Genomic DNA, 69,759 nt, shown 5'->3' with positions numbered 1-69,759 from the left:
GTTTGTAGAGAAAATTAGCCATGCATGGAGAAAGAAATGTCAAATGAACAGGCAGGTTTCTGAAAAGGTAGAGGGATTCCACTTGAAATAGATAACAAACAGTAAATAATGTGAGAGGAAAAGAATATAAGTTTACCAAGTTTACCTTTGCTTCACTGACTGTCCTTGAAAGATTATTGCCAGGGACAGGTTGAGATGGTGAGCATTTCTCTACACACTTCCAGAAGCCAGATTTGATTCAATAGCACTGACTAAAATATCTAAAATATCTTGTTCAGCAGCATTCCTTGGTGTTCTACTAAAAGTCAGAGCAGATTCGGTGAGCTTCAGCTCTGCTCTTCCTTGTTTTATTGCCTTTGATAAGCAGTGTGTAGATCTACCCCCATTTTGCCAGCTTTCATTTTTGCTGGCATTTTAATCTCAGCAATATCTGTACTTTTCTGTTTGTGTTCATTGCAGAGTTTATTGTTATTGGATTCATGCCCATCAGCACTTATGATGATGGCACTTTTGTTCTCCCACAGAAAGTTTTGTTTTGTTTTTTCACCTAATTAAAAAAAAGCAAAATTAGAACTGAGAACATTGACAGTAATGAAGAAAACATAGAAATATTGTAAAGTGAAAATGAGTTTTCCTGAGGTAAAGTGTAATGCTAGATGCAGAACACGAGGAAAGGACTAATATGAATTCTTAATATGAATAATTTGGGGCTTAAAATTTCTTATTATGAATCATAAAGGGCTACAGAAATCTGAATTATGTAAAGGCTTTGTGACATGTAATATTTAGAAGAAAAACACATTTGGTCACAAGAACATTATCAGAATATTCTTTCCAGTGAAGGATAGAATCAAGATACAGTATAGGAGCTATGCTATCCTATTTTCCATAAATTTTCTGAAGGACACAATATGCATTCTTCCCACCAGCGAATTTTTCTAGTTCTGTTCTCTTCCCACAATCTGCTGAGATTTAGCTGATCAAATACAGGTCAAAGTGATTCACACAACTAAAAAAATGTTTTTAATAGATTACTTGCCAATTCATTCTTATCAACAATATGATATATGTGATTTTAAAGGCAAATATGGATTACCGATACAATATTAGATTTCCCCACCCCACCCCAAGAGCATCACAGTAGTCACAAACCGATAGGGCATTGGGTTTTGAATTTTCCTTGCAAATAATTAGTATCTGAAACCAGATTTGGACTGGACAATCTTTCAAACAGAGGACCTGCTCTGTGAAACATTAAAATGATTATTACAAGAAAATTTTGGCTCTGTTCTTCTCACCCTTAATTTTATCCTGGTGTAAGTCAAGAACAGGAATGGGATAGGAAAACTATTATTTGGCCTTCAAACAAAATTACAACTCTCAACAACTTTGGAGATTGTTAGCTCTTGGAAGCTGTATGACAGCAACTTCTAAAGTCTCCAGATTTTCTCATGCTTATCAACAATGGAGCTGTAACCATTTTCAACCAAAACAGCCTACATGGGATGGGAGCTCTGCACAGTAAAACTCCATGGTTGTGCAGAGGCCTGTAACTTTATTCAGAAGGGTGTGATTTCATCCTGAATTTGAACCTTTCTTGACAATGTTTAAGACTTGAATGGAAAAGAATGGAGGCAGTCTCTTCCACAGATTTATTTTTCCTCAAACCCTTGAAGAAAATTTGGCCTCTGCAGATTCAATGCAGGATCTGCTTTGTTTCAGAGTATAATAAGCCTTGGTGGCGCAGCCACCAACAGTAAAGTGCTGTTAAATAGCACCAGCTATCTGCAATTGCTGCAAATTCAAATCTCACCAGGGTCAAGGTTGACTCAGCTTTCCATCCTTTCGAGGTAGGTAAAATGAGGACCCGGATTGTGGAGGCAATAAGCTGACTTTGTATAAAAAAGAACACCGCTTAGGGTGGCCCGAAAGCCCTACTAAGCAGGTATATACAAAAGTATGAAGGCTATTGCTTAATGCATTGCAAGCCGCCCTGAGTCTCCGGAGAAGGGCGGCATATAAATCGAACAAACAAACAAACAAACAAACAAACAAATAAATAAATAAATAAATAAATAAATAAATAAATAAATAAATAAATAAATAAATAAAAGACGAAGCTGCCATACTTGACAAAAAAAGGCCTTTACAGCTCAAAATATGCTTTGGGAAAAAACAAATCAAAATCAAAAGACTATTCTTTTATGACTCTCTACCGTTGAGTATAGTGGCTCCTGAAGAGAAGTGGGGGGAAATTCCTATCATTCCCAAACGCAAGCCTACCTTGGACAGTTGTGTTTGGCAAAAAAGAGTGAGGCCTAGTAAAATGGATTTGTTACTATTATTTGTGTTTACTGCCATGTGCAGTACTTGTTTTGGAAAACTTGTGCAGCATTTGGTTTTGATGGAATTGGGAAATCATAATAAATAATTGAAACATGAAATATATTTGACATAAACATAGATTATATGAAGTACCCCATATACATAGACAGACAGTATAATAATTATTTTTTTGAAAAATAAAACCCTGGAAGTCAAGCTCCTGGTTAGAAGTAGATGGTTTTCCTCTTTGTTTTGCTACTATTTTGGAAAAGCCAGAGGTGGCATTTGCATGAAAACATCACAACACCTGTGACATCACCTGCCTCCCTAGACACGATGGCAAAGCTGTTCATTTAGATTGCACCTTCTAATGTGTTTAGTGACTTTTGCTCCAAGAGAGCTTTTCCTCGTGAAAAGATGAACACTACAGCAAAAAAGAACTGCCAAATCAATGTGAGTACTTAGCACATTACCTTTGACACATTCGGCTGAGGTGCTCCATGTCAAAGAAAATTACCTGTTGACCCTTGACTGAGGTGTGATTCCTATTCTTACCTGGTAGATACAAAATGGTGTGGAAAATCTTATTTAAACGAAGCTGTTCCACTGGAGACTCATTTCCTATCAGACTCACTTCCTACTAATAAACAACAACTGGTTCTGGCATTTTCATTCAAAAAATTATTTGATGGGCTGCCACAGAGAAAAGAGGATCAACCTATTTTCCAAAGCACCAGAAAGCAAGGTAGGAAACAATGGATGGAAACTAATCAAGGAGAAAAACAACCTAGAACTAAGGATAACTTTCCTAACAGAACAATTAACCAGTAGAATGGCTTGCCTTCAGAAGTTGTGAGTGCTCCATTACTGGAGGTTTTTAAGAAGAGACTAGGCAGTCAATTGTCTGGAATGGTACTATAGTCTCCTGCTTGAGCAGGGGGTTGGACTAGAAGACCTCCAAGGTCCCTTCCAACTGTTATTCATGCACACCAAGTGAGTATCCACTGGACCAGACTCTACTTATTATTCCCTGATTAAAGTATAAATCTTCAATATAGAAAGTATGATCAGGTGAGGAAATGTCTTTCTAAAGCAAGCAAATTTTATTTTTCTTTGGGAAAAAATATCTACCTCAAGAAGAACATGGGTGGTGTTTTCTGTAGCATACTATACAGTACTAGGAAACAGATATTTTTTAAAGGTCCAAGGAGATCAAATCTGAGAGGCAATTAGTCCCAACCTATCAAAGGCAGCTTTTAATTTAGCCCTTCAGATATGGGCAACATTCAGGATTCTCCTCCAGGATGAACTGGGGTGGTGGGACAGAGGTGTCTGCAGGGGAGGGTAAAAAAAGGTGAGAGTAGTAACTATGACCATGCAATTGAAGCCCCATATTCTCTTTTTACCTGCATCACACTTGCAATGCATGTCAAAAAGTGTGGGGCTTCACCAGTGGTGAAATCCTCCGCGGGTAGCTACCGGTTCGCTGCCCACGCATGTGTGGTATGCGCCAGACGCGCACCTGACACACGCTGCAAATGCACACACGAAATGCACGTTTCGTGTGGAAAAAGGAGCCATTTGAAGGTAAGTAGAGCAGCGAGGGGGGAACAGCTCTGCCGCGCGATTTAGATTCACTAGAAAGCAGGATTTCCTGCTTTCTAACAAATATAAATCGCATGACACAACTGATCATTGGAAATACCAGTTTGGAGCAACCAGTAGCTTTTTTTTACTACCGGTTCACCGAACTGGTAGATTTTATCACTACTGGTTCATTCGAACCAGTGCGAACCGGTAGGATTTCACCACTGGGCTTCACTACATAGTCACAGTTGCCATTTTGACTCTTTTGATCTTCCCACTGCAGGTAAAAATAAAGTACACTTTCACAATACCATATACTAAGCCTCTGATATCTGGTACATTGGAAATTCTCAACTGGCAAGATAATGCCATATATCCCAACATTTACCAGATGAAAATACCCATGAAAGGTTTGCAATGCCATTCTAATCATAGGATGTCTGTTCTAGGTATTAAGGCATTCCTTTCTAGGCTGTCAATTTCTCACCATTTTTTTGTGATAAGAAAAAAGTAGAGAAGCAATGAAAAAACAGGATGATTATAACTCAGAGATGATGCCTGAACCTTTCTCAGCAAAGTTCTACCAACAAAGAAATTGCACAATAAAAAACTAATTTGGAAATATTCAATCCATTTTCCTTATAATAAATTTGGCAACAAGAGATTCCCTGGAGCTAAATCCCCATAATAGAGAGAGAGAGAAAAATAGAAATTGTTGTAAGCAAACATGCCCAAAAGTTATTGGCTCCTAAAACCAAAGACTTTGTTATCCAGGAGAGTTGGCAAGTATAGCTTATGTGTAGCTTCCTTGGACTTGGCTATTCATCACAGGATACTTTAGGGAGTTACATTTCCTAGGATACAGACATGGACAATGAGAAAACTGAATGGCCACAGAAAATGAGCTGAGTGAACTTCTTAACATTTTGCACATGTGCAAATACTGACATGAACTCTGAGGCAGATGGTTTGATAACTGTGGCCTGAATATTTGAGCAGTCTGCACAATGTCCATCTTAACGCAGCAGCACGAGAGGTCAACATGACAGGATAAATCATCAGTTGCAAGAGACGCCATGATTTTAGCTTCACTACTGATCTGTCAAGTACTTTGTAACATTTGTTGCTCAGCACAGAGGGACATTATTCTTCCAGCCAGCTGGGCTATTAATAACTAAAGCATTAATATTTTGGAGGTTCATCTCATAATAGACAGGGGAAATTATTCTTTAAGTTCTTACATCTGAGACCATCAGTTATTGTGAACAGGTAAAAGATAAATGTGATGCATTTTCAGAGACATTTCAATGTTCCCCACCCCAAAGGAATTAAAATGCAGATAATCCTCGATTTACGACCACAACTGAGTCAAAAATTTCTGTTGTTAAGTGAGACATTTGTTAAGAGAGTTTTGCCCCATTTTATGACCTTTCTGTTAAGTGAATCACTGCAGTTGATAAGTTAGTAACCCGTTGTTACATGAACCTGGCTTCCCCATTGACCTTTGTTGTCGGAAGGTCGCAAAAGGGGTCACATGACCTTGGGACACAGCAACGGTCATAAATACGAACCAGTTATCAAGCATCTGAATTTTGATCACATGATCATGGGAATGCTGCAAAGGTCATAAGTGTGAAAAACATAAGTCACTTTTTTAAATTGTAGCTTTGAGCGATCACTAAATGAAATGCTGTAAATCAAGGACTACTTGTATGTTTGAGAGATATGCTTTGTTAATCCAGCAGTGAGATACAAAAGTGAAAAAGCCAAGAGTTTTATTTTAATTTATTTTATTTTGCTAAGGGCTTTCAGGTTCCTGGTGATCTTTTAGGTTCTGAGCTAGTGACACAATGAGGTTTGAGGATCCCTCAAGATGAGGTTCCCCCATCCGTTTACCCATCTCCATCCTTAAGGACAGATTTCATGTTTTGGCTCTTGTTCTTTTTTTTTGTTGTTGTTGCCTGATATAATGATTAAAATCTCAGGTCAAAAACGTTTTTGCCTGATGCAAACATAGTTGATTGGTGCAATATCCATATGATTACAGAATAAATACATAAATTGGCTGAAGTAACTATCAACCATTTATCTATAATCCTAATCTTGTCCAGTTGGGTGGGGGGGGAAAGGATGCACCTAAAGGATTGGTTCGTGAAACTCACTAAAAGGCAAAGTCCGTGTTTTAAATGGACAGTACAATCTCTCTCTGTGAAAAACCATAAACTGCAGGACACAAAAATCTCCGCATATTATTGGTCCCCGGTATCCCCTTTGCTCATTACTAAGGGCATCATTTCCTATGATTGAAGATGAGAAATCAATGAAAACAGGAGGTGTGAACCCTAAAGTGGATATATTGCCGTTCAGGCTCAAGAACTTCCAAGCGCTTGCATCCTCTCCTCAATGGCTGAATTCTGGTTAAAATATCTTTGAACCTAAAATAGGTCAGGTTTTTTTTTTTCTGCTAAGGGGAGGGGAAAAAAAAGCAGCAGCGCCTGAAGATCTAATGAATTTAGGGGCGCCTTCTCCTGCTTGACGTCAGGAGGTGCTTCGCTTTCTGTAATTCCAGGCGACGCTGCGAGCCGGCAGCCGGGTTTGCTTGAGCCGATTCCCTGAAGTCCCATCCTGACTCCTGAAGCCCAGAGCCACCGACTCTCCCGCGCCCTCTTTGATTCCATCGGAATTCGCGCCAAGATTTGAGGACAGAACTCCATCGGTTCCAGCTCAGCTCCTCAGGCTGCCTGCCTCGCGCCTTTGAAGTAGTACAGCGGCGCCCTCCGGTGGCCAAGCGCGGTTACCTCACCACGCCGCCTTTCCCGGATAGGAAAGCCCCGTCGTCTCCTCGCGAACGTCCCTAAATCACTCGGTTCCTCCAAGGCGGTTCTTCGGCGTTCGCAAAGACAAAGGCCGGCCTAAGGCCGCCTCTGCGGTAAACTGGGGCAAAAAAAAAATGTCCCTGAATGGATGACTAGTACCTGTCTCGTTCGCATTCCAGAATTGCACGCGCGCCCTTTCACAAAAGCCCAAAGCGGAGCGGTCCCCTCCGCAGGTCGCCAGAGAAGTTTTCTCCCCACTCCCCCTCATTGCGGCGGGCGAGTCCCTCTGGGACAAGAAGAAAAAGGAAAGAAGTGGGGGAAAGATGGGAAGATTGGGTCCATAGGACAAAAAGGCTTCAGAAAGGCTGAGAAGGGACCGGGAGGATAGCTCTAGAGTTCAGTAGTTAGACCACGAGCGTGGTAAGTCGAGTCCCCTCGGCAGTGGTGAAATCTTAATTTTTTTTACTACCGGTTCTGTGGGCGTGGCAGGGGATGGATACTGCAAAATCCCCATTCCCACCCCACTCCTGGGGGAAGGATATTGCAAAATGTCCATTGCCACCCCACTCTGAGGCCAGCCCCAGGTGGTATTTGCTAGTTCTCTGAACTCAAAATTTCTGCTACCAGTTCTCCATAATCTGTCAGAACCTGCTGGATTTCACTCCTGCCCCTCTGGGTTTGTTGCAGTCATTAAAAAAGGAAACAAGGGAAGGTCCGCAATGGTGAATAGAATAGAATAGAATAGAATAGAATAGAATAGAATAGAATAGAATAGAATAGAATAGAATAGAATAGAATAGAATAGAATAGAATAGAATAGAATAGAGAATTAAGAATTATTAGAATTAGAATAATAGAATATAATAAATCTATTATTAGTGTATATTCACTTTGAATATACACTAATCTTCATACCTTAAAATGATTTTTTGGTGGCATACAGCTCTCAAAGGGTCTCCACCTCCAATATACACTATATATATATTTGTATATATGTATTTTTCCTATGCATATAAATATATATATATATATATATATATATATATATATATATATATATATATATATACACATACACAAACAAACAAACAAACAAATAAATATGTGTATACCCTCATACCCACATATATTATATGGGACAGAGAAACAACACAGTCTAGTTTGGATGTATACATGTACATGGCAAGAAAAAAAAAGAATCCTATGAATTTACCAGATGGATGGCATAGGGAGCAAAGCTGTTACAGAATTGGGTAGTCCTGCTAGAAATACGTCTCCCAGAAGGGAGCAACAGAAACAGACCTTAAAGTGGGTATACAAGGCTCTACTGCAAAGGTTTCCAACCTTGGCCACTTTTAAGACTTGTGAACTTCAACTCCCAGAATTTCCCTGGGGAATTCTGGGAGTTGAAGTTCACAAGTCTTAAAAGTGGCCAAAGTTGGACACTTCTGCTCTACAACTGCATTCACTGTAAAATAAGAATGGAGAAATAACACACTGGGTGACTTGATAGCTACCTTTGCAAGGCCAGATCCTGGAGGGGGACTCCCACTTACATTGGAGGGGTGGTATAAAAAGGATGGATTCACGTGATAAGAGAGGCATACAGTTAGACAACATGGGCCTATTTCTTTCATGATAGGAGAATTTTGGAATAATAATAGTAATAATGGCAGTAATAGCAGCTACCATTCACTTCCTATAAAAGAAGAAGACCTCACATCTTATTGTGGACATTTCTGCAGGGAGGAATGTAGAACTAGATACGGCTCACTTTTATTGTGAGTTGATGACAGTGTTTCCCACAGTTTAAGTTAGCATACCTTAAAGTGGCTCAGATTAAAGTGGCTCAAATTGCCAAGCTAACAAGAATAATATATAATAATTGGGTATAATATTGCTTAGGTTCACTGACTTTGATTCCAGGTGATTGATGGATTACCAGTATATGCCACCAAGTAATTGTTGACTGTTAGCTACCACATAAACAGATTTTCTCCATTCTGATTTGCCCTAGCCTAGTCTTTCAGGTCTTCCAACAGTGCATATATTACCATTCTTAAGACTCCTGATGAGTGTATATTAAGACATGCTTATTGCCTTGATCTTTACTACTAACTGGCAGCTTTTCCTGGGATATTGTAGAAATACCTATGAGCTTGACAATCAGTTTTCTCCAGTCTTTCTCTCTATTTCGTCTTCCTTTTATCTTACCAAATCCAGTTGTTTTCCTGGTCCTTCAAGTGTTCACATTCTTTCCCTTGTGACTGTGAACATGTGTCTGTGATCACTAGAAACTCATCTCAATGGCATGAATATTGATTGTCACAATATTTACATTTTCTACCTATTCCATCACCTTAAATGTGCTTAGGAGGCAACTTTGGACCTAAATTATAAAGTAATTACACTGCAAGTTTTTTGGATTTAAAAGCCACACATTTTCCCCAATGGATTTATTGTGTTTGACAGAAAAATTGAAGAGTGCTATTATATGCACTCAGTAAAGCATTTTTGTTCTCCGTTAAAACTATAGCTGGGTTTAAATCTTTTAGTAAGCCATTTACAAATCATGCTAAATCAAAACTAATCCAATCAGTGGTTGGCTTAATGCAATACAAAACTCAGCCAAAATCAGTTAACTTTTGAGTGTCTGTGGTGCCCTGGTGATAATGTGCCTGGAGCCAACTAAATTCCATTTCCTATTCCATATTATTTTAACTAAATAATATGAATGATATGTGAGCATTTTGCATTTGCAAAGTAATGCACTGTGTTTTTCCACAAATATTTTCAACCTACTAAATAAACTTTCAGTTTATGGCTTTCGTACCTTGTTTCCCCCAAAATAAGACATCCCCTGATAATAAGCCTAATCGGGTTTTTGAGCGCATGGCAATAAGGCCAAGCACTTATTTCAGGGTTCAAAAAAAATATGACAGGGTCTTATTTTCAGGGAAACACGGTATGTATCTCTTTATTCTGATATATGAAGTGCAAGTTACAACAGAATTGAAAGTTTGCAACCCTAACCCATAGGTTCAAGAGCAGCTGTATTTCTACCTCCTCTTATTTTTATATAGTAATGCTGAGCTAACTTAACACAGATTTTGGCTATTCTAATCTTTGCCAATATTAGATTGAGACTGTAGATGGTGCAACAGAGTTAGTTTTTTAAAAAATATATTCAACAGAATGCAGGTTGACACTCAAAAGTATCTCGGTGGTAGAAAACAGCAAAAAGAAAAGCAGTACAGTGTATTAAATATTCTGCAAAGTATTTTAAATTATTGATATGCTAAATATATGTCAGAAGCACAATGTTGATTATATTTCTATTTCCCAGCTAAACATTCTGATATCTTCATTGTGGAAAAATTCTGGGAAATCTCTTTCTTTTATCTCTCTCCAAAATTCATCAGTCATTCAAGATTTCGTTTCCACTACAGATTTGACTATATTTGTGAAGATTTTTTTTCTCAATTTGGAGGTGGGTGTATTCGCATTCCTTATAGCAGGGGTGTCAAACTCACAGCCTGCCGGCCAGATGCATCATGCACTGGCCATGCCCACTCCTAGTTTAGTAAAGGGTAAAAAAGTTGTGATACATCATGTGATGACAATGTGTCGTCGCAAGTTTGACACCCCTGCCTCATAGTCAGAAAAAGTGGTTCTTCAGTGAACAATAATCCGAAAGGCAGGATTGGCTGCAGCTTCTAAGTGAACAGACACCCAACACATCAAGACTGCTGCTGTGTATTATGCTGAATGGTGTAACAGACTGGATTGGTTTTGTGGGCTGGGCCTGTCTCTATTATAGTTTATCATGGTAAAATTATACTGTGACAACACCAAACATCTTCTATGGCCTAATGATGTTGTTGCTGTCTTGGCGTCAGCAACAGAGTGAAAGAACCTTTAGTGGATGGTAAGAATAGCATATGAATTTTAAATAGGAATTTCCCCCTTAAAGTTAACACTGTCTGCCACAGTTTCAAGATGTGAAAAATAAGTTCTGCCTTGCAACCTATTAAGTTAGAGGGGGACCCATTATAGGTGCGTGATTAGAGCTGTGTTGTGCAATTGTGGGGAGGAGTTGGCAGGTTTGTTGCAACTCTGGTCACTAGCAAACCATCTCAGCCATTTCTCTCCTACTGTTATCCTAGTAGCACTTTGTATCCTTTTGTATCACTTACACAACACTCCCTATTTTTAACACCCGCTTCCCTCTAGGCTACCAACAAGGCAGAGGAGAGTCATCCTCTAGGAACGCCATTACACTTCAAGAATATTCTGAAATGGCCCCACAAGTTAGACCATACTAAGAAACCAGTGCCAATCAGCAGGCATATATTTATTGCCTATCTGAATGTGCTTTTCCCTCCCCCTGACTTTATTCAAGTTATTTTCTTGCCCTGGGTTCAAGTTCCATTATCTGATCATTGCCTTGGTAGAGGCTCTTCCTCCTGTCCTTGAAGGCCATTCTTTGTGCCCGCTACAGGAATGTTTGTGCCACTATTATTCTATTAGGCAAAGAATTGAAGATCTGCAAAGACAGTGTTCAAATGAACTTTTGTTGCTTATGTATACCATTTAACCATTTCTCCTGTCTCCATTTCAATTAGGCCCATAAGTAAAAGAGAGGTTGCCCAATAGTTTTATTCAGTTTCAGCTCTAGCGCTCGCTCTCTCTCTCTCTCTCTCTCTCCCTCTCTCTCTCTCTCTCTCTCTCTCTCTCTCTCTCTCTCTCTCCCTCCCTCCCTCCCTCCCTCCCCCCCCCTCTCTCTCGGCTTTCTTGTTGCATAGCCAAGTCTGGTTCCTCTTTGGGGTCTTTCCATGTTTTTTTCTACTTCACAATATTTTCAGTCAGGAAGATTCCTCCTGAGATGTGAAAGGAACAGCTAAAACTAGATTGGAGAAGCCAAGGCAGAGTCTTCAGGTCAGACCCTTCTCTTTCAGTGTCCTTATCCGTGGAGACACTTTTTGTTTCCTCCTACTGTTATATCCCTACTGCTCTTTAATATTAAAATTTGCATTAATTTCAGCAGAGCTCAGAAAGAAGGATATAGATAAAAATGTAATGCAATCAGACAATTAGTCTCTAAAAATAGCTTGGTTAAGGTCTGTGAGAGTCATAAATCCGATTAGAAAGGAAAAAAAAGTGTCTAAATGTTTTAAAATCATCTTTCAATTTTCTTATAGCAGAAGTCCTTGAATCTTTACCTAGGACTAAATCAGATTAAATAATGTGCAATGTAATCATTCAAATAAGACTGTGCTGCAAATTCTCCAAGAAGTTGTAGCTATTTTTCTTTATGCACAGAATTTACAATACATGTATGCATTCATAGCAAGTGAAGTCCACAGACATCAGTTAGGTGCACACCGTGTTTAGCTGAAGATGCTAAACTACTGGTATGATCTGTTAGTTGAAACCAGGATTCAAACAAAGTAAAAAACTAATCCACGTTTTTACCTGGTCTGTTTTATGAAATGGTATTCAGGTCTGTTGCTGCTGCATTACTCTCTCTGCACTTTGAAAATAGGATGTGCAGAAGAGCCAAGAATATATGCAAGAATTTTGTGTTTGCTTTTGTGTGTGTGTGTGGGTGGGTGGTGGGTTTTCTATCGAAGCAACCTGGTCTACCCAAATATGGGAAGGAGTTTACTGCTTCCTTTTCGCCTTTCAGCCCCAATCCAAGAGCCCTCAGGCAGTCGCTTTCACGACAAACTATTTTATGTTAAATTTATATTTTACTGACAAAGAAATGTATATATAAATAAATTTCTTATATATAAATGTTTGATAGTTAAAGATGTTTGGATTTTTATCTAAACCGACAAAGGTGGGGAATGCATCTTTTAATATTTTATTCAACACAGTATCAAATTGGTCATTTGGGGCTAGCCACTTTTCAAAAAATCAGGCTATCCAAAAGAGCTGCACAAAGATGACATTATATTAAAATTTATAGGGACTCAACTAGGTCTACAGATTTTATTTTTGTATAAACATGCATAGGAAAGGATTAGTGCTTCCAAAAAGACCCTTTTCAGTTAGTGCTAATCTGTTAATTCATTGTTTTGAACCACTGGAATTGTGCTTGTGTGTGATCAAACATGGAAAATAATCTGGTCCTTCAAGGAAATAATATGAAACCAAATCATTCTGCCAATGGTTACATGATGCATTTAATTTGATTCTTTTCTGTATTTGTAACACACAGCAGAAATGAGTGACTATAGTAATTACACTGTAAGAAAAAAAAACAACCTGTAGGGTAGAAATAGTAAATGGGATGAAAATGCATAGCATGTATTGCATTATTGCTTTTGGATTTAGAAGTCAAATAAGACTTCTTGCAGCTTTTGATATGGTACACTGCTCCTAAGCATCTGATTAAGGAATCTGATTTGTGTAGGAAGCTGCGGCACTAAGAACATACAGTATATGAATGCTTTAAAGAATAATTCAAGTGTGCACTGACTATATTTTCTGGAAGTGATACAAATTTGTGATATTTATTGAAAAATGAGCTTGAAGGGATAAATGGAACAAACCCACAGCATAGACATATATTGTATGCTTCTTCATGAAAAGAAAAGTGTGAGTAATGACAAAAGTTAAATGTGTTGTTTCCATGTGTTGGAATTGTTCAGAGAATAAATTGCTGAAATAGTTAGATAGCATAGATTAGCCTGATTTTCTTAGTAGAAGGAAGTACTGCAATACCAATCTTGCTTCTGCAATTCTGTATCTTATAGTGTAGTCTTATCACAAGAATTTCTTCTATCGTGTTGCCCCGAAAATACGACATGTCCAGAAAATAAGACCAAGCCTGATTTTTTGGGTCGGTGTAAATATACACTCTTCCCCGAAAATAAGCCCTAGTGAAGGATTGGGCATGGGCACACAGAAGGCAGCTCTTCCCTTCCCTGGTAACAGCTAATGGCAGCTGGGCTTCTTAATGGCAATCTGCGGATCAGCTGAGCTGATCAGGAGCTGCCCCAGCATTCTTGGTGCTCACCTGCCTCCCATCCATCCATCCCTGAAAACTCCCGCCCCGCTTGCAAGAGAGCAGCCGCCCGGCACCTCTTGCCACTTGGTGCCCACCCAGTGGACAACCTCCCCCTCCAGCCAGGCAGAGTGCCACTCACCGACCAAACAGTATCCCAGGATGATGATGTGGGCAAAGCTTGAGGAGTCCATGCCATTGCTATCCCAGCACTGAGGATGGCTTCCTCTGCAGCTTCCAAACCCTGGCTGGAAGCTGCTGGAAGCAGAGAAGAGGCCAGTTGGGCCAGCTGCCTGCTGATGAGTCTTCGGGAGCCAGGGCAGAGAGTCTTCAGCAGCCAGGGCAGAGAGGCAGCGAAGGGTGAAGGGAGCTGCAGTCCCGCATGGGGAGTCCATACTGCTACCATCCTAGCACTGAGGATGGCTTCCTCTGCAGCTTCCAAACCCCAGCTGGAAGTGGAAAAGAGGCCGATCGGGCCAGCCGCCTGCTGCCAAGTCTTCTGGCAGCTGGGGCAGCCTCATAGACCTGGAACCATAGAGCGGGAAGGCAGCAGACAGCTGGCCCGACCAGCCTCTTCTCAGTTTCCAGCGGCTTCCAGCCGGGGTTTGGAAGCCACAGAGGAAGCTATTCTCAGTGCTGGGATGGCAGCAGCACAGACTCCTCAAGGACCTGGTGCTCACTGGCTTCGCCACATCGTGATCCTGGGATACCGCTTGGTTGGTGAGTGGTACTCTGCCTGGCCAGAGGGGGGGTGTCCGCTAGGTGGGCACCAAGTGGCAAGAGGTGCTGGGTGGCTGCTCTCTTGTGAGCAGGCTTTCGAAGAGCTGGGCACAGGGACATGAGGACGCAGGCAAGGCCTTGAGTGAACAGCTGACTAGCTGCTGTGTTGCGCTGCTGCAGCAGCAAAACACAGCAGCAACCATGAGCACCCCCAAAATAATTAGACTCCCGATAATAAGGCCAAGCCCTTATTTCGGGGTTCAAAAGAAAATAAGACCCTGTCTTATTTTCAGGGAAACACAGTAATTAGGACAGATAATACTTGCTATCTTAATTGTTTTAATAAATTTTATGATTTTGTACTTTTAATGTTGTTGTGAGCTACCCAGATTGTGCTTTAAGGTGTGTGGCTATACAAATCTTTTTTTAAATGAAGGGTGATAGAAAAACTATCAGTTTTCTGATAATTATTATTTACAATATTATCTTTCAATCTTGGGTCCAAGCAAGTCAGAAAAGATCTTACCTAAAACTTATCCAATGCTCAGATGCTCACTTTCTCCTTAAAATTTGTGAACATGGGGACAAACAAGCTTATATTTGATTTTTTTTAAAGGTGTGTTATTGGTGACTTCAGCTGCTGAAAGGTTAAGTCACCAAGTTTGTAACCCAAATATCTCCAGTCTCCCTAAACATTTAGAAAGACTGCATATACTATTGATGTTGGAGGACTTGATATCGTTTATAAACTGCTTTAAGAGCACCTTATATCAATAGATTGTTGATTATATGCTGTCAAATCAATGCTGACTCTAGGAAGAGGGCCTTCTTGCATTGTGGACCATCCTGCCCTCAGAGGTGAGGAAAGTTCCCAATCTCTTGACCTTCCTCAAAGGGGTCAAGACTGGGCTGTGCACCCTTGCAAGTGGGACACACAAAAACATGGGACTGGCTGGCCCCATGAAAACCCATATATTAACAACTGCTAGTCCCTCGTCTTGGAATTTTTTAGCTTTTGAGATTTTATAATGTTACTTCTATAATTTAAAAACTTGTTAATTTTAAATTATTCTGATTTTAATGTTCATTTTATTGATTATATTGCAGGGGTCTCCAACCTTGGCAACTTTAAGGCTTGTGGACTTAAAGCAAAGCTGGCTGAGGAACTCTGGGAGTTGAAGTCCACAAGTCTTAAAGTTGCCAAGGTTGGAGACCCTTGTTATATTGTAAACCACCCGTAGCCCCTCTCTGAGGGTGATAGGCAGTTAAGAAATATGAAATATAAATAAATAAATAAGCTCTTAGCAACCACAATATTTTCTTCAGGACGATCTGTCCCTAACTTGACCTTCAAGTCTTCCAAAAATGATCTCATTGCCACTGTAATTCTGCCCATCCACTAGCTGGTGATTCATTCTCTTCTCTTCATTATTTCCAGCATCTTAAATAGAAGCCAGTCATCAGATTGTCATATAGGATAGTTTTGTACATACGGGACTGTTTTCTTAAAGGCTCTATCCATTATCTATAATACTTTCTGCAAAGCTTTAATATTCTGTAATTCAGGATTAAGGAGACTTAGAAGAGCTGCTTAAACCACTTGCCAGCATTCACTGTGGAGTTCTTATTTCTGCCAGGATGGATTATCAAGGTGCAGACTACTTTTCCAGTGATTTTTATTAACTCACTAACAGTGTCTTATCTAAAGAATTATGCAGAATTGTAAGGTATGCAAGGTATTATATAATGCAATCCATTGCATTGTACACTATATGTACAGTATTTGTTTATCTGGATTCTAGGACACAAGAGCATTAAGGAAAAATAAAATGGCAGATGCAGCTGTTTCTGACATATCCCAAAAGGAACGGAACTAATAGGATACAATCATCTTCCCAAACCATTAATGTTGGAATCAGAGGATTAAAACAAAATTAAATTCATTTACAAACGAATACAACTGAAGTTGCCAATTAATTATATTAACTGTCATTATTCATAATTAAGAAATCTGTAAAGGAGAATTTTTGAAGATAGCGTAGCTCTGACAATCTCACATGGCTATAACAATCTATTAATTTATGTTTAGCCACTAAATTCTGACCAGATTGACATCCGATGTGGTAGGATTTTTAGATGGGTGTCCCCAACTCCCTGTTAGGTACCGGGTCACACAGTTGGAGGTGAGTGGCATGTGAGTGAACAAAACCGAAATTATCCCCCCATCCCAGTCCATGGAAAAATTCGCTTCCACAAAAACAGTCCCTGATGCCAAAAAGTTGGGGACTGCTGACTAACATGCTTAAGAATAGCCTCAAGAAACAGATGCGTCAGTCAAAAGATTCCTAAAGACCATAAATATATAGTTATTTATGCCTGGCTTCTTCTCGTTGTAGACTGCAGTAAACATATTAACCTAAGTAAGAATATTTTAAATTCTTTCAGTTTCAAGGGCTATGGAAAACCAAAATAGAACACAGTTCAAAAAAAGAAATAAAAACACATCTCAGTTTCTGATTTTCATAAGTGGAAAGGTTTATTTGAATTGGATGTAGTTTAGCAATAAAGATAGTTGAATTTTTTGATTTTGCTTCAAATAATTTGCTGCTCTTTCTCTTTAATTCATCGATTTCTGAAAAGGTTCCCATTTTTTTAATTTTATTTATTTATATTTTTGCTCAGAGGAAAAAAAATCTTCCAGAATAAGCTTCTTGAGAATTTGAATCACATTCACATGGCACAGCTTTCTGCTCCAAAACCATTCAGACCTTCCCTGGATTGGGATATTCAGAAAAGCTTATCATCAGAAGTCCTTGTCAGTCACCAGTCCTGACCCTTTATATTAAAGAAGCTGCAATTGTGCTAATATCAGATATGATAGGACTTGTAATCCGTCCTCTGGAAAACAAAAGATGAAAGAATGTTTTCACATATGTAGCTAGACATCTTTATTTGTGCTTTAAGTGGTAATTTCATTGTATTTTCTGATTCGCTTTGAAGGCTATTTGTTTCAGCTTCCAGAAATATTTATATATTTGTGGAGTTTATGAGAAGGGGATCAATCATGTTTGTCATAATAAATGAAACGGGTAAGAAAATCTATAGTGTGGAGACCTACTTTAGTGTGGAAGTTCTGGTGAGGGTTTAAGCAAGTATGGAAGGCTGAGTGAACCTTGAGCCTGGTGAGACTCGAACTGCCAAATTGCAGGCAGCCAGCAGGCAGCAGAAGTAGCCTGCAGTACTGTGTTCTAATGATTGCACCACCATGGCTCTTAAGACAGCTAATTATGCCTTTTCCCTAGAAATGCTATCCCATTCTTCCCTCTCTTCAAGTTTTCTGCCCTCCCTCAAATCTCTCATGCTCAATCCATGATCGAGGTTCGGTTGATTGTTTGGGGTTCGGAGTCCATTACATCCCCAGAGTGACGTTTCCATTCAGGAAATGTGGTTCTGTCTTAGTTGCATTTGTATCAAAATCTGGAAGAGAATGTTACCATTGCAAAAACAAGAAAAAAAGTTTTATTTTAATCTGGATCAAATAAACTAATGATTTGTATTTCCCTTTTAATTTTTAAAACTTCAACTACTTTCTTTTGTACATCCAATAATGTCAATAAGTTTTGTTCTACCATTTGTATGATATACCACACCATTACTTACAGTACATTATTTATAGATAAGAGATGTGATATGGGAAGAACAATTTGTTGTATTTTAACAGAAGGTGGTAAGTTACTAAAATTATTTATACTTGTGTTAAAAGTTGGCAGTCAAATATATAAGTTTGTGTATATATACCGTGTTTTCCCTAAAATAAGTCCCTGATTTATAATTTTTTTGCCATCAAAAAAAGGCATCAGGTCTTATTTTCAGGGGGGAGATGTCGTCCACTGATTCACCTCACTTGCGTGTGTTGTCTCCGGCCTCCTTTCATTGCCAGAGACCTTCAGGAACTTCTTCTGCTGACAAGGCCAGCAGCAAGGCTTTCCTGAAGGCCTCTAGCCGATAACAGAGCTACAGATCTGAGGCCTACAGGAAAGCCTTGCCGGCCACAGAAGAAATGGGCCAAGGTGTACGAGGCCTGGCTGCAACTGTCCAAAGGTAAATTGTAGGGCAGCTCTCCCGTCATCCCCACCCTAGCTTAATTTTTACCTGTGCATCCTGGAGTGGGTTTAATTAGGGCTTAATTTGGGGGTAGGGCTTATATTGGGTGCATATATAAAATCAAGCTAGGACTTACTTTTGGAGTAGGTCTTATTTTCGGGGAAATAATTTTTAAATAGATCAACCATTTTTGGCTTCCAGCAGAGGGAGGGGCTGGGTGAATCCAACCTTGTATGAGACTAAGAGCCATATCTCCAATGGATGGGATGACAATGTCTATGACTGTCCGACACGTGGACTGGGTGGTTGTGAATGTAGGAGCTTGATGCTTGCTATGAACAGCAGCATGATATAAATATTAAAACAATAGTTATTTTTCAGCACAATAGTACTTTTGGGATAAGGCAGAGGTGGGAAATCTTTATGACTTGTGCACTTCAACTCCAAGAATTCCTGAGCTGGTTCAAGGATTCTGGAAGTTTGAAATCCAGAGATCATAAAAGGGCCATAGTTCCCCACTCCTGGGCTAAGGAATAAACTTTTATTTCTATTTTACTTTTTGTGGTGCCTAAAATTCTACTTTATATCATTTTAAAACTGTGGACAATTTCTCTTGGACTGAGAAATAAATTCATCCTCTTAGAGACTGCATAAAAGATATAAGTGGAGAATTGAACAAAATAGGAAAACTCTCATTGATTTTAATGCTAAGGATTATTGCTTAATGCAGTTTAATTAATGTGCATGTTCCATTTACTTTGCACTTTCTCTGATGTTATATCAAACAGGTTCAGTAGTAATTTGACCAGGGTTTTTATTGAAGCAAAACAGTTTGGATTGAAGCAAAGACTGAAATATGATGGATGAAAGGCACTTCTCTTCATTAGGAAGGATTTGAAAGGTTGAAACTGGATTCTGCTCTACTGTGTTTCTGTCTTCACTGCTGCATTTTCCAGCTTTCTCTGTTAACAGAAACAGAGCCAAAAGATGGCTCAGGTTGATGCTAACAAAAGTGCTCTGTATCAGGGGTAAAATCCAGCAGGTTCTGACAGGTTCTGGAGATACCACCTCTGGCTAGTCCCAGAGTGGGGTGGGAATGGGGATTTTGCAGTATCCTTCCCCTGGAGTGGGGTGGGAATGGAGATTTTGCAGTATCCTTCCCCTGCCACGCACACCAAGCCATGCCCACCAAGCCACACCACGCCCACCAAGCCACGCCCACAGAACCAGTAGTAAAAAAAATTGAATTTCACCACTACTCTGTATGATAATTTATTTGGAGATGGGTTCAAAATAGAATACATTGCTATTAAATACAAGCACTTTTAAGGAACATGGAATATCTGACTTCTAGGGGAGGTATAGCAAACTGGTTCCTTGGAAGCCCTCTGGATACAGAGAGGATGGGAGATCGCCCGCATGTGTTCTGGACAGCTCATCTTCCTCATAAGTGGAGTGAAGCCTTTTAAAGGACACTAATTTAGCAAATTTTATCTTTTAAAGCTAAATAAGATTTTTATCCAAGAAAGTTATAAACAGATTATGGGGCCAGATAAATTTGGAATACTGAATTTTACTATAAGATTTTGAAATTAACTATAAAAAATAAATAACCTCTCATTGGAAAGATTTAATTTTGTCTATCCTGGTTATTCCAAGTCATAAAAAAGACAAGTGATAATTTTATAAAATGGACACTAGAGGGGACTAATAATTTTAAGCCAAATTTCAGTTAATACTGGAGTTTACAAAATGACACAAAATCTTATTAGTTTGGAAATGTAAAAGAAAATATTTGAAGAATTGTTCCAGAAATTAGCAATCAGAAATCAGTAACTACAATATCAATACTGTCAGTAATGATCTCTGCTTCTATGAATAGACTATGTCCAAAAGATATTAATGAAGGAATGACAGATGTGGAACAAATGTTATCTGACAAGACAGAGAAAGTACTGAAAGTAGAAGTACAACTGACAGGCCAAGAGATTGATTTGGAAAAGGATGCTTTACTAGATAAGCAAATCAAATTTATTGCAGCCCTAAGGCCAGATAGAAACAAAATATCAAAGAAAAGAATACATACATACATACATACTCTTTTATTTGATGTTTTGTTTCTATTTGGCCTTAGGGCTGTAATAAATTTGATTTGATAATCCAGTAAAGCATCCTTTTCCAAATCTATATATAAACAGAAAAACAATAAGTGTAACAGAATCTAAAAATAAGAACTAAAATACTAAAATAAATTCAAATAAAATACTCTTATAAGAAATTCCAAACTAAGCGTCTTCTATAAATCCAATGTAGGGAAATTATCTACATTGCTCTCTTGGTTTGTTGAGGTCTCTTAATTATTAAGACATCAGCTAGTTTTTTTTTAATATGTTCAGTGCAGTATCTTGTGATCTGTCATTTTAAAATCCACTCCCAAGTCAGTCTCAATCTTGTCTGGTAGAACTTGTACTTGTTCCATAATATCTTTTACACACAATTATATATAAAGAAACACATTCTTAAGATTAACCTTTGGATCTATTATTCAAAAATACCCTTTAATATATCCAACATTTAATTATTTTGCTTCATTCTCTAATTGTAATTCAAGGTTGCCTGTTCTTTTCCTTTAATTGTAATGCGGTGAAATGTGGGCCAGAGTGACAGGAGCGAGAGGCTCTTTCCCATCAAGCAAAGAGACAAAGAAACTTGGAATCTCTGGTATGCATAAAGACAGTGTAGGTGGACCCCCACTAGCAGTTTGCAGGGTATATCTAGTAGTTATGCAGATTAATCTGGCAAGATTTCTGTCTGTAGGTGAGCACAATAAAGAAACTGCTCAGAAGTAACTCTTCCTGCTCTTCTTGATTCCTTGGGCCTGACAGATTTTTTTTTTTTTAATTTGATTTATATGCCGCCCTTCTCCGAAGACTCAGGGCGGCTTACAATGTGCTCAGCAATAGCAATATTTCAGTTAATACTTAATATTAACTGAATATTTAATATTTAGTTCATTCTCGTTCCCTCTATTGTCCTTTAATATTTAATTCCAAAATCTTATTTAAAAATTTATCTGGACCCTTAGTTCATTTGTAACTTTCTAAAATCAAAGTTTTATTTATTTATTTATTTTATTTTATTTCTATACCGCCCTTCTCCTGCGGGACTCAGGGCGGTTTACAGCCGAGATAAAACATAACATATAAAATTTAAAAACAGTTTAAAAAACAATTAAATAATTTTGGCCCAAAATTTAAAACAACCCAATTAAAACCGAATTCAATTAAAACTGAGAGGATGGGATCAAGCCAGCCCATCCTGGCTTGATCCCATCCCTGGCTTTAATCATCTTTTTGCTATTTATTCCCATTTTTTTTAAAAAAATCTTATATTGTACAGTTAAAGCTTATTTTGCTAAGGATTGAATGAAAATCTATCCTGTGCTATAAAGCATGTTGATCCTAAGGTTCCTAATAGCTGAAAAGCAGTTAACAAACAATTTCCAAAAGTGATTAGAAAAGGAAGTATGCAAATCCAATGTCCTTGTGACATTGTATAAGCAAGATGGCTTTCCCTTATCTCTCAGAGGTCTAAGACTCCTGTCTTGCTGTCTCCTTGTGAAGAGCAACTGTCTGGAATACTTGTGGATGAGCTCAAGTCCCCTCCTTGCCTGGAAAGGATTTATTGAAGAACCGGTCTACTCTCTGTCTCTTCATTCCACTGTGGGGGTCAGCTGTACTTTACATGGAACTGCTTCAGTTCACCAGTTCTTCCCTGTAAATCCCAGATTAAAATTAGGTATTTCCAGAAGAAAGGAATGCCACAAAGGTTCTTGTGATGAATTTTAAAATCTCGGCAGTGTCTTTTGAGATTCTGCCAAAAAGATTCTTACTTATAGCAGACCATCACCATCCTGTAGTTTTCTAATTAATGTATAATTTTATATGCTCAATATCTATACTTCAAGATGGGGAGTGGGGGTGTTTAGAGTTTTCCTTTTCTAATAAAGGCAGTTTTAATCCTGTTTGGAGTTTGATTTATCTTGAATTTTTATAAATAAGAGTAAGAATACTCATACATTTAATCATTAGAAGGGCAGCAGAGTTTTTTTTTGTTTTGTTTTTTTTTAATTTGATTTATATGCCGCCCTTCTCCGAAGACTCAGGGCGGCTTACAATGTGCTCAGCAATAGCCTTCATCCTTTTGTATATTTATACAAAGTCAGCTTATTGCCCCCACAACTGGGTCCTCAATTTACCTAACTTAGAAAGGATGGAAGGCTGAGTCAACCTTGAGCCTTGGCGAGATTCGAACCCTGCAGTAATTGCAGGCAGCTGGTCTTAATAACCAGCTTAATAACAGGGTGCCTTAAACCCCTGTACTACCAAGGCTCTGGTACTGCAAGAGCTTTATATGTTTCATGTGTCAGGATTAGGTGGATGTTATTAAACGAGGCACTCACGAACATAGGTGGTAGCAGCTGAAACTGTCCATTTGCTCCTTCAACATAGGAGGTGAGGCCAGAGTGCACAGAAATACAGGGCTGATGGGAGAGGAGAAATGAGACTTTCAGCTTTAAATCTTACAAGTTCAGGCATTCTGCTTGCAGCTTTTCTAAACCATTCTGGTTGCTTTACAAGAAAATAATTTAGGAAACACATACTCTAAATGTTAATACTCACTCCCTTTGCAATAAAATCTATGTGAAGCTACTAAAACCATCATCAGCTAAATTGCTCTGCACTTCATTCTCCATATATGGCTCTGTTGTTTTTTGTATGATTTTAAGCAAAAGTTTGTTAGCATGAGGAATTTGTGTAATGGATTCTACTGCATCTCTCTTTTTTGTTCTATTTTTATGTATCAGTTATTTCCAATCTCTGCACCAAAAATCATGTTTCATATTTATTCATGTAGACCTAGATTGAAGGATTTTCCAGAACTGTGTCAGGCATAGAAAGCAAGGTTATGAAGGGGAGGAAGGATCAGCAAAATAGTCTTTTCTTCTTTCATGAATAAAAATAATCTTCTGTTGGATTGTCAGTTTGTTTTGTTTCTCCCTGTGCAAGAGAGGTATTCTTAATTGAAGTTGTTGTTTTAATGCTATCTTAAGTATGTAGCTTGTGTTAAATTAACATTATAGTTCAGAAAGATTGCCAGCAGAATCAGTTTTAAAAGAGGAAAATACTAACCATATATTTGTAAAGGTTCCTAGACTTCAACAAACTATGTTGAATGTTTGGATGTGTTTCGATGTGTTTCACCTTGCATACATTTAAGTTATATTCTGATGGCCATAAAACCATAAAGGTTAGCATATTTAGGGGAGGAGACTTCACTTAATGCTAGAGAACATGCTTCGTTCTTTTAACATTTAGCATTCAATTCAGTATTCAGCATTCAATTTCCAGATGGAAAGAGTTCTGCATAAATTTTCACCAAATCAGGCAAGCCTCCTTCAATATTGTATGGTGCTCTGCTCTCTGATCCAGATGCCTTAAAATCTTGACCAGGTAAGGTAGGAGTTCAGTATGTTGTTCTCTCAACACAAATAGAATTTTGTGTATATGTTGGTATAGATAAAATCTATATGTTGATGTAGATAATATTGGGCTAGACTAAGTTTGAGGTCTGCAAAGTAACTGTAATTCAGTATTGAGTTCTATAAATTTTAGTTCTGATTTTTTGAAGTTTCAGTTCTTTCCACACCATCCTGAAGGTTTTGCACAAGCTTAGTAACTAATAACTAGCATTTGTTTTGCAAGCAAAAACTTATCATACTGTTTGATATCTAGAGGCATACACAGGAAAGTATAGCACTTTAATAGCTAATTACCTTTTACAATCAGTGAAATTAAGCAAATAATGTGCTGGAGTGTAAGATAATTATAAGGTATCCAGAGTGCTATGTAAACAAGAAAATGAGCTGCAAATCAGTATGCCTCACACATTTTTAGATGAAAAATCTGTTTTTCTCTTCACCAGCTCTAAGTTTAAATACTTAATTTCCTGAGATTTTGAGAGGATCAAATCCAGAAGCATTGATCCTCATATGTATATTGGGCATCAGTCAGCAATAGCAACATACTATTTATCCATTAATAGTCAGCTTTTTCCTTCTATATTTGATATATAAACATCAGCCACAAAAGAGGCTTCAAAACTACCTAATTTCTAATTAATTTCTAATAAGTATGGAGAGTCAGAAGCTCTCCAGCTATTGCTGAATTATAACTCCCAGCAATTTACATCCGCAACATTGTCCCTGTGGGATAAGACTGATATTTAGCAGTTTCTGGCGAACTAAAATTGCTCATCCCTGACTTTTGATATTAACAAATAGAGGAATACTTTGGATATTTGTTTTTTATTCTTTGAAGCAGAAGTCTATTATGCGCCTTCTCAGATGGATCTCCTAGCTTATTTTACTTTGATATTTTAAATAAAAGCAATCAACTGATGACTTAAGCAAAAGGTCTGATTTTAAGATGGATTTTTTGAGTACAAAAGTCTAGTTGAAATGGAATGTGGATCATGAGTCTTGGGGAACTGAGGACAGAATACAACTGAGAAAGCTTTGAAATATAGTATTAAAAATAAGATTGTCTTATTTAGAGAAAACATTTGCCTTTGCTTCTAGGTTTGCTTTTTATGACAAGGTAGACAGTCAAACATAAAGTACAGATAGTCCTCGACTTACAACCACAATTGAGCCCATTTAACTGAGACATTTATTGAGTTTTGCCCTATTTTACTACCATTCTTGTCATAGTTGTTAAGTGAATCATTGCAGATGATAAGTTAATAACCTGGTTCTTAAGTGAATCTGGTTTCCCCATTGACTTTGCTGATCACATGACGTTGGACACAGCAGCGGTCATAAATATGAACCAGTTGCCAAGCATCTGAATTTTGATCACATGATCATGGGGATGCTGCAAAGGTTGTAACTGTGAAAAATGGTCATAAGGCACATTTTTCAGTGCCGCTATAACTTTGGTCACTAAACGAACTGTTGTAAGTTCATTGAAATACTTTTATAGCCTTGCATAGTCCTTAATACTGATACATTTTTTCAAGAGTGCCAGTAATGGATTTTTCCATTTAGAAAATTCTTGTAGGTATGATCAGCATATGCTGAGAATGCACTTACTTAAGATATAACATTCACTTCCAGATTTCTGTTTAACAAAGATATAGCACAATGATCTAAGAGATCTTGGCATCATGCCCTGAAGTAAAATATGAAATGTCAAGATTTTGTTCTTCTTAATGCAGCAATCTTATACATGAAAGGGAATAATAAAAAAGAATGATGGAAAATTGCAAATTGAAAAAGCAGCTTTTGCAAACCATACTGTTAATATTTCTTTAGAGTTAGAACTGATATTACTTTATATGTAGTTACTTAAAGGGATTATACACTGTGACAGTCAGTCTGTTTGATTCTAGGAGAGGTTTTTTTTTTAATCAACATTTTTCTTAAAAAAGGAAAGTTCTCAGTGTTGTGATTACAGATAGCAAAGCTTTTCAGTTATTATTGAAAGCCAATGTCAATGACTCAAAGCAAAAAGCCTCTGGGTCTAAATGTGGCTGATGCATCTGGTGAGCCAGGAAGTACCAAGCAGTCTAGTAAATGTTACCCAGGAAAAATAAGACAACTCTTTCTTCTATTAAATTTTGCTTGATCAACAATGTCAACCCAAATTATGGTAGGGTCACATATCCTGATTATGTCCTTAATCCTTCATCCTAGATTTTCTCTTGGCTCCTTCTGGCTTAATACCTTGTGACTACAATTTAGCTTCAGGTGTAACATCATTTTGAGGGGGGTCTTTGGTGCTCTCTGAGCTTGGTTGTTTTCATGTAGACATTTCATTACCCAAACTAGGTATGATCATCAGTGAAGTTTACTGTTTTAGAAAACAACCAAGCTCAGAGGACAGCAAGGACCCCACATTTTAACCCTGAGCTACAAGTACTCTCCTTTGTTGTTAACATCATTTTCTTTTCGCCAGGGATGCACAATATTTTGGGTTTGCCTTGCCTTGTTATTTCTTGAGCATATGCTAAAAATGTTCAAATGCAATACAGTACATTCAGTAGCATAAAATGAAGAAGGAGCTTCTTCCTTGAGTGAGGGATTATGGTAGATGCAGTTTTTTAGAACACAATATGCCTGTAGGCACAGACAAAAAATACACCATCATAACCATTGTGTTTATAATGGGAGCATAACTGTGGGGAAAGCAGAACATGCTAGAATGGCCATGTGTTTATGGACACCAATAGCATTGCAACCACAAGCTTCAGTAGTTCTCATGTACGTTCATGTTTTTTAAATCCAAATTTTGGTTGCAGACATTAATAACTTCCTTTGTGTTGGATTAGCCACATATTGGATGTAGTTAAAAAAACACACAAAATAAATCAAATGTTCAAAAATAGAGACTGAAGAATGAATTTCATACTTGTATTCTTTCGCACATTATCTTCTATTTACTTAATTCCTCAACTTGATCTCAATCATTTCTAGCCAGTATCCCTTCTTGTTAGCTTCAATCCTTTCTAGCCAGCAGTTTCACAGTGCAGTAGAAAACTCTATGGCTGGATTTTTCTTGGTTTCTTTAAGTACGTAGGAGCTTTATAACTTTATTCTAGGGGTGAAATCTAAAATTTGTTACTACTGGTTCTGTGGGCGTGGCTTGGTGGTGGTGGTGGTAATGTGACTGGGTGGGCATGACCAACTTTTTTTTTTTACTTTTAAAAGCATTTTTTCTACAACCTTAAAAGGTTGCAGAAAAAAATGCTTTTAGAAGCCTCTGACGATCAAGCAACTCAGCTGGGATCGCCAGAGGCTTTTAAAGGCATTTTTTTTCCTACAACCTCTTCAGTGAAGAGGTTGCAGAAAAAAATGCTTTTAAAAGTAAAAAAAAAAAAACAGCCTCTGATGATTGCGTGGCTCAGCTGGGCATGGGGGGGGGGCAGGGATTTTCGCTACTGGTTCTCCGAACCACCCGCCACCATCGCTACCGGATCGGGCGATCCGGTCCAAACTGGGAGCATTTCACCCCTGCTTTATTCTGGAAATGAAACTAACCGTACTTGAATTTCAAAAATACTGCACTCAACAACTTTCTTGGTGTTCTTCTAAATTCCATATCTTGTTGAACTGAATTTTTGAGAGATTAGTGTTTTTTTTTAAAAGTTGAAGTTTTTGCACAGTAAGTTATACTATAGGTAAGCTAATACATTCACTTGAATTTGCTACTCTAGCTATCATGAGCAGAAAGGGTCTGCGTTACAATTGCAGTTTCAGTACCTTCATGAGAGCAAAGGGGGGTATAGGTGGGAATACCATTGACATAAAGAAGCTCAGCTTCATTTATTTCTGCGAAGGTTGGAAACAAGGATAACTTCTATATCCTAATTAAATTGCTGTTGAATTTCTAGCTTAAAAGCACCCCTGTTTTATAAAAGACAATTAACTGATAAAATCAGAATCTGGCAAAGCAGAGGTGAATCATTACTCATTGAAGTTGATAGGTTTTTGCCTGGAGACCTTTATTTTTTACTTTTTACTTAGCAAAATGATGGCTGCAATATATAAATATATTAAGCAACAATATCCATTAAAACTTCTCCATAATAAAATCTTATTTATAAAACAGTAGTAAAAATGAAGATGGGGCAGTCCAAGTTTTTCCCCAAAGGATGTCAAAGCGGATAAATTTCAAACCAGATGTCACAAAATGACCCACAGATTCTGCAAGGCAAATCTAATATTTCGCCTTTATCAGATGGCATTAATGCTTTGGGGTCCCTTTGCCTGAAGTAAGTTCTATTCTTTGTAAAGCCTCAGTTACTGGGTCCACACTGCAGTTGCTACTTGAGGATTTTCTATATTGAAGAAAAACTTTCAGAAACATGTTTTGTTCTTTCACTCACTATGATTCTACAATCTGTATTCTACATTCTAGCTGAGTGAATTTCTTTCCCCAATTCCTTTATCTTCCAAGTCTTCTTTTTCCTTCCATAATTTTTTCTCACACTTTGTGATGGTTCTACTCAGAATTGCTAGTATCTCAGGTTCATTATTCCTCTGGATTAGGCCATTTCTATTTGTTTCTTGGATGAGATGTGAAATGTTTTCAAGGAAAAAAACCCAAGAAAATCCAGTTGCCTTTTGAAAAACATCTTTGGAACAACCATGACCTGAGTGATTTAGAATCCCCATAGACTTCTATTTCCCTATCTTTTCTCCTCTTTCCATCTTGCTGCCTCTATCTAATCTTCTAAGAGTAAAAATAATGGTTATGAACTCTTGGAATCATTTATTTGCTTCTATATGTAAATAATTTGATTTAAGTACTCTTTTATATGATCACTGTATACATTGCATGAGTATGTGTCTTATATTAAATTTTTGTCTATTAAATGATAAGCAGAAATGAGTAAGGACAATTGTTGGTAGTCTTTCAGAAGTCGATAAACGACAATTCCAGTATCTCTCACTAATTTCCAACATTCAAGTCTAAATAGCAACTTGCTGTCTAGTATGCTTCTTCAAAGCTTTGTATTGGAGCCAAAGTTTTTATTCTACTTAATATGTTCCCACTAGGAGAAAATAGAGAGGGCATTTTCATAAATTATTCTCTCTCTGCAGTCCTTAATGCAGCATCTCCCATGTTCGAGAGAAGTAGAAGAAAATGACCTCTTCTTCTGTCCATCCAGAAGTAAGGAACCGCTAAATCAAGAGTTTCCAATAATTAAAGAAGCTTCTTTTACTAAACAACCCATACAATCATCCTGTCTTTTTCAAGGACAAAACCTGGATAAAGTGGTCACCTTATGTTAAAATCATGTTGATTAAGAATAGTACTTCTAATAGTAGAAAAATGGATTCAGTCAGGTCAAAGCAAAGAAATACACAAACATCCTTGGTTTGTCTGTAATTTAGTATAGCATTTGAAAAATGGTGTGTTTTGCTTTCCTCTTCTTTCTGCATAATGACATGTGACTTTAAACCTCTTAAATTGCAATCCTAGCCCTATTTGTCTGAGAATTTAACTGAGAATTTAATCATAATTTTTACTGAACAGAAATTAATTTTAATGGAACATTTGATTGGGGTTTTATGTATAGTGCAATGAGAAAACTATAAATGCAACGTTACCATTGAGCAGTTCAAATGAATTTACGATACTCTCATGCAAGAATTCTATGTTAGTTTGAAAACAGCTCCAACGCACTGGCAACATGTGAGAATGGCATTTCTAGGTCAGCTCTGACTCAATGGGTACCTGACACTACCACAAAGCAAGACTTTAAAAATGCTGCATTTCTGTGAAGCTTGTTGGTAGCATGTTTCACTATTTGTAAGAACACTTGCCTGTTCGGTCTCTTGCCCTTCAGCTGCTCTAACAGGTTTTTTTTCAGGAGAAATTAGAAGATATGCTCAGATTTTATACAGCATAAAATCAAACATATATACAACGTGAAACAAGGATATGAATTGTAGTTTAGATTGGGTACAAAAACAGTTTTTATATAATGCTAATACAGGTAGTCCCCTCCTATGACTAGTTGCTTAGTGATCATTATCATGATCCTCCCAAAAGTTATTTATGAACCGTTTTCAAATTCGCATACAAACCCTGTGGTCATGTGATTGCATTTTGGGCACTTGGCAATTGAATCACCTTTACAGCCATTTGCAGCATCCCTTGGTCATGTAACCAGATTTTTTTCAGTATTTTTTTTTGCCAGTTTCCAGTTTTCAATTCCAATTTCCAGGAAAAAAAAGTGCTGGGAAAAAATTGGGTACAGTGGGTTTGCTTAACAACTGTGATGTTCACTTAACAAACACTGCAAAAAATGTTGAAAACTTGGGTCTGTTCATGTGACGCCTCAATTTACGAATCTAAAGACTTAGAGTTGTAATTCCAGATTCAATTACAGTTGCATGTCAACTGTAGAGAGTTAATTGGACACTTTCTTAAAAGGGAGTCAGAGCAGAAAACTAACTATAATTGCTATAAAGCTAGCTTGGAGAAAGTTAGAAAAGAGTTGATAGGCTATAAGGGACAGAAAGAAAATGAGTCAACTGGCATGTGTAAAAGACAGAAGATTTCTGGCTCTTATAATAAACTATGAGTTGTAAATACAAGCATAGCTTTGTTCCTTAGATTTAAATAGAAGCAACTTATATCCAGATGAATTGTTCATACAGTGTTATCTTTAAATAAATTTATCCTTTGGGATATATGACAAAATACACTACTCTCCCTATTTTTAAGTGCCTGTTCTACCAAGAGAAGAAACAGAAAGAGACAAATTTTAAGAGAGCCATTTTATTGGGGTGGTGACAGATTGTAAACTATATTTATTTGTCCCCAACATAAGCAGAGGAAATTCTGCCACTTCAAAACATACATGATTCCATCACAGCAGATGTAAGCAATTTATTTTCTTCTTGTGCAAAGCAGAGGTGAGGGAAGGTTTCTTTATCCAGGACATGTGCTAATTTGAACAGAGCACTAATGGATTTATTCTTCATTCTCAGCTTTATGAAAACAATACAATAAAGTTATGAATAATCAAACTACTTTTGAAGAACTGAGAAGAAAAAATGGGTGGTATCTTAGGTACCTCAGCGTTCTTTCAAGTTTGATTAATTGCTGTCTGACAGATCTTTTTCAGTCTAAATAACAAACTTTTTAATAACTACACTGTCCTTTTCAAATCTACCCTCTGTTCACCAAGTCAACCAGTGATCCTATTCCATTAGATCAGGGATGGCCCTTTTATGACTTGTGGACTTCAACTCCCAGAATTCCTGACCCAGCCATGTTGAAATCCACAAGTCATAAAAGAGCCATGGTTCCCCACCCCTGCATTAGATCATTCTGCATATTAGCTGGCATTAACATTCTTTCTTGTCTTGGTTCCTTTCACTGAACAAACCCACAGCTCATCTGTTTTGTTTGTTTTTATTTTATTTTTTTGCAAGTCTGCAGAAAGGGTGACGAACTGTGGATTTGTTCACAACTGACTGATCTTGACCTCTGCTTTTACTTTCTCTAATCAGCATTTTGCCCAAACTCCCTTACAACTGGCTGCACATTTGCAGGCTCTGATTCTTGAGACTTGGGTGCAACCATGTGTCAAGCTGGGACACACTATCCTCTAATTTTATTAGATATCTTTATATAGGTGAAAGATAAACCTGAAAATATATAAAGGGAAATAAAGGAAAGGGAAAGAAGCACAGGAAGCAATAAAAAGAAAAGTATTTAAAAAGAAGTGACTTCGGATTTTTACAGCAATTACATTTAGTATCTCTCCTCTTTAAAATTATATTGCGTGGTTCTTTTTCTTCCATTTTCAACCCTTTTTAATCAGCACACCCATAAATCATCAATTCTTCCCCCCCCCTTATTTTCAACATTTTATAAAAGTTGGAACACACTCTTCTGCCTGGCACACACAATCATAATTAATTTTAAACCCATGTTTTAATATTCCTGTATTAAGACCGAATTTACAGAAATAATAAATTTCTCACAGAACTAACAAGAAAACATAAAATTCACAAATTTTGGAGCAAATTCAGCATTTACAATTTCCTTTTCTTTATTAGTTTACATTTATTTTCTAACTGATTTTTCATTTCTCTTTTATTATATTCTTTTCCTGTTTATTTGTATGTTCCTCCTTTGGTATTGTAAATGTCTGTTAGCTGAGTGCTAAGGGCAACAGTCTGTAATTCCTCACTGAGAGATTCAGCAATCACACAGGAGATCAGTTTAAATTAAATAACTTTATTGTCATTGTACATGTATACACAGTATAGCCGTACAACGAAATTCAGTTTTTTTACTACAAAAAACTATATTTTTTATTACAAAATGTGTTTTATTATACAATTGTTAAAAATATACCAAGATTTCTTATTCATGTCTCTTTTAAACCTTCTTCCTATATATTTCTAGATAACTGTTTATTTCTGTTTTTATTTTTCTCCTACAGTTTTTAATCTTAAAGCTTCCTTTTTCCACGCAAACATTAAGTTCTCCCCTCCCCTTTTCAATCCTTCCTGCGTATTTATCTCTAACAGTTTCTTTACTCTTTGGCTGATTTACAGCTTAGTTCCTAGACTTTAATTACTTCATTTTTCAAATTGTTATTATGGCTTCTTTCTCTCCTCCCTCCCATCTCTGGTTTTGCTTCTTCCAGATTCTCCTTCCAAGTGTTTGAGATCACTTGAAAAATAATTGAATTGAACTGAACTGAACTTTATTTGGCCAGGTATGATTTGACACACAAGGAATTTATCTGTGGCACAGTTGTTCTCGATGTACATGCAAAGCAAGAATAATAATAATCATAATACCAATAAAAGGGATAGTAAGGAAGATAAAGATAATGCTACAGCCATACAACATGGGTAAATGTACATAAAAGATTAGACAGTATTGTGAAAATTAGGTGTTCAGCAGAGTGATGGCATGAGGGAAGAAACTGTCCCTGTGCCTAATTGTTTTGGCATGCAATGCAACTCCGAGGGGAGGAGTTGGGCGTTGGTCTTACCTGATACGCCCTTTCTGTGATAGGTGGGCATGGCAGTCATGCCTGGGAGTGACACTGCCTTGCTCCAATGAGACCGAGTCTGCTGAAAAGTTCTTAAGTCCCGCCTCTTCCTGTGTAGTCCAGTTTTGAGATGAGGTAGATCAGCAGACTGTCGTGTCTGTAAAAATAGAAAACATATGAGACTGCCACCCACCCCCATGCCCGGGAACGGCTCAACAGGGAGGGGCTGATTGCCATGCCCACCTATCACAGAAAGGGCATATCAGGTAAGACCAACGCCCAACTCCTCCCCTCGGACTTGCATTGCATGCCAAAACAATCAGGTAAGACCAACGCCCATTCTCATGATGGTGGGCACGGCAATCATGCCTGGGACATACCAAAGCCGATGTCCTATAGGGTGGGTGCAGGCCAGATCCAGGAAGCAATCTCCAGATGTACTCCTTGCAACACTCTCCGTCCAAATGCCGCATCAGCCGAGGCGTAGGTATCCAACCGGTAATGCCGGATGAATGGAGTAGGAGAGGACCAGGTGGCTGCCCTGCAGACTTCCTCCAGGGGAGCCCTGGTAGACCAGGCCGATGTGGCAGCGCTCCTTGTGGAGTGGGCCGTAATATTCCGGTTCGAGTATGCCAGCAGTCACTTTCAGTACTGCGCCATGCCGTTTGGCCTTTCATCGGCTCCCAGAACCTTTACCAAGTTGGTGGTGGTGGCGGCAGCGACACTCAGGGTAGTCCCGGTACACATTCCCTGCTACCTCGACAACATCCTCGTTCTATCGTCCTTCCCGACCCAGGCAGTCCGCGACATGGACTTGGTGATTCAGACATTTCAACAGCACGGCTTTTCCATCAATATGGAGAAAAGTCAACTGATTCCCACTATCCGCCTCGTTCACCTCGGGGCGGTGATCGATTCTGTCAAATGTCAGGTGTTCTTATCCCCTGACCGAATTCTCAGCATCACAGACTTGGTGAGGCAGGTGGTGTCCCAGAGGTCGGTTCTCTTATCTGTCCCAGCTGCTAGGGAAGATGCTCTCATGTATCGCCATCGTTCCCTGGGCTCACAGACACACTCGCCCCTTGCAGTAGTTTCTGCTGCCATTCCAGAGGACGGGACACAGCAATTCCACATGCAAGGTCATCTTGCCTCAAGTGTGTCTGTCCCTCAGATGGTGGACATCGGCAGCTCTCCTGAAGGGCTGCACCTTTCTAGAACCAGACCATCTAGTGCTGACCTCGAATGCGAACCTCTACAGCTGGGGCGCTCACCTTCTCGATCAGGTGGCTCAGGGACAATAGTCCCCAGCGGAGCGGGTGAACAGCATAAATTGGCTGGAGTTGTGGGCTGTTCGCCTGGCCCTTCGCCATTTTTGGGCCATAATGTAGGGGCAACATGCTGATTCTCACGGACAGCATATCCACAAAAGCACATATCAATCGGGAGGGGGGGCACTCGATCCAAGCTCTTGATGCTCGAAGCGGAGAGATTGATGAGCTGGGCAGAATGTCACATGCTGTCGATCAAGGCGGATCACATATCCGGCATCTCCAACATCCGGGCGGATTGGCTGAGCAGGGAGAGGATCTATCCGGCAGAATGGCAGCTTCATCCCCGTCTCTTTCTGGAACTGTCACAGTGGTTCGGCCGCCTGCCGTGGACCTGTTAGCTAGTCCGCAAAACGCTCAGTTCCCAAGGTTTTGTTCATGGTTTCCGAGCCCGGCGGCAGAGGGTTGCAACGCGCTTCGCTGCCGTTGGTCACCCGGCCTACTTTATGCATTCCCTCCCATCCCTCTAGTCGTTCAGAAGCTGCGGGCTGAGCGAGAGGAACTGCTTTTGGTGGCTCATTGGCCGCGCCGGTCATGGTTCGCCAACCTGGTGGCCTTCTCCGTGTCTCAGCCCTGCATAATTCCTCGCCAATAGGTCTCTCTCTGCCAGGGGGTCATCCTCCATCCAGAGTCTCAGTGGCTCCAGTTGACCGTCTGGCACTTGAGAGGGTCCTGCTGAGGAAGGACCGTCTTTCGGAAAAGGTGATCCAGGCTTCCAGGCGGCCATCGATGGCCCGTATCTACGAGGCTTCATGGAAAACTTTCTGTACCTGGTGTTCAAAACAGCACGTTGACCCGACATCCGCCTCAATACCGGAGATTCTTGACTTCCTGCAGGCCGGCCTGGATAAAGGACTTGCTCCAACTACCTTGCATCGGCAGGTAGTGGCTTTGTTCTTACCTGTGTACCATACCAGTTGCTCTTTCACCATCCGAGGATTCGGGGATTCCTGCACGGGGCCACGAATCTCCGCCCGCCGGTAGTGCATTGCTACCCTTCGTGGAACCTACCCTTGGTTCTCCAAGCTCTAACGTCTGCCCCATTTGAGCCATTGGGCTCCATTGGCCTCAAATTTCTGTCCTTCAAGGTCGCCTTTCTCTTGGCAATTACATCCGCCAGGAGGACTTCGGACTTGACAGCCTTGTCCATCCGGAAGGACCTCTGTATATTTCATTCCAACAGAGTGGTTCTAAGGTTGGATCTTTCATTCTTGCCCAAGGTGAACTCCTGGGTTCACTGGGCCCAGGAGCTCATCTTACCTGACTTCTGCCCGGCGCCGCAACATCAGCTGGAGGAACGTTGGCACACCTTAGATGTGCAGCGGGCCCTCCGCCGGTACATTAGGCAGACAGCTTCCTTTCGCTGGATCGAGGCTCTCTCGGTGTCCTTTCATCCATCCTCTATGGGTAGAAAGGTCTCCTCTTCCATGGTGGGCAGGTGGATAAAGGCTTGCATCTTGACGGCGTATGAACTCAAGGCCAGGCCTCTTCCTGGCAGGATTTTGCCCCATTCCACCTGTAGCGCAGCTACTACGGCAGCTTGGGCTACCCAGGCTTCCGTCACTGACATTTGTCGGGCGGCCACTTGGTCATCCATTTCTCCTTTTATACGTCATTACAAAATTGACAGCTATGCCTCGGCTGAGGCATCGTTTGGTCGGAGGTATTACAAAGTGTGCATTCTGCCATGGACCCCGGGAGCAGTCAGCCTCCCGCCCAGGAGTCTTGAGCTTGAGTATATCCCATCCATGGATTGTAGGAGCAGCGCACTGGAAAACGGACGTTGTCTTACCTGAACGTCCCTTTTCTGGGCGCTGCGACTACAATCCATACCCTCCCTTTCGGTTTCCTGCTCCGGGTTTCCGGGGTGGCCTTGGTTTCTGTTTTTTTCCATCTTTTTGGTTATAGACTATTGATTGACTGTGCCTTTGTGGCAAAAGACTGAAGGGTTGGGAGCAAAGGAGGCGTGGTCAAGCGAAGAAAGAAGAAAAAAAAGAATTTACACTCAGTCTGTCAACACATGAGGAAAGAACCCATCCATGTATTGTAGTTAGGGAATTAAACAACAAGGGTACATTTTTAAGCAGTTTCCTGTATGGAAATATTTCCATTACTCATTATGAGGTAAACTAAAATTTGCCTTGCTTCACTTAACATACCTAAAATGAATGCTGCTACTAGTCAGGGTTTTGTTTTTTAAAAAAGATAAGATTCTACTAAAGCAGCTTTTAACCATCTGAGAGAGTAACAATCTTCAGCTTGCACCCAGTTTAAATAAAATTTAATATAAATAAGCATATAAATGTAAAAATTTTCTGAGAATTGTTTGTAATTTTGTTTAAGTCTGCAACTTTGAAGAAAAATGATTATTTTCTTTGGTTGGCGATACATCAAAGTCTGGCAAAGTGCTGTTTTAACTGATTAATAAGTTGCTGAGAGTCCACATGCTCTGGAAAAATTTCTTTGGACTTCTGAGCTTCCATATAGCTTCTTTGGAGATCTCCAACCTGCAGAAAAGCAAATATACCAAATGACAGAAATGCTACTAACAGCCTTATATGTTAAGATTTCATCTAATGATTCACTTTTAAAATATTTATATTCTAACATATATAGTAAAAGGCACAACCCTAATTTAGCTTCAAAAAGTTCATGTCCTATTCATTTTGAACTCTAAGGCACTCTGCATGGGGCTGTCTTTGAATACAGTACAGATGCATGGACTGCTAGGATGAGACTGGAACGAATACTTCAGATGAGCAAATTATATAAGACTTCTGTAGTAAAAATTCAGTTCGTGAATTTATTGCTTTTCATTCTCCTTTCCAACCTATTTTCCTTTTTGTCAAATCTTCTAGGTACATCAGATTTGTCTTTCATTTGTAAACTGATTTAACTTATTCCCAGGCAAATTTCGGGACAAAAATATTTAAGATATACAAACTAATATGAAAAAAAAAGGGTGATGACAATACCTTTTCAGACAAGACAGCAAAATTGAAATGTGGCTCATACATATGAGGTGCTATTGATGAAGCCGTCTGCAGAAACACTCTTGCCTAAAACAGAAACAGTGTTCGTATTTGTACAGGTCAAGGTACTCTACACTCCCTTTTCATCTTGGTTTGTCCCATGTTATTCTAATGTAATAACTTTTCTTAGACCAAGTCAGATCACTAGTCTATTTAACTTTACATACAACACACTATAGAATAATTTAAATACTCGAGAAACACTCAAATTATCAGGTTTTTTTAATTTAATTGAACTGAACTTTGTGTCCTCCCCTCACACTCTTTTGTCTTACATAGAGAAGACAAGGTACCCTTGTGAATATGGGCCCTTCTGCAAGTCAAACTCAGGCTTGTTAGTTAAACCAAGATCACTTCCTCAAGCAGAAACTTATTTTAATTAACTTTTAATATCTCCTACACATTATGTATTATTAACTGCACAGTTAGCCATATATTTTAGACTGGATTTGCATTTTTGTCCACCTATCCATCTCCCCAAAATCCTGGCATAGGCAGATGTTTTGTTTTAATAACATCAGAAGATATCCTCACATGATGTAAGGTGTTCCAAATAAAGCTGCCTTTTGCAATTGACTGATGGTGATTTTGTCAATGCCAATGGTGTTCAAGTATGTTCCAGATGTTCGGGGAACCAAGGCACCTCTCATTATTCATACTATATCTTTGCTTTCTTTTGCCACAGTTCTACTTCCATTTGCAGATCTTTATATTTTGTGATTTCCTCAAGTTCTTCTATTCTGCTGTCTCCAAGTATTGCAATGTATATTATACAGATTTTTGCTTTCTTACTTGTTAAATTTGGGGAGCTGTATGGCAGATGCTTGTCTGTTTGAATTCTAAAGTCCCAGGTGCTGGCTTCTTCATTTTCTATTACTTTGTCTATTTTATGGCCCCATCAATTCTTCCTTGCAGGCAAGTAGTATTTCTTTGTCTTTCTTATTCACAATTGTTAAGTCTGTACTATTATTATTATTATTATTATTATTATTATTATTATTATTATTATTATTATTATTAGTCTTTAATGAGATTCACAGCCTTTGAGGCTGGTTAATAGCTCAGCAGCTCGAGTCCTAACCAAGGACCTAGGAACTGTTAAGGTATCGTCGGAGGATGTAAGCTGTTCCGAGTAAGGTGGTTTTGTAGAGTCAAAATGTTCAAGTCCGGCAAATTTAGAATTTCTAAATAGCGGGGTAGCCCTTTGGGTATTGCTCCAAGGGCTCCAATTACAATCGGGACAACACACAATTTTTTTTTCCACAGTCGCTCAACTTCAATTTGCCGGTACTTTGTGGTTTTTTCTTGCTGCTTATCTTCAATCCGTGCATCACCAGGTATTGCAATGTCAATGAATTATTATTATTATTATTATTATTATTATTATTATTTTCATTACACATGAAACTCACGTCAACTGAACATTTAAAGATGTATCATAAATATTATTTACTGACACTGATGGTTGATACGGGTTGCTGCCAGCATCCTAGGTATCGACCAAGTATCTTCTTAAAACGTATGATGTTTTGAGTAGTGCAGTTTTTTGCAGTTCCGCTGGTGTTATTGAAGGAAGCTGTAATTTCTTGATGTATTTTGTAAAATTCTTGGACATGGTGCCAAGTGCCCCGATGACAATGTGTATCACTGTCACATGTTTCATCCATAATCACGTAGTTTCGATGGCCAGGTCATGGTATTTTGTTATTTTTTCTAGTTCTTTTTCTTCGACTTCAGTGTCTCCTGGTACAGCGATATCAATAAATTGTATGCTTCGGATTTCAACAACTGGCTTGTTGTGTTCTAAATGACGATTCATCTGTATTCGAAAGTCCCACAAGATCTTCACTTTCTCATTTTCGGCAACTTTTTCCACTTTGTGTTCTCATGACTTTTCAGATACAGGGAATTGTTCTTGTTCTTGTTATGGTTGTTCTTGTTATTATTATTATTATTAAAATGTATATATCACTTGACTCTTCCTAGGTGATTCTAGGCAGTTTACAAATAGTTAACAACATACAATTATGCAAAATTATTTATATTCACACTTAAGCAGTAGAACATACTCTGAAACCAATAATTTTTTTTAGCAAAATCCTGTGCTGGGAAAGGTGCATGTACCTATTACAAAGCGATTCTTGTGAGTGTCTACCCCACAGCTCTATTCTTGTGACAAATGCTTTATGCAATTCAAGGTGCTGGTGATTACCTATAAAGCCCTATATGGGGGCCAGGGTACCTGAGGGAATCACCTTTTTCCAAGAGTCTCTACCCATCCAATTAGATCAAACTAGATGGGCATGTTGCAGATGCGTCAGCCAAAGAATGTCGGCTGATGGGAACTAGAAGACAAGTTTTTTTTTCCTGAGGCAGCCCTTCTATGGAACATCTTCCCTTTGGAGATTAGAATGGCCCCAACTTTGTTAGCCTTCGGTAAAACTTTAAAGACCTGGCTGAGTTCCCGAGCCTGGGGCACTACATGAACCAAGGGACCCTCCTCCATGCTATATGTTGTTTGGAAATGGTTATGCTCTGATTTAGTGCTATGACTGAAATTAAATGTGTTATTCTGAAAGATACAGTTTATTATCAATTACCTCAACACTAACCACTCTGTATAAAATTATTGAATACAACCAGTGGTTTAGATTAAATGGTGGAAATTTCTTCTAATCTCCAAATTGAAAGATGGTCTGTGCACTTGGTCCAACTGCATGGTTATGAATTATATGAAATTTGAAGTGTGTGCCCACCATCAATTTGGATATGCAATATTCAGTAACAGAAATGTACATGTCTGCTCAACTGCAAACTAAGCTGTAAATGACAGTCTACAATTTACTGCAAAAAAACAGGAAGCAAATTGAAAGAAAATATTTAAAAGAAAAGATGCTATACATATATATACATACATACTACAGTGCTACTTAGACATCACTGTATATGATCTTTATTTATTACAGCAAAGGATTGTGCAGGTGTATATTTGATAATTTCCATGGTAACTGCTAGAATACTGAAGCAGTAGGTCTGAAAGAAGTTTGATAATTATGAATAGAGTTTTAATTAAAGTATGTTTTTGAAACTTAATGTATGCTATGGTTCATCTGCTAAACTAATGCATGCTAGCTTGGAATTCTGAGAATTTATATTCACACATTTTAAAGTTGCCAAGTTAAGGAGCACTGCAATTAATTTGTTCATAGTTATCCAAAGAGCAAATCTTAAATTCTACACTGGTTAAATGTATTCAGAGAAATTCATATATAAAAACAATTACATAGATTTCATTTTTCAACACTGTTTTCGGCTTGGGCATGGCACCCAGTGTTACAAATACAAGTTTCATGTCCTCCAGGACTCTGACAGGGGTTTACTTTACAATGCACTCTATATGCAACTCTTTTTCTTGGAGGACTGATTCAGTGGGGCTTTACAGCTACCATATTTTTTACCAAGTTACAGTGTTAGTAACATAATTGACTCAATAAGGATAGCTTAAATTTCTTTCTTCTCCATATTATGTTGGACATTCTGGTTTTCCAGAATTTAATCTTCCAAATTGCAAAAAATTTGTGGTGTTTCAGCCAAAACAGTTCTTATGCCAGACTGATCACAGAATCAGAAAATATTTTTGATTCAAAGGATAGAGATCTGAAAACACCCATTAAGACTGTATTGGTACAGCCTACAGGCAGAATTGAAACATGTAATTAATTCTGTGGAATATTCTGCTGCTGCAACACTACGTTTTGTACGTATCAAGTTTAAACAAATCTCCTCCCTCACTGTGGATTGATTAAAGGCCTTTGCACAGTTGCTTTTCCTACCATTGATGCAGCCTATGAGACTTCATTACTATGGTTCTCATTCATCTCAAAGAACATTATTCCTAAAATACATTAGCTATAGAAACTTAAAGACCCACCTTCGTTTAAATTTGATACTAACCTGCTCAATGTGACCTTTTTGCATTTCCAACACAGCCAAGTTATTATAGGATTCTGCATGGTCATTGTTGTTAGCCAAAGTCAATTTGAAACATTGATGAGCCAAATTTCTATCACCGATTCCCTGAGAAGTCAAAACACAGAATATGTCCATAGTTTCTATATACCAGGTAATTTTTCCCTATTCAGATATTATAAATCTGGAAAGGAGATATGGTTGTATGTGTCACTCTTGCTTCCTCTTAGTCCTGAAAGGATTGAACTGGGAGTATCAAGAGAGTGTAAAGATGTTCCATACAATGTGAATGTAATTTTGGCAAGTTTTGTGACCACATGGGGTTTTTAAAACAACACTTAGAATTAGGGCTTCCATTCAAACCTTTTATGTAACAAAAAGTGGGAATTAAATTCTTCCATTTTTATTTATTTTTCAAATTTATATCGCTGCCCATTTTACAAAAGAAATGATTCCTAATTTTATCATTGTAGAAAACAGTGTTGTACTATCTGGAATTTTTACTGGATTCAGTAGAACTTGTATTAACTTTCTTGAAAGCATAAGAAAGGAGGCAATATCATGCATTATTTCAGTTTAAATGGAAGGTATTTGACAAAATTACCAAATGATCAACCACTTTCTGCCAGAATTCATTTATAGCTATAGGATGTGAACATGCATTTAACTTGGGAAATTAGAACTAGTCATGCAAAGAAATATCCTACTCTAATTCCTGTAAGTCTGGAATGAACATATTTCCTTTGGTTGGGGCTGCATTTTGTTTATTTACATCATTTGTAATCCTCATATTTCCTTCCCTTTTGTGATACTGTTATCATGCCTCTTGGATGGTTGCAGGATGTCTTTGAACAAGGCCAACATTTTTTGCCCTCTTGGAATGTTTTGGGGGCTGCAATAAAAAGTCACTAAAACTTCAGGTTACTCATCCCTGAGAAATATCTTCAAAACTTTACTAAGTTTTTAATTAGTAAAGTGAATTCAGCAAATTATAATAAGAATTTCATTAGATCAGTATTAAAATCCTTATGTTAGCAGTTAGCATACTTTCATTTTTCAATCTTTCACTTCAATTATCAATACACAGAAATGAGATATATTTTTACAAGGAAGTTTTCAGAAGTCACTTTATCTCAGATTTAACTGAACCAAGACTTCCTCTCAAAGGCTTCTCCATGAGAAGTCTTACCCTTGAAATGTACATGCTGTGAAAGTTTTGTTTGGAAAATCTTCAGGCAGGCTACTTTACAGCAACATACTGCATAAGAATCCTCCATTGAGACTGTTTTTATCTTCTTCAAGAGGAAAAAATGTATTGTTATATACAGCATGCAAAAACATTTCTTCTTCATCTTTCTGATAGTTGATAAGTAGGTTTTAGGTTACTAATGCTTTCTAGGCTATAATCTAATCATTTCTGCATAAATATTTTATCAAAGTATTCTTAACAGGCATTACTCTTACCACAGCTACATGTCCCAAGTTGTACCACACATCTGCAGCTTGTTCCTCGCTTTCTGCTAGAGATAGTGCACGTTCAAATGAACTGAGAACCATGTCATATTGCTGGGCATAGAAACAGCAGAGGCCTAGATTGTTAAAGAGTTGGCTATTATAAATGCCCATCTGCAGGAGTCGCCTAGTTCAATATAAAAAGTAAATAAATCAATTTGTATTTTTGGAGCATGATTCTTGAAAGTTTCTTGTGCTCATGCGAATTCTATACACACACACACACACACACACAGACACACACACACACCCCAGTTATCCTCATTCAGAAGCTTGATTCCTGCTGACTTCATTGAGAAGTTTTATTGGGAACAGTATAGTCCTGCCTACTCAAGGGTAGTTTTGATTTTCCAGTCCAGCCTATTGTAGTGGGAATAAAGAATGGCCTTGAAAGACAGGAGGAAGAGCTGCTACCAAGGCAATGATAAACAAGCATGGCTTGAGCCCATTCCAAGAAACTAGTTTGAGTAAATGTGTCAGGCCAATCTTTATATAAAAAGATAATAAAAAGATAATATAAAGTGAGGGAGGTGGGTAAGTGCATTCAGATTTGCAAGATCTGTTACTATAGCTGTTACTTGATCTATCTGGCATTCATTTCTTAGACTGCTCTGCCTTACAAAGCAGACATCTACAATCTAGCATTCCTTGTAGTCTTTCAATAAAATACTCTCAAGATCTGACCTTTCTTAGCATCCGAGCTCAAGAAGGCTGCCTTTAGGTAACCGAAAAAGGGAATTCTATATAATATATTTCATGGCATGGCAGTTTCCCCCATCTCATTTAATATCACAAATTACAAATCATAGTGAGACTCTATAGGACAGACCACAAATCAGTTCATGTGTTCCCAGGGTTATCAACACTGGTGGAAATAATGGAGACCTTGAATCTGTTTTAGACTTTAGACTGTGGAACAGAACTAGTAGATATGTAGAAGCAATTCAAGATTCCCTTCTGTATTTTAAATATTTCTGCAAACAATGTTTTTTCCGGTGACACAGGTCTATCAGGGCAACCTGGTCTACCGAAATATGGGACGGAGCATATTGCTTCCACTTTCGCCTTTCAGCCCCAGTCCAGGAGCCTTTGCAAGCAGCCGGTTTCATGACAAACTATTTTTGTGTGAATTTTGTTTCTACAAACACCTATTATGGATGTCTTAGTACAAAAATTAAGCTGTAGTTTCTTTCTAGATTCCTATCAGAGCTATAATTTTTAAGTTTGACAGACAATCCACTGAGTTAGTATACAATTTAAGATATTTTTCACATACCCATCCATTTTGTTTTTTATTTTTACTCTATTTCACTATTTCAAAAACTATATATATTTACTATCTTCTTACCTATAAAAACGTAAAGCTATCTCTGGCTGGTCAGAGTAAAAATGATTACTTGCAATGCATGAAATAGCTTCCACGTGGGTATTATCTTGTTTTAAGACATCTTTATAGCATTCTGCAGCCGTAGAAATGTTGTTCATTTCCTATAAACAGATAAAGATAAAGAGATAAAAGTATTTAAATTACACATTATTAATAAAAACAAAAAGAGTTTTGTGATTCCTTAAACATCCTTCAAAAGTAATTAGGGTATTTCCTCTAACCGTATCTGTATTTTAACCCAATAATTCTTTCCTTCTTTACATGTAATATGATCCCAGTAGTTGATGACATTTCCAACATTTGTCTTCGAACATTTTAGCTAATCTTTCTGGTGGCATATGCCATCTATAAAACATCTTATACAAGTTTTCTTTATATGCTGTTGCCATTGTTAATTTACAATTTCTCCCTCATAATTGTTGCCATTTCTCCAATTCAATAGTATAACCAAAAAAATTTGCCCATGCTATCATTGTTTCTTTTACTTCTTCATCTTCTAATTCAATTCGCAATAAATAATTATATAATTTCTTAATCATTTTTTCATCTGTTCCTGTCAGAATCTCATCCAATTCTGATTTCCCCAAATTAAAACCATACTGTCTATGGTCTGCTTCAAATCTTGATTGCATTTGCAATCTTGTATACCACTCTATCTCAATCCCTTGTTTTTCTAATTCTTGCTTTTGTTTCAGTTCTCCCTGTTCTGTTAAAATATCCTTGTATCTAACAATATTCCCCATATTTACAATATTTGGATATGTCAAAGCTTCTATTGTTGAAATCCACATTGGTATGTTCAAATAATGTTTTTCTTTCACTCTCTCCCACACTAATAACAAACCATTTCTTTCATGTCTCTGGAAATATCCATGTATCCTTTGTTTCCCATACCATAAGAAAGCGTACCAACCTAATAGTAAATCATGTCCCTTAATCACATATAATTATACATTTTTATTTTATATGTTCACCATTTTTTCTAGTTTACTCAAAGTAAGTAATTTGGTTAATAGTTATTTAATTGGTTATTTCCTACTTCTGTTTATGGACTGCTGTTGGGTAAAAGCTCTGGTGAATGATCTCTGGCGGGCTCGAGATGGAGGTTGTTCCTCCATTCTAGTTCTACTTGACCTCTCAGAGGCTTTTGATACCATCGACCATGGTATCCTACTGCAACGACCTGTAGGATTGGGGGTGAGAGGCACTGTCTTGCAATGGTTCTCCTCCTACCTCTCAGGTTGCTTGCAGTTTGTATGGGCGGGGGGCAAAGGTCCACCCCGAGGCCCCTAACTTGTGGGGTTCCTCAGGGGTCGGTTCTTTCCCCCTTGCTCTTTAACATCTATATGAAGCCATTGGGTGAGATCATTCGTGGCTTTGGGGTGATATCTCATCAATATGCTGATGATATACATAGTTATACATCTCCACCCCAGAGATGCCCTTTCTGTGATGTCCTGTTGCCTGGAGGCGGTGCAGGCCTGGATGGGTAGGAACAGACTCAAACTCAACCCCTCCAAGACTGAGTGGCTGTGGATACCGACATCTCGGGTTTCAGAGGTCCCATCACTTCTGATGGGTGAGGAAAAACTTGCCCCCGTTGTTAAGGCTCGCAACTTGGGTGTCCTCCTGGATGCTCAGTTGTCCCTAGAAGACCACCTGACAGCTGTGACCAGGGGGGCCTTCGCATAGGTTTGCCTGGTGCGCCAGTTGCCCCCTTTTCTAGACCGAGATGACCTTTGCACTGTCACTCATGCCCTGGTTACTTCCCGCTTGGATTACTGCAATTTCCTCTACATGGGGCTGCCCTTGAGGTGCACCCGGAGGCTCCAGCTGATCAAAAACGCGGCTGCGCGGGTTGTAATGGGAGCCCCTCATTACTTCCATATAACACCTCTCCTACGCGAACTACACTGGTTACCAGTGATCCTCCGGATCCGCTTCAAGGTGCTAGTCCTCACCTATAAGACCCTTCATGACTTAGGTCCGGTATATTTGCAGGACCTTCTCCTGCCTGCCTCCCACCATCCTGTTCGCTCACATAGGGTTGCTCTCCTCAGGGTACCATCAGTGAGCCAATGCCGTCTGTTGACGTCTAGGGGGAGGGCGTTCTCTGTGTGCGCTCCCACACTCTGGAATGAGTTACCTACCGAGCTCCGTATGGCTCCTGATCTCCGCTCCTTCCGTCGTGACCTGAAGACTTGGCTGTTCAAACAAATGGGCTGACTATGATTCTGGGTTTTAATATTTTATTATTTATTACTTATTTGGTTTTAAGGGGATTTTATTGTTGTATGCTTTTTAACTTGTGTTCGCCGCCCTGAGTCCTTCGGGAGAAAGGCGGCATATAAATACATGAAATAAATAAATAAATAAATAAATAAATAAATAAAACAGTACTACATAACAACATCCGTTTTCTTCAGCAAAGAAACAGCCTTTTCTGCTTGTTTATATAATTTTCTGTCAGTTGTTACCAAAAGATTTTAGAAAGATTTATTTCCTACAATAGAACACATAGCAGGCCTCTAATTTCTAACGATACAATCCTAGACTCACTTAGTTTAGGAAAGAGGACAACGGTAAAGCATGAGCAGACTTTCAATCTCACAAAAGTGTACTGTATTTCAATGCACGCATCTGTCAGCATTGCCAGTTTGCTTTTTATCGTGATTTGGGAGTTTAGATTACAAATGTATTAGAATTCTTGAGAAGTTACATTTCTTTTAGTCTATTAGGAATAGACATTTTGTGACTGACCGTGCCATTTGTGAATGGATGTGCTCCTTCCCAACATTCACTTTATAAGCACGGTCATAATATTCTCTGAAAAATCTAAATGCTTCCCAGTCTCAAAGTCTGGGGGCTCTAACAAGGAGAAAATATTGACATTCATATATATGTGGGAAGGCAAACTTTTCTGAATTAAAAAACTTTTAACTGAAAAACATTCAAGGCTTTCTAAATTTCCATTATAACTCTAGCTGCAGTAATAAACAGTTTTAAACTTAAATATGATTTCCTTATGCTATTTATCATCTTTAAAAATGACTCTTCATTTCAACAAGTTTTGAAAGAACAAGTCTTTTCTAAAAAATAAAATTTATGTATTTATTTGTTATATTTAAACCTTGCCTTTTTACAGTACTTCCCCCTCCTATTTTGCCCCACAACAATAGCCCTGTGCAGTAGTTTGGGCTAAGAAAGAAACTAATCCAGGGAGTTTCAATGGCTGAGGACAGACTAGAATCCAATTCCCCCTGATGTCAATCCAACATCTCATGTCCCACACAGAAGAATTCTCTTAAGCATTTTGTAATCTTTGAAATAATTGTACTGTGCAATAATTCTTACTAATGTACATGTGGCTCTCCACTCACCCAATACTCATGAAATCATTAGCAAGCTGCAAATCAAAATCAACTACCGGTAGTTCATTAAGTTCTACATGTCTTCATTGTTTGAAACAATGAATACTACAAAAAGATCTGGTAATGACTCCTTTGTCCAAGCAGGGATGTTTCTCTGAAACTGAACTATAAGCAATTACTTCAGTGGAAGCTAGAAGAGCTGTAACTCAGTGATAAACTAAAAGATACCAAATTTCAGTCCTTGATATTATACCTAAAGCTATTGCAACAGTTTTAGAAATACCAGAGGAGGCGTTGCTAAAGCTAGAGAATAGGTCAGCTCTCCTATTCTTACATTTTAGGACAAAGAAGCCACAAGCCTAATCTTGAAGTTGTTCCCCCATTCTGACTCCTTAGCATTAACTTATTTGCACATCTAGGTACTGGAAGTTAAAGCAAAAAACTGTTAGAGGGCATACTCATCAATTATCGTTTTGATGCAGGAGAAATTTTTGATTTGCATACCTCATGAATCCTGGCCATGCCGCAAAGGAGGGAAACTTCTCCAGGAAATCGTTCTAAACCTTGCTTGAAAACATTCAAAGCTGTCAAAGGCTGATCCAAGCGGGAATATACCTGGGCAAATACATGGATGTAGTTCCATCAATGTTAAGATTTTTACAATAACTATAGCCATGGAAATAAGCTGCCAACTGAATCATATCTATCATCTATCTATCTATCTATCTATCTATCTATCTATCTATCTATCTATCTATCACTTAAGGCTAGATAACTATTCTCTACATTTTGGCACTGCCTCTACATATGATCCAGGACAAAATTCAGATAATGCCACAACACTATAACAACATGGTTTTAAAAATGCCACCATTCTTTTTACTCCTTTAAAATATTTAATGCAACTGTTTTGGGTCCCTCTGCAGAACTAGTACATTCATTCCAGCTCATGAAACCACCGTTACATTTCCTCCCCCCAGGATTCTGTTAGGCCTTTAGCAGGACATGGCAGGCAGTGAACGTTCAAGAGTGACAGGACAGCAATACAGTCACCTGCTGATGCCAGCTGGAAAATGCTAGTTACTAAGTATAAGGATAGGTACTATCCCCCAATATATATAGTATATTGGCTTTTAACTGTATTCTACAGTCATTTGTAATGAGAGATTACAAGGTGTAATTATCAGCTGTTTTTTTAAAAAATTGGTCAAGAATTTGGAAATGATTGTATTAAAAAGCAATTTCTTCAGGAGACTGAGCTCAGATACCTGACATGCATATACACAAAACCACACAGAAACATTTCTATTGCAGCCAGCATCAAAGCTGAACAGGCAATGCAATGACATTCTAAAACTAGATTTGCCCTGGTTGTGCAAACAGCAATAGAAAAAGCGTCCAAATTATCCTTTCTTATAGTATATTAAAAAAGCATTAGTAACTGAAAAACTGATTATTTTAATGAGCTTGCAAAAATTTAAGAAATTATAATCCAAGAGTTCCAAACCATTTGTCTAAAATAATAATTTTATTAATTGTAAATGCCAACTTACTTTTGCCAAGTACAGTACTGTATCTACCATATCTTGTTGTCTGAGAGCTGATTTAAACTGTGTTTCTGCTTCACGGTATAATCCTAGCCTGGACAAATTTATAATGAAAAGTATGTTAAAACCAACAAGCTAATAGTAAATGGGTTATATTTTACAATAATTATACATTAAAGCCACTAAAAATGAGAATATATATTCTACAATTTACTTGATTTGTAAAAATGAAATTAGAAAGGCTAAATATCAAAATGAGATAAGATAAATGTCTTTTTTATGTTCCAAATAAAATAAAAGTAGCTACTCAATGAAGAAAATGCAGAACGCAGAAATGATATAATTTCTACTTTAGCTCAGTTTTTTTTCTAAAAAGGATATGTTACATCAAACAATTATGAAGAGTAAAATGAAAGAGCAGTATAAAAACTTGCAACTGATTAAAATATATATGTATATGTGTGTATGTGTATATAATTTAATATATATTAATTAAATAATTACACACACACACAAAAGTAGTCCTCGACGTATGACAATTGAGCTCAAAATTTCTTAACCCATTTGTTAAATGGGTTCCCCCCTCCCCATCTTACAACCTTTCTTGTCACAGTTGTCAAGTGAATCACTGTAGTTGATAAGTTACTAACCTGATTGTTAAGTGAATCAGGCTACCCCACTGACTTTCTTTGTCAGATGGTCGCAAAAAGTGATCACATGACCCTGGGACACTGCAACAGTCATATAAACCAGTTGCTAAGTATCTGAATTTTGATTTCATGATCATGGGGAAGCTGCAAATGTCATAACTCTGAAAAAAGGTCATAGGTCACTTTTTTCAGTGCTGTTGTAACGTTGAATGGTCACTAAATGAACTATTGTAAGTTGAGGAACGTATTTGTATTCGGATATATTTGGATGAGTTAAAATTCCAGGGTTAGACAAATTACATCATCATATTGAAAAAACTTGCTGATGGTTTGACTGAACTTTATATATACAGAAATCCTGTGAAATGGGTGAAGTGCTAGACAATTGAGGTGCTAAACACTCTTCCCAATTTTTTTTTAAATGAGGGAATTTACCGGGTTACCGAATAGTCCACCTTCAGCAAGTCACTTAAGGTACCTTTAGGTACCCAAGGCAGTCTAATTAGCAAGTTAGCAAAGTATGGGCTGGATGGAGTGATAATTAAATAAATTTCCTTGAACATTCCATTCAAATAGTGCTCATTAATGTTTGTTCACCCAACTGTGAAGAAATATAAAGTGAATACCTCATGGTTCACTCTTGGATTCTGTATTCTTCAACACTTTTATTAATTATTTAGATGAACGGTGGAGGGAACATTTATCTAATTCACATATGACATAAAATTAGACAAAATAAAAAGGTAGACAAATTTGGTTCCTAGTTTACCTGTAATAACACTTCCCAATTTGCACTTTCCACCACCAGTCCTTGAATTGGGCATACTGTGTGGCATATGCTGCCAAATCTAAAGCCTTGAAAGGTAAGCAAATTTACAAATGTCATCTTGTACATGGGAGAAAAAAACATATACAATGAATATTTAACAGGTTCTAAAAAAAAAACCCTATAAGATTAAATCAGATAAATATGCTAGATTTTCTCCATTTGTAATTTGTCTCATGAGTTGAAATGGCAAAAGAAATTTTTTTCTTTTGGCATAATTTTAACTTATTCAAACCTGGCAGCTTTCTTGATAAAGGCATTTAAAAACTTGTTCAAACTGCTCTACCACCTATATAATTTAATATTTTCCATTTTTAGTATTAATTCCTGTTAGGGTTCGGTTCCTCTTAAATTGGATCACTCCAACCATTTATTACATGCATAATTAAATACTGAAAAGGTTTACACAAATTTTGTGTAGTTAATTTCATGTTCAGCATTTTGTGCAAAGGCATAAATACTTCCCTAATCCCTCATATGCTCCAATTTTTCATTAAGGAACACATCGCATCCATAATTCACTATAGCCTCCTCTATTTATATAAATAAGGCATGCCCTTAATGAAAAGCAAACTTACAACAGTTTAGATAAATGAGCCACTTTTTTAATACAATAAATCATTTTGAGAAAAGCATCAAGAAACCTGAATGATACCATGAATTAAAATCCTGGATAGCAATTGGGGAAGAAGGGAGGGACTAACATCTAATTGTTTATGTGTGTTAGATACTGATAAGGCTGGGAAGTGACTTTTAATGACTTAACCAGCATTTGATCACAACAGGTATCAATATACTATTAATATACAATGTCATATTTGGATATTTTAGCAATTAGATCATTTCTAGATGATTAAGAATCAGAAAATAAAGAATGAATGCTACTTCCCAGTATTATTCCTATCAACAATTATATTAAAAGTCAGTAGTGCAGAATTAATTTTCAACAAAAAATAAACAAGAGGGAATTAGCAGAAGCATATATGCAGATGATATGGACACATAAAGTTGTACTGTGCAGACAATATAACCCTTATTTTCTGCATGAGTAAACTATCATCCATTGTTTTGCATATCCATGAAGCAAGAAAAAACAAGTCCCAAACTGCAGATATAGAAAAACATTTATGCTAAGACCTTGCCTCAACTGCAGATGAAACACTTGTATTTCTTGGCAAATGTGTCAAGAAAAGAAAAACAAGACATCTTCAGTAAAGCAATGAAGCAACACACTACTGACTCCTTCATAGGACAAAGGTGTAATAATTTTAATTCTTCTCTGTGATCAACAGTTTAAGTCATTTAAATACTGATTAAAATTCAGATAAATTCCTTTGGACAAGGAAGTCTCTCACCATATTTATAGGCAAAGACAGTTTGCCAGACTTAATTTACCCTTGAACCCAGTAAATTCGAACGCTTTTCAAGATACAAATGGTTTTCAATTTCCATTCTAGAACTCCAGTACACTGCAATGAAGGGAGGGGGGATATTTACAGTGTTGTATGTGATGTATCAACATCTCATTGTTGCCTAAATCTGATACCCAGCCTTCCACAAATCTATACTAGGAAGGAAAAACATGAATTGTAGGCTGGTATTTCTTTAGAATAGTTTGCTTGCATAACTGAACTACTTAATTGCAAAAATATCAATTTTGATACTTCTGAAAAATATGAAAACTTCGATGTTGAACATTACAACCTCATCTCAGAGCCTTGTTCATTCATACAGCTTCTATCATCCTATTTTTTTTTTTTTGCAATGTAGTTTATCCATACCATGTTTTCCTTAGCAAAACAAATATATATATTTCTATATCCAGGGAGCTGTTTATATATATTTTTCCAGTTTGGAAATAATAATCATTTGGTGTTCCTGCTTTTATTTTAATACTTTACAGAGATGGTTTTCCTTAAAACCTCTTTTAGACATCAATATATTTCTTGAAGCTGAAGATTAAGGGCACATTATCATGGAAAAGCTTATCCACATGTTTGCTAAGAACTGACACTGATTTGATGGAAATCAATCAATCAATCAATCAATCAATATTTCTTTAACAAGAAATGGCAACTGTTTTCAGAAACCAGTTGATTTTAGAAACCATGTGTTGATTTCAACTGACCATGATATTTTTGGGGGGAAACCAGAATCATTTGAAAAACAAATTAAATTTAAATTATTTAACATGAAAAAAACTGAACTCAACCAAAAGCAAAACATTGTATATTTTTTGAAGTATGAAAATGCAATACCATTATCATGGATGAAAGAAATAAGAAATCTGTTTTCTTCAACTCTTACATATTTATCTCACACTCAAAATAAAAACAGAAAGAACATTAACCTTTTAAGATTAAGTATACTTACATTCTTAACATCACCCTCATGATGAAAAATGTATTCAAACAAAGCCTATGAAAAACAAATGTAAAATAGGTCATCAAATTGGTGGCAAATAAGATCTACTTACATTTAATTAGAAATAAGTATTTTATTAGCTCATTTAAAATTAAAAGCAGATTTAGTAAAAATATTGAATGCAATAAAGAATTCACATTTCCAAAATGTAATCTCACTGCCTTGTTAGGGAAGAATTCTTAATCTTACACCTGAAATTAATTAATTACAATTTATAGACCACATAATTCCCAATTACTCAGTTTACAATTAAAAGAAAAAAAATACAAAAATCAAAATATAAGCACTCCAAAGGAAAATACAGTATATAATCTCAAAACCAAGCAACCAATTAGTTGATAAGAAGCTGACACATCATTCTATTCCAAAGTCTGGGAGAAAGCCAGGGAAACTGGATATCTTTTATGTGTTGCTGTTATTGTATTTATCAAAGAAGGAAGTGGGGGGAGTTACTTTATTTTACTGAAAAGTTGGATACTCTGAAAATTATTTTGGAAGATCAACTTTTGCTTTGAACAACTGATCACATTGTAAAAACAGATAGTCCTCAATGTACAGTGGTTCGAATGAACAACCGCCTAAGAAAGGGTGTTTTACGCCCTGTAAAGCACATCCAGTCATTGCCAAAGGTCACATCACCATCTTGCAGTCACATGATTGCAATCTGGTACTTGGCAACCTGTTTGCACTTACAATAACTTGCCAAATGCCCCATAATCATGTGATCATCATTTACAATCTTCTCTGCCAGCTTCTCCAGAAAACCAATGGGGAAACAGGTAGGAAAGGATGCAAGCTGCTGCCACCTGCCCAGAGAATACACTCTCATCTTAGGAGGCTCCCTGCAGAAGGATTTCGGCTCCATGCTTAATTTCATGGAACTGAAATCCTTCATGCCTGCTTTCATACAGCTGAAATCCTTTTGCAGGAAGGTCTCTACTGAAGCATTCCAGTTTGAGCTGAAATCCTTTGTGCCTGCTTGCACAGAGCTGAAATCCTTTAAATAGGCATGGAGCTGAAATCTTTCAGCAGGGAGCTCGAACCCAGCCTCTGGAGATGAAAAGGAATTGAAATCAAAGTAGCATTTTCAGCCCTGAATGAAAAGGTGGTAAAGTAAGAAGTACAGGGTGTTCCAGGGGTATAGGGCAGTGGTCCCCAACCTTTTTATCGCCGCGGACCAATCAGCCTTTGATAATTTTACCGTGGCCCGCTGAGCGCGCGCAGGGGTGGGGGCTTTGGGCCACACGTGCGTACCTGCGCGGGGCTCTCTTCCCTGGAGCCTTTGCGCACGGCCCAGGAGCTTTTGCGCATGGCCCAGGAGCTTTTGCGCACGGCCCAGGAGCCTTTGCGCTGCAGCGTTCATGTCCCCCGGCCGCTGCGCGGCCCGGTGCCAGGTACTCCACGGCCCGGCACCGGTCCGCGGACCGGGGGTTGGGGACCACTGGTATAGGGGATGCCCTTAGAGGCCCGGTGCGGGCTGCATTCAATTCTCCTTCCTCACTCAGGGGCTGAAAATACTGCTTGGATTTTGTCAGGGAGGATTTTCATTCCTGAGTGGAGTGGCAGCAAGGTAAGGTAAGAAGTACAGGGTGTCACAGGGGTATAGGGGAGGCCCTGAGAGGCTAGTGCAGGCTGCATGCATGTTTTTACTTTCTGGGCTGAGAAATTGCACTATACTGAATTTGGGCATCTCTCCTGAAAAAAAAATTAGTAAAAACGTAAAAGCTATTAACACCTGTTTTAATTAACAGGTAAGATTTAAAATAAACAAATCAAGATTGGTACATTAAACAAGCACATACCTTTGCCAACTTTGGTTTTTGAGCATAATTATTTAAATTCAGTTTAGATATATTTATGAAAGGGCCATCAGGATTAGTGAGCATGGAGGCCTGTAGTGGGAAAAAGCATCAAACTAAATGACACATCATATTTGAATTATAACTGGCAATACAGTATACAATTATGAGAAATCAATATAGTGCCTATACAAAATAATACATAGGAATAAATTGTAACATTTGCACAATTCCCAGCTCGTGCCACTGCTCCTAGAGTTGAGTCAACTAGACTCTCACCTGCTCCTCAGTAGCAACAGTGGCAATGGAGCTTAACAGGAAATTGGTTCTGTAGTGCCCATACAGAGTCATATAACTTGGACAGTTCTCAATTCTATTGTAATCAATAGGAATCTCCCTTTCTGAAAAAAATATTTATTTGCTTCACATTTTTCTTCTATTGTTAGCATGTCTAAGCTACCCAATAACAAAGGTCATTGGGTGGAATGAAAAGTTACTACATAATAATGAGGACAATAAAATGGAAATAATAAAGAGCACAGGAAAATATGGAACATATCATTTGTAATCTATAACACGCAGGGCAGGTACAAAACAGTAAAAAAAGACTATACTTTGCTTGAACAATACAAGGCAACCATGAAAGCATATATTTATTAATTAATAAAAGATGTGAGATATAAAGCATTTGCTAAACCCAGTGGGGCTTACAGGACTATAATACCACACTGTATTTTTTCCTCATTACTATGCATAAATGGATGTTTGTGTATTTTGTTGAATATTTGACATTTAAGCAATAAGAAGCGAAGTCTATTAGTATTATATGGAATACACATATTTTCCAAAAGTCTGATCATGTAAACAAACATAAAGATGCTATTAGTTTTAATAAATTATTAATATAGCAGGGAGAAAAAAATAGAGTAGGGGTGGGGGGACAACCTAATAATCCTTGCTATGCTGTATACATGTAGTTCCAATTTCCAAGATAACAAACGTAGGAGGATCCTTACTGTTCCAAGCCTGACATATCTCCCTGAAGCACTAGTCATTGGACGGGCAGTGTGAGCAGTTCTTGGAGTCTTTAAGGCTTGTTCAATGCTACCTGGTCTCCCAGCCTGTGTGCTAGGTCGTACAAAACCCGTCAGGGGTCGCCCTGTTTGTGTCACTGGCCTGAAATGATTCAAACATGGAGGAGTATCATGATAAAATGATTAACAGAAGCATTTATTGCTATTTGCAAATTCAAAAAGAGTAGAGATTGCCATATGGAACTATTAATAAAGATACTGTACATGTGCATTAACTCGATTTCCTGTGCATGAAATGATGTGTTACATTAATCATTATTAAGTACACACCCCTATAGGATTTACTCACTACCCCATTAAATGGCACTTACATAATTCTTATTTTTTTGAGGGAGATCATCTATGTTATCTTTTACATTGTGATACCTCTTTTTGTATTGCTATTTTTGTTCATACTTTTACTGCTTGTAATGTATTCCCAAACTTATTTGGCTATAGAACATGTTGGGCTTTGAATATATTGACAAAATGCATATGTACTAGTCCTTGAATAGCTTACCAAATCTCATTAAGGACCACAACAAAATTGTGAATTTATCATCCATAATGAGACAGAAAAATATCCTAGCATTTTCTGTCCCACTATAGAGAACAAAAATCATTTTAAGTTTGCATCCTATTAGAGCAAGAAAAACACATTAAAGAAAAATATTAATAGACTGAAGCTCTCCTTCAGCTAGTTGTCCATTTATAATACAAAAAGCAATCAATGATGTTTTTTTTCACAGAACTTTATTAAATCTCTGATGGTATTTCATATAGTATGAAAACTGATTTCAAACTAGATATCACACTTGTAAGTTTGAGGTAGTAGTGATAAAAAAATTAACAATGTATTTTATATGTATATTTAACAAATTACAGCTGTGTAATTTCTTGACCCAAAGTTTAGTCCATGACTATAACTTGACAGGCATTCTGAATACATAGGAACTATCACAAAGGAACTATAAAGAATTGCTATGATTCCTATAAAATATATTTACAGAGACTAATTTTTTAAAAAATTTAATTCCATTCTTTGGCAAGAAGACTTCTAAAGTAGCTTAAAAATATAAATAATTAGGTAACTCCTGTCAGTTCTCAGGCTTACACAAAATACACAAAACACAGGGCAAAATGAAAAGGGCTATAGAGGGAAAAAGAAAAAAAAAAACACTAGCCCTTAAAGTTTATCTTGACCAGTTCAAATGAAAAGAATTTAATAGTAGCTGACACCTGGATGACAATTACAAAAAGCTCAAATCAGCTAGTCTCAAAACATAAGAAATAAAATACATCTATTTCTCTCTGTTATAATTCTATGTGATGATTATCGCTTAAGTACAAGGAAAAAAATAACCAAATCAGTTAACCACTCTTAAGAAACTGAGTACAGTACCTGATAGCCTTGCTAGGCCCAGCACCATGACCAGTTCCAGGTATTTTAAGTGAAGTACCAGGTCCTATCAAACAAACAAAAAAACAAACAAACAAAATCAGGACGTTTATAGATATTTTCCTATATATGTTTCTTTTGTCATTTATCTTTTGGTTCCCTCTCCCAGGTTTTTTAAAAATAAAACCCAAAGAGAGAAGATGCAAAGCACAGATGAATGCTATTATTTGTTTGTTTAAAAAAATGCACTGCTTCATTTAATCACACCATCATAATTGGACTCAGAATCAGTCAAAACTGTAAAGAGAAGATAATTCCCTTATGCAAACAAAATGCTACCTGCGAAGCGCTTAAATTACATTCATAATAAAGTAATTAAAACTGGAGATTTTAATTAATGCACTGGGGATTTTTCTTGAAAATCAATTTCTTAGCTTTTTGCAGTATTGATCAAATACAAATGTACATGAAGATTATTTACTGATATTTTATAGGCATATGAACATTTTAACACCAAATGAAAGCTTGAATTCTAAAACTGCAATAAAAATGTATTACTTTATCAAAACAGAAGATAATAATTTTAAAGAAAAGAAAAAAAAAGATAATAGTTTAACTGATAGCAGTCACTCATTCCATAGAACAGCTTTAGGGAAAAAAGAAATTAATCACTGAAAAGGAATGTTGGAATATTAGGGAATCATAAGTTGCTTCTTGCAATATATTTTGGAGCAGATATAAATGCAGCTTACGTGCAACTTGTGCAATTGCATTTTCATCGAGCATCATTTCAGCTATGCCTTCCTGATCCACTTCAATTTCATCCACATAAACCATTTCAGTTAATGCTCGCATTTTTAAACACCAAGCAGCCTAAAATAGAGACGAGGAGGAAACAAAGCCCAGTAAACGAAAATTTCTACAAAATACATTCAATGTTTTAAAAATCAAATAGAACACAATAGGCCAGCAGTAGATTATTTGACACTTGTGGGAAAAGAAAAAAGGCAAATGGGCTTTGGGATAATGAGATCTTGGCTGCATTATAGTCTTCAATGCAAGTATTACGTAGAAAACATCTCAGAGCTACTAGAGAAATATGTGAGAAGGACCTCAAGAAGAATGCAGAGAATGCATTCACAAATGCTCAGTCGTTCCCAGTATTACATTAGAAGGGAGAGATGTTTTTATCATGTACTTTACTTCCTCTACTTCCTTTCCTCACCTATAAGCAATAGAAAGTGTCCCATTTCAAATTAGGCAGAATCAGTAGGTGATACTACTGAACATTTAATTACATAGATAGGGAAATAAAAGGATTTATGTAGCTGAGCAGAAGGTAAATGATGCCTGATAGAAGGCACAGGTACTACCAGGTGCAATTCTAGGTGCTGGTGGTTACCTTTAAAGCCCACAAGGATGAGAGACCACCTTTTTTCAACAATCTCTACCCATCCAAGCTGAGCAGAATGGGCATGCTGCAGATCTTGTGAGCCAAAAATGTTGGCTGGTGGGGATCAGAAGGTAAGCTTTTTCTGCAGTGGCCCCTGCTCTACAGAACATTCTCCCTCCAGAGATCAGTATGGCCTCAACTCTGTTAGCCTTTCGCAAGGCCCTAAAAACCTGGATATACAAGTATTCCTCCACTTATGACCACAATTGAGCCCAAAATTTATGTTAAGTGAGAAATTTATTAAGTGAGTTTTGCCCCATTTTATGACTTTTCTTGCCACATTTGTTAAGTGAATCACTGCAGTTGTTAAATTAGTAACATGGTTGTTAAATGAATCTGGTTTCCCCATTGACTTTGCTTGTCAGAAGGTTGCAAAATGTGATCACATGACCCCAGGACACTGCAACTGTCATAAATGTGAGTTTGGTTGTCAAGCATCCAAATGTAAATCACATGATCATGGGGATGCTGCAACGGTCGTAAGTGTGAAAAATGGTCGTAAGTCACTTTTTCCAGTGTCATTTTAACTTTGAATAGTCACTAAATGAACTACCTGTGTTCCCAACCCTCAGGTGCTGAATGCATCAAGGGCCCCATTTCCTGGCTATATTGCTAAGTGGCCAAACATCTTGTTCTTATGTATATTTAATTTGGATGTTTTTAGAGTTATTGGTCTTACTGTTTTTATTGTTTTTAATGTTTTTAATATATCTAACTGTCATATATTTTTTGAATTGTAAGCCACCAGGAGTCATTTACTGAGATGGATGGGCATAGAAATTGAATAAATAAATAAATGTATGCATTTTAGAACTCCATATAAATCCTTTATGTTGGATGCTGCTGCTTCATGCGGTATCATGTGATCACTCCTAGGAAGCTTTTGCTCAGCAGCCAGATCATGAAGTAATGAAGCCAACTAAGATTCCAAATTGCCTCCTCCCCCATTCTTTCCAGATATCTTCAGAAACAACACATCAATCTAGGAATAATTTGCTGATCTTGTGCATTAATTTATCCTGATGGCAGGGTGGAGGTTTATCTGCTTTAAGCACAAATAACAAATTTAATAAAGGACTTGGTTGGAGAAGAGCATATATTACAGGCCTGCTTTATTGTACTGATTCATTCACTTCTTAAAATACAATTTTTATATCAAAATAAACTTAAGCTGAGCCTATATGATATTTATTTTGAAATACAATTCTAAGTATATGAAGTCATTTAAATATGTCCAAAAGGTTGAGAGGATTTGAATAGATAGTCCCAATAAATATTATAACATTAATAGAATAGAATAGAATTCTTTATTGGCCAAGTGTGATTGGACACACAAGGAATTTGTCTTTGGTGTACATGCTCTCAGTGTACATTTTAATGACAGCCGAAAACCTTGTTCCCATACAATGCTTTTTACAATTTTTATCCCACCTTTATTTTTATAAATAACTCAAGGCAGAGAACATATCTAACACTAAAATGGTGAAATGGGAATCATACAGGATCCTTTTAAAACAAAAGTATATTTAAAACAAAAGTATACTTTTGTTACTTTTTAAAACAAAAGTATATTTAATATAAACGAAAAATGAAGAGGCCTTCCTTTCTCTTGATGAAGAGGCAGCTTGATGATATATGCCTGTTATTTCTCAGTCCTAATCCATAATGTGATTTATTATTATGTGCAAACTTTGCCATAATTTTTGTTTAACCAAATGTCCTAATTTAGTTATATATATAAACTCAGTCACTGAGTAAGTAACAATGACTGATTTAGAAATTATATATATATATATAGTTAGGGCTCATACATATTAATCCAGTTTTCCTAGAAAATGGTTTATTGAATAAAACACAAAGTAGTGTCAAATGTGGATAGATGTATAATTTTCTATTTATTTTGTCATGTTTATGCAGTGTATATTGGAAATGGTGACCCTTTGAGAGCTATACGCAACAAAATTTCATTTTAATGTATGCCGATTAGTGTACATTCAAAGTGACATTAAAGTTTTAAGTCTAAGTAAAAGATTTTAAACATATTTATATTAAATCAATAAAATATAATAAATGAAGTGCTTAGCGTCATATATTTTTCCAAAATTTATTAGAAAATGTATAAACTACTATGTAACTTTTCTTAAAATACTAGTCTGTCTGGAGGAACAAAGAAGTATTAAATGAATCTTTCTATTTGCATGAAGTGCTCTGTAACCTATGGTGACCTCCACTCCAAATCTCTCACTGGCTTATATATTTAATTATTTAAAACATTTATATAGCTGTCTATCTTATAACAAACTTTGGGGGGGCTCCAAATCAAAAATTAAAACAACATAAAAACCATATTAAAATTATAAAAAACAAACACATTAAAAAAAACTGGTGCCAAAGCCAAGTTTCCAATATACAGTCACCTCATGTTATCCGAGTGCTTGTTGGAAAAGCCAAATCTTCAGTGCTTTATGGAAGGCTGGGGAGGTAGAAACCTGCCAACACTTCAGGTGGAAGTGTTCCACAGGGCAGGGCAGCCATAAAAAAAGGCTCACTTCCTAGCACCCACAAAATGGCAATATTTAAGGGAATATTTAAGAGAAGGGACTAGAAACACGGCCACCCTGTCTGAATGGATAGATAGCCTAAGGGAAAGGTCATATACTTGGCCATATGTGATATTTAATATTAATGTGATATTTACCTTAAGTTACACCTGGAAAGAAACTAGGAGCCAATACAGCTCACACAGCAGAGTGTTACATGGGCAAACCTAGGGACACCGTAACTGCTGCCATGTTCTGTACTAATTGAAGTTTTCAGGTGCAATTCAAGGGCAGACTCATGCAAGAGAGCATTGCAGTAATCTAAAGAATTTTATCAGTTCTGATAAGGGAATAAAATGCTGGGAAAATATATTTAACCATTTGTTAAATAGTAAAGCATTTAACTGTCTTTTATAAGAATGAAGATTCGTTTTCCAATCTTGTGGGTTGGTTTCCAAATGTTTCGTTACCAGGTTAGTTACATCTTCAGCAGAGTTTAGGGGATGTCAGTGTCAGTGTGCTTCTGTTTATAAGGGCTTTGTGTGGTCAGTAGGTCTTGTGATGGGTCAGATGGGGGGGGTGTCAAGTGAGGGTCTCGTAATGCCTCTCCATCTTTTCATTGTACGTTATTATTACTCATGTTGTCTTCAAAAGGCATGAAAATAAAATCAGCAATGAAATATTCGGATGAGCTAAGAAACTTTCTTTAAAATCAAAATCTGAAAACCAAAATGTGTACATTTGCAAAGAAAACCATAAAATTATGCAATTCAGCATAAACTGTTCACCTAATTTTCTTTGTGTACTTCAGTACTATAAATCAGTACTGTTTCCTGGTCTTTAAATTGACATATGGAACATAAAGAACAATAATCAGATTAGGCAAGCAATCAGGATGATCAACCAAGACAGTAGGACAGAAACATGTTCCTTTTAGGTCATGCTACAGTTATAAACAAAGAAGCTACAATGAATTTAATAAGGTTAATGAAAGATTATTTCTGGCAGTAATAGCTGATTTAGACCCTTTCACAAAAATTAATTTTAAATAAAGTATGTTTACTTAAAAGGAAATCCTACTAAATTTCCTGAATCCTGCTCTCTAGTAAGTATCAGAAGCACATTTAATTCAAGTCACAATGCAGACTTCACCATTATCATGGTTAAGAATGGATTCATATAGCTGCTTTTCGGTGAGTCAGCCTTCTTTCTGAATTACAGAAAGTAAAACAAAGAGGAAAACGATGCCTTAATTTTTTTTAACAGCAAAATGTTGATTATAAATGGATAAAGGGGACAGTATTAATGTGAAAGAAAGATAAAGAATTTGGCAAAGTGCTTTTGGTATTATTTGGAATAAAATAAACAGACCAGGCCTGTGTTGATTGTCTGATATCAAAGGGAAAAAATGGAATTTACAAAATAAGATAAATATAATAGGACTATGTCATTAAAACTATGGAAAGACAAAATGGATTAAGGGTGTAAAGAAGAGAATGAAGAAAGAACCCCAAAAAACCTGCCAGACTATTAACTGTTGAAAAAATAGGAAGATTCTTAAATACCCACAACAGAGAAATGATTGGTCAAGGTGAGAGAATTTAGCAGAGATGTCAAAATTGATTAGAAAAAGATCAACTATATTTATCAGTGATTGGAAATCCCTTATGACTTTGTTTCCCTTGAAAACAAATCTATCTATCTATCTATCTATCTTTAAGAATGTATATTAAATACAAAAAAACAAAAAAACAAAATTGTACTAGAAAGACAAAAAGCAAGTCTACATTAAAACAGTACATTTAGAAAATTAGGATGCCCTTTTTTAAGCAATTTCCTAAAAAGGAGGAACATAACTATGCATTCTATGCATATAGAAAGGGTGATATAACACAATGAGAGCCATAGATTTAACATTGCTTTATCAAAAGTGCAGAATCTTATTTTGTATAGGACAGGAATAGCTACTGAAAGTATACTAAGGCATGCTAAAGGTTTTGTATATATGAGGGCAGCTTTGATTTAGACAACTTGCTGGCTTAAAAAAGGAAGACGATTACTTTAGGAAAGACAGCTTGATCTCACTTTCTTTCCGAATTCATAGTACAATGCTTGGCACTAGGCACCACCCATTCATAACCAATCATCAGAATGCTTATGTTTATATTTCCAAACTTAATGCTCTGAAGATCTTGTAAGATATGTTCCAATTCTGTAGTATGGATACGTCACTTATATATCTAAAAGAATTATAGTGCTGAACCAGTTTCTGCAACAAATAACTTTTAGTCTTTTCAGCAGAATACTTTTAAATAGAGTTCTGAGGAACTGCCTTCCCCTTGTTACAACGGCCTACTTCAATCTCACAGAGAAGGCATGCTGCCGGTACCATCAGCTAGAGACTTACATTGGTGAGCACCAGGAGAAGTACCTTTTCTGTTGTTGCACCCACCTTATGGAACATCCTTACTCCTGAAATTAGATTGGCCACATTCCTTTTAATTTTTTTGAAAGGCCATCAAGACCTGGTTATGCTGTTGGCCTTGGGCTCTTTTTAATATGTTCTGCATTTCAGTTAAGCAAACGTATGAGCTTCTCTAGGTGGAAAATGACAACTTAATCATAAACATGTTCTTACTTTGGCTTTATCAATGTTTGCTATAGATGCGCAAGTAGTTACTTTGGCTTTATCAATGTTTGCTATAGATGCGCAAGTAGTTGAAGATGTTATCCCATATAACATTTTAGTTTTAATTAAATCATGAGAGATAGTTACATATTTGCAGATTTTAGACCTCAAGCTCAGGTACAATATGGTTGGTTTGGTTTTGACACAGATAGTATAAATAGTATAAAGCAGATAGTATAAAGCAACTGCAATTTGTATATTTTTAAAAACATTGTTTTTATCAGACTACTAGTTATTAAAACTATGGTTAAATAAACCAGTTTATCACCATTGCATAGAGGCCAGATAAGAGTTTTCTGTAATGTTCTGCTCCTATCTATGATCATCTGGATTTTTGCATCTTAGATCTGACAGTCTTAATAAAGGTCTCTGGACCAAACTAACTTCTTGTGATACAATAGGTGGGGCAAGACTTTGCATCTGCCTTACATGCTATCTTTATTAGATTTTCATCCCACCTTTATTACTTTACAAATAACTCAAGGTGGCAAACATACTAATACTACTTCCTCCTATTTTTCCCACAGCAATCTTGTGAGGTGGGTTGGGCTGAGAGAGTGACTGATCCAAAGTCACCCAGCTAGCTTTCATGCCTAACACAGAACTAGAACTCACAGGCTCCTGGTTTCTAGGCCATGAAACTATGGTATGTTTGTAACTTCAGACATGCAAGGTTCTGTTAACTTAGCTTCATAATAAAGTAAATCTAGCTCATTTAAGTTGTGTGTCCTATCAGGTTTACTTGGGATGGCTGACATCAGTTTTGCAACTCTAAAGGTACAAACTTCCTGCTGACACTTTTAAGAGTCTGATCAATGGGGGGGGGGAGGTCCCTAAGTTTTTGCCTGACCATTGATTGCAGGCTCCCCCCTCTCTTATCAGATAGGCTGCATTTTTATCCCTTGTCCCCCAAAGCCATCCACACATTCTATTAATTCCGTTAAGCATCAGTTAATGATGGTATTTGGGACCAACATTCCTGTCGCTAAGTGAGTCATAAAGCACATCACATGAACATGCCAGCACATCTGGCATGTTAAACCCTGCATCATTGTTAAGTGAGGACATCACATGATCACCATTTGCAACCTCCTGCTGCTGCCTGGTTGCTTGTAGGAAGCCACAAAAAAAGTGCAAATTGCAACCATGTGACCTCAGGATGTTGCAATAGCTGAAATTGCAAGGATTGGCACCAAGTACCACTTATTCTGTGCCATCACAAGTTTAAATGGTGGCTGAATGAGTGGTTGTTAAAGGAGAACCACCTGTACTTGAAATCATGTCAGCTCTTAATTGGATTGTAACCTATCTCAAAATTATCTAATAATAAGCTATAAATATATATTTTAATTAAATAAACTAGAATTTTTCTTCCATTATGCATTGACGGTTTGTGAGGTAGGGGTTCCAGTTATGAGCCCTGCTGGAGTTTAAAAAAACCCTGGATTATGATCTTTTTCCAACTAATTCGCCACACAGAATGTGATATGCAGGAAAGGCACCATCACACGATTTTACAAAACGCTCGCGCCGAAAAGCAAAAAGATCTGCAAGATATACAAAAAAAGAGGGTAGTTACTAAATCAAGACATCCACCCAAGGCCCCGTTTTACATTTTTCCTGAACTCGGAAACATCACATCCAATCGTCCATCTCCTGCCCTTGTCTCTCCTCATTACCTGATCGCCAGGCTCCTTTTCCAGCAACTGGGAACACAGATCGGAACAGAGTTGGAATTTCCTCCGCCTGAAATAACTCAAGGCGTGGAGCAACGGGTCCATTTCCAGCCCCATAAGCGAGGCAAAAGACTAATAACGCCACGCTAACACTCCACGCCCCCCCCTCCCTCACTACCGCTGCTCCTACTTAGGCCCCACGTCTCAGCTTTGTTTTGCCCAGCAACGCTAACCAGGGTCCTTGGCGAAGGATGGGCGACTAAGCAACTGCCTGAAGGGCCAGAGAGTGTTTCTCTCCTGTCTCGGAGAAGGGAACGGGCCAGCAGGGAAACTCAAACATTTCAATGCTGGCAATGACTGCTGAAGGTTTTCGAGGTTGCGGAGTACGTCTGATTTCTCTGCCTTCGTTCTGGATTCACGTCTCTTTTTCGGGAACATTAGGGGTTTCTGACTGGTTTCCTCTCGTTATGTGGCATGAAAAATGCTAAAGTAGCAGGTTTTTTTTTATAGCGCGCAGACTGCAGAACCACGAAATTTCATGTGTTGGTGGTTCGTGATTTGAACTTCATGAACACTGCAGAGGAAATTACTTGGAGAAATAGAATTAACATAATTTTATTTCGTAATAGCCGTTAATAATCATCTTTGATCAGTCACAGAAGATAAACGTATTTCATTATTTTTACCCAAGTCAAACTTGAGAAACTAATTTATTGTGTGGTGTATGATACGATAATGTACTGTGTGGTTAATTTGTGGTTCAGTGTGTTATGCAAAATCCTTAACATTGAGTTAACTCTGGAAAATCTGGGGACAATTTTTCTCTGTTTAAGGCTCAGGTTTATTATTGTTATGGATAAAAGGGGGGTGGAACCGGGAGGGAACACCAAGCTGGTAGGAATAGGTAACACTCCAGAAGATAGGCTTAAGATACAGAGGGATCTTGACAGACTTGAACATTGGGCTCTAACAAAATGAAATGGTGAAAAAAGTAAGGTTCTACATTTAGACAAGAAAAACCAAATGCACAGGTATAGTATATAGGTGGTACCTGGCTCAATAATAGTAACTGAGAGGGATCTTGGGGTCCTAGTGGATGATCACTTAAATATGAGCCAGCAGTGTGCTGCAGGTGCCAAAACCAACACAGTTCTAGGGTGCATTAAGGGAGAGATAGAAACAAGATCACGTGAAGTGTTAATACCACTTTATAATGCCTTGGTAAGGCCATATTTGGAATACTGTATCCAGTTTTGTTCACCATGATGTAAAAAAGATGTTGAGACTAGAAAGAGTGCAGAGAAGAGCAATAAAGACAATTAGGGGATTGGAGGCTAAAACATAAACAGTTGCTGGAATTGGGTATGCCTAGGTTAATGAAAAGAACTAGGAGTGACATGATAGCAGTGTTCCAATTTGTAAGGCAGCGATGACTAACTTTTTCCGGACTGAGTGCCCAAAGTGGAGAATAGCTTGGTCAGCTGGCTGTCGCGCGTGCGGGAGTGGCAAAACCCAGAAGAGCGGCATTCCATTGCGCATGCATAGGCTGCCACCCGAACTTCTGGGTTTACGTCGCACGCATGTGCGATGGCCAGCTGTTTGTCAGGTGCGTGTCCGTGCTGGAAACCCAAAGTTCGGGTGCCGGCTCGTGCATGCGCAACAGAACGCTGCTTTTCCGGGTATTGGCGCTCCCGTGCGCACGAAGGCCAGCAAGGCCAAACATTCCTTGCAGGATGGTTTCGTGTGCCATTTCCAGCACACAGACCTGCATGCAGTGACATAAAAAGTTAACCATCACTGGTATAGGGTTTCCTGCCCGAGCAAGGATTGGACAAGAAGACATCCAAATTCCATTCCAACTCTGTTACTCTGTTCTGTTCTGAAATTGTCCTTAACCCGTCTGAACCCTACTCAGTAACTTTGATGTTTCACACATCAAAGAAAAGTGCAATTTCCTTAATTATGATCTGCTCAAAAAAACAAAATGAATTGAGTTCAAAGAGTCTGTCAAACAGGATTTGGATTTAATCCTCTACTCCAAAGCTAACTAAATTTCTTTTTTCTTTCTTTTTCTTTTCTTTCTGAAGGAAATAATGTATACATGCAGGTATGTTTATATTTCCATATGTGAGAGATAATTGGAATCCATTGATCAGTAGTGAAATGTAAAATTTGTTACTACCGGTTCTGTGGTTGTGGCTTGGTGGTGGTAGGTTAATGTGACTGGGTGGGCGTGGCCCACTTTTAAAAAAAAAATTTAAAAGCATTTTTTCTACAACCTTAAGAGGTTGCAGAAAAAAATGCTTTTAAAAGCCTCTGATGTTCAGGCAACTCAGCTGGGATTGCCAGAGGCTTTTAAAGGCATTTTTTTTTCCTACAACCTCTTCGGCCGAAGAGGTTGTAGAAAAAATGCTTTTAAAAGTAAAAAAAAAAAGGCTCAGATGATAGCGTGGCTCAGTTGGGCATGGGGGGGTGGGGCGGCGCAGGGATTTTTGCTACCGGTTCTCTGAACCATCTGTCGCCATCGCTACCAGATCGGGCGATCCGATACAAACTGGGAGCATTTTACCTTTGCCATTGCTGTTATAAATGGTGAATCTTATAGTTTCTATCTTTTATCAGGTATATGTAGGCATATACTGTAGTTAAATAACAGGTGCATATGCAAGTATTTTTTGAAAAGGAAAAACCATCCAGGACTTCTTTCAGCTGATGTTTGCAATCTTAGATTGACAACATTGTACAGGATTTTGTCAATATAATATTTTATTAATGTTTATGATACTTTAGTATATCAATCTCTTTTGGAATGGTAAGATACTCTTAATTCAAGGTTATTTTTCTTTGGGTAAACAGAAAAGTGTGTTATGTGTATCAAGCTGGTTTTTGTCCTTAATGATCACAAGTTGTACTGAATACCTTAACAGCTGTATTATTATACTAATTATAGATTGAATTTGGTTTGAACAATCAAGTGAAATTGAACTCTTTCACTGGAACCATTTTGGACAGCTATCGAATTTACTGTGTTTCCATCAGCTGATATCAACAGAATATGATTATATCAGCTGCTAAATTCTTTACTAAATTATAAAGACATGTAAAGTGATGTCCAAGTGTTAATTTGTTATATTTTTCTTTTTTGTATGTGTTCAATGTTTTTATAATTACCACTTGATTTTTACTTCATTGCAGATTGTTGAGAAAGGACGTATTCTATTTTTGAAGTTCCTTCATATTTTAAGTAAAAAACAAAGATTTTAAAATTATTTCAAATGTATGAGAATAAGCAGCATTTAAATGGCTGCTTTGTACCATAATACATATCCATGCTTTCCTTTTTAACCTGTCCACTTACCTGAACTGCCAAATTTCAGATGACCATTAGGTGGAACAATTATCTCCAGATTTTTGCAGGCCAGATATAGCCCTACATTTCCCCACTCACTCAATCTCTGAAATCTTGGAGTCATTTTAGCAGGCTATACTTTTTTTTGACCTTAAAAAAGATGAAATATCAGAACAGCATGCTATAAATTATAACTATTATAAAAATTATAATTCTTCCAGTTGGCCTGGGGACTCAATGGGGGAGTACCATGCCATAGGTTCTCTGCTATTCAACTAATAGCAGATAGATTAATAATTTTAATATAATAACACATAATGAAAAATATGGAAAGTAGTTATATCAGAAATACTGTAGCTAGATGATCTCTCCTTTGGAAATGTATAATATACAAATAAATAAAATAAATAACTTAGGAATTTTGCCAGCTACTGGTAAATAAAATATACTTAGTTGGCTATATAGTCCAAGGATCTGACTTTACATATAAAAGATTTATATATTCATATGCTAAGTATGCATATGTAAAAAGCTTGTTAATCTTCATGATTCTCAGTTGCAAAACAGATGGAGAAT

The 69,759-nt window shown here is 37.5% G+C and overlaps 1 protein-coding gene across 2 annotated transcripts; it reads right to left on the bottom strand.

The window, feature by feature from the left end:
* Window positions 1–36,877: 36,877 nt before the first annotated feature.
* On the bottom strand, window positions 36,878–65,951 carry TTC8 (tetratricopeptide repeat domain 8). Of its 2 annotated transcripts, XM_070931487.1 has the most exons (14): window positions 65,838–65,951; window positions 58,229–58,349; window positions 57,480–57,543; window positions 56,021–56,180; window positions 55,008–55,097; window positions 53,155–53,199; window positions 50,725–50,810; window positions 49,312–49,399; window positions 48,263–48,373; window positions 44,349–44,488; window positions 42,953–43,127; window positions 41,474–41,596; window positions 37,463–37,546; window positions 36,878–36,994 (listed from the first exon to the last, which is right to left on the bottom strand). In XM_070931487.1, exons 1-14 carry the CDS (start codon window positions 65,949–65,951, stop codon window positions 36,878–36,880), a joined length of 1,518 nt encoding a protein of 505 aa, XP_070787588.1. The 2 variants fall into 2 exon arrangements, with proteins under 2 accessions (XP_070787588.1, XP_070787587.1); XM_070931486.1 differs by lacking the exon at window positions 37,463–37,546.
* Between the last annotated feature and the right edge of the window lie 3,808 nt (window positions 65,952–69,759).

Source organism: Pituophis catenifer, unplaced genomic scaffold (assembly GCF_029215685.1).
Source record: "Pituophis catenifer annectens isolate HBS135680 unplaced genomic scaffold, rPitCat1.0.hap2 SCAF_1, whole genome shotgun sequence".
Taxonomy (NCBI): domain Eukaryota; kingdom Metazoa; phylum Chordata; class Lepidosauria; order Squamata; family Colubridae; genus Pituophis; species Pituophis catenifer.
This window is presented reverse-complemented; position numbering and strand designations above follow the sequence as displayed.

Bases quoted from the DNA above. Each gene is read 5' to 3' on its own strand.
- TTC8 (XM_070931487.1), bottom strand. From the start codon at position 65,951: ATGGGGCTGGAAATGGACCCGTTGCTCCACGCCTTGAGTTATTTCAGG. The intron at 57,544-58,228 runs GTAAGCTGCATT...TTTGTTTGATAG, and splicing joins TGCAATTGCACAAGTTGCAC to GACCTGGTACTTCACTTAAA. The intron at 44,489-48,262 runs GTATGCAAATCA...ATCTGTTTATAG, and splicing joins GCATGGCCAGGATTCATGAG to GAAATGAACAACATTTCTAC.